Raw genomic sequence first — 63,023 nt, 5'->3', positions numbered from 1 at the left:
GGCTCAGGCTGAGCCAGCCTTTGGGAGGAACAGGACGTGGCCCAGGGGGAACCAGAAAGCATAGGTGTCTCCTGGGAGATGAGAGCCTGCTAACGGCTGTGGGTTTGCCAAGGGCAGAGCAGTTGTGCCCTAGATTGTACATAGCTTATCACTGTTGAGACAGAATAGAAAGAAAGGGGAACTTCTGGACAGGAGAAGGGTAAGTAGCCGGTAAAGCCTCTTTCCAGAAGAGTCAAGAACTGGAATCCTACGAACATTTGCGGAAGGCCTTTCTTCCTTCCCAGCTGTAGATCTGCAAATGCCTAAGACTCTCACCAGAACCCCTCGAGCAACCCTAACAATACCTTATCACTGTCATCTCACCCAGGGCGGCTCAGGCACCACCCTGCAGTCTCCATGAACAGAAAGAGGACCAGCTAGAAGGGGAGAGGGTCCCTTGAATATGTTATGCAAATAAAGTTCCAAAGGCTTCTGAAATCCTGTATACAGCCACCACAAGGACACGTAAAACCAACTCTCCTGTGAGCAGTCAATACCCGTGGCCTCAGGTGTACCTAGTTCTTCCCCCGGGCTCTGTTCTTTCTGTTTTTAATAAACCGGCTCTGCTTATTACTGGCTCGTTCGGAAATAGTTTTCTGTGTCAAGAATCTAGATTAAGGAAACTCCGCAGGCTGCTGCAGGCAGCGATGTGGAGCTGTGTACCGTCGCCTCTGCCCACAGCTGACTTCACCTGTACTAGAGGTAACAGCTGAAGAAAAAGCAGATGTGACTGAAATCAACTGAACCACAGCACAGTTCCAAAGAAGCACTTGAAAGTAGGGGTGTGAAAGATCCAGGGAACAGCCAGCTTCCAAAGAAAAGGAAGAAAATTGTCCTTCATTTCGACAAAGATGCTACTTGACCTCTGGAGGTCAATGTCTCTACTGCCACTAAGTAAGGAGACGGACCAGGGTGATGTTTGGAGGCACAATGAGGAGAGGGCAAATCTGATCAATGCTGACCTCTCAACTCGAGTCTGTCAGAGATAGAAAGTCAAACATAGGAGCCAACGGGGCTCAGGGCAAGTTCATGTTGCAACAATACCCAAGGGAACCTCCATGCTCTGTAGGAAAATAATGATAAAGAAACTTGGTTCTTGTGGGCTCTGCTATCCTACCCAGATGCCAGAGGATGAGGTATCAGTCAGTCGCTGAGTTCAGAACCCATTCCAAACATGGGGTGACCTCATGCCCATAACTTAATCAGATCCACCAAGAACCCATGTCCAAATAAGGTCATATTTAGGTGATTAAGAGGAGAACTCAGCCATATATCTGAGGGTGCATAATTCAACCCAAACAGTGTCGGGCAATTGTTTAATCCTTCTGACTCTCAATTTTCTCACCTGGAAACTGACTCAAAGCCAACTTGTAAGGTCACTGTTGAGGTCTAGGAGAGACTAGGTTCCTGGGCTGTGACATGGAGTAACCTCAAGGATATAACGCTGAAAGACGCCAGTCACACAGAGGACCGCCATAAAGGATCTCTCTTACTGTAGGTATCAAAAGCCACCCAATAGAAGGTGGAACTGTGGGTCACCAGCTGCTGGAAGAAGACAGACTGGGAATTTATTGTATTGTTGAGCCCCAGCTTGGCAGGATGATGGATTTACAGAGCCCTGGAGTCTCAGAGTATCTATTGCTGTGATAAAATCTTGTGGCCAAAAACAACTTGGAAAAGTAAAGGTTTATTTCAACACACAGCCTGCTGTCCATCATCCAGGGCTGTCAGTGCTGGACTGGAGGCAGTAACGGGTCTAGAGGCTATAGGGGAGTGCTGCTTACTGACTTGCTCTCCATGGCTGCTCAGCCTGCTCTCCTGCAGAACTCAGGAATGGCGTTGCCATAGTGAGCTGGGCCTTCCCACATCAATCAATCATCAACCAATCAGCCAATCATGATTGGCCTATGGCCAATCTATTGGAGGCATTTTCTCAATTAAAAGTCCCTCTTCCCAAAGGACTCTAGCTTGTGTCAAGTTGACATAAAATTAGACAGCACACTTCTTTACAGAATAATATGGATATACTGAACACTACTGAACTGTACTCTCAAACACTGGTGAGGCTGGCAAGTTTTCTTGCAAACCTGACAGCCTGAATTTGATCCTTGGAGCTCACATGGTTTTGTTTGTTTGTCTTTTGTTTGTTGTTTTGTTTTTAGAGCCAGATGCGGTGGCCTGAATCTGCAATCCCAGCATGTGTAAGGAGCATGCCCAGAGTGAACTCTGACCCCTCTGAACACGCAAGCACTACTAAAAGGACCATTTGTGAAGTCACTGTAAGCCAGGTACAGGGAGACTTGCTCACACGCCAACATCACTCATGTGCTGCCAAGAATCTACTTAACTCCAGCCACACCCAGGCTAGGCTCAGGGATGTGTGTCTGAAATAAGCCTCTCCTTAACTTTCTAACCCTCTTTGAAACTGGTGAGGAATGTTTGGGAAAGTCATGGAAAGGTACATGACTGCTATTGGCTGTGAAGGAGAAAGGATCTGTGGGTCTTTGAGACAGTTTGAGGTCTGAACTGCAGAAAAATCTCCTACTGGGTCTTCTCTTTCTTTTTCAAGATCCCGTGAAGCCCTAGTCGGCCTTACACTCACTGTGTAGCCAAGGATAACTCTGAGCTTCTCAACACCATCTTACTCTGTCTCACCTTTGCTGAGGTTATAGATACAAACTATTGGGCCAGTTTACGTGGACCTGTAGACTGAATTCAGGGTCTCATGCATGCCAGGCAAGCTATATCCCCACCCTCAGAAATCAGTCCTGGCAGGGGGTGAGGGGCAGTCCAGTTGGTTTTAGAAACTAAAGCTGATATGTCAGGATCTCTGTGTCACAGTAACTGGTTGGGATGATGCCAAATCTTTCCTCTGTCGATGGTTACCTGAGGAAACTAGGAGAGCTTCCCAGGGCTCCTAAGTAGAGGACCTGGTATGGTGTGTCTTAGCCCAACACTACACCCTGGGCCTCATGGAAGAGATCTCAGGTAGAGAACAGAAGCCACAGAAGAAAGCCAGTCTCTGTGACTGGTGTCTGATGTCACTTTACTTTAAAATTCACCCCAAACCATGGAGCTAGTCCCTTGTCACTAGAGACATGCCCTAGACCAAGGTCTGCTGAGAATGGGTGGGGTGAAGGCTCTACTTGGCCCTCAGTGAAGAACCGTCCTTTCATGGTAGTTGCTGGCACTGCTGGACAAGAGGGGACAGAGGTCCAGCTGGCATCAAGGAAAGAGGAAGAATGACTGTGGCCAAGAACCACCCACTAAGCATCCCACAGTGTGAGGGAAACAGAGAGGCTGCCTTTGTGTCAGCCTCTTGTACTGTACCCCACTCCCCTCCCTGCCTCAAAACAAACTGACCAACAGTCAGAGACCAGCAGGAGCCAGAAGAGACTGTTTCGGTCTTGATGAGGCCAAACCCACAGTGGAAATGTACTCTGTTGATCAAGGGCCCCAAGACCAGTCAGAACTTCCTGAAACAGCAGTGTGCCTGCAAGCTGGGGGGAGATGGAAGGAGAGAGAGGCTTCACAACTGGTTTAGAAGGGGATTGGTTGGAACCAAAAATGGGGAGGGGAGACTGGAGAAAGGGGTAATTGCTCACACATTAGCCAAGAAAGGAAGCCAAGAAAGCAAGAGGCAGTGTTGGGGGCAGAAAACACAGTCTGAAGGTGCCACAGAGGCAAATGTTCTACCAGCTGAACTCAGCCCTGAAAGTGTGTGAATGTGCATGTATGTGTGAGTGTGTATGTGTGTGCATTGTGTATGTGTGCATGTATGAGAGTGTGTGTCTCTGTGTGTGCAGGTGTGTGTGTGTACATGTGTGTGTGCATGTCCATCTCTCTCTGTCTCTGTCTTTCTGTGTATGTGTGTATGTGTCTCCGTCTGTCTCTGTCTCTGTCTGTCTCTGTCTCTGTCTCTCTCTGTCTCTCTCTGTCTCTCTCTGTCTCTCTTTGCATCTGACAGCTCTGGGCTCAGCAACAAGAAGGACCAATGAGTGAGGCCACACTCTACCCAGTGGTGGCTGTCTTGTATCACTTACAATAATGTCCTCAGGTATCTTAGTTCTGTTGCTGTGAATAGACACCATGACCAAGACAACTCTTAACTGGAGGCTGGCTTGCAGTTTCAGAAGATTAGTGCATTATCATCATGGTACTGGAAAGCAGATAGGTGTGGAGCTGGGAGAATAGCTGAGAGCTTTACATCCTGATCTGTAGGCAGCGGAAGACAGACAGACAGACAGAAAAAGCACTTTATGGCCTGATCCACAGGCAGCAGGCAGAGAGGGAGACTCAGTCTAGCATGGGCTTTTGAAATCTCAAAGCCCACTCCCATTGACACACCTCCTCCAACAAGGTCATGCTTTCAAATCCTTTCCAATCAACTCACGGACTGGGGACCAAGTATACATGTAAATGAGTCTCTAGCGCCATTTTCCCCCAAACCACATCAGACTTCCTGTTTGCCACAGCACCTGAAAGAATGCCTTTCTTTAAAGTGTGACTAATATCCCATTGAGTATTTGTGTCACATTTTCCCTTTGCTTTCCCACCTTTGGCTACTGGAAAGGACACTGCTACAAACACTGGAATACAAACATCTCTTCGAGTTCTTATTGTCCCCCTTCTTTGGGACATACACATAGAAGCAGACTTGGGTCTTCTGGTACCTGTGTCCTTAACTTTTAGAGGATAAACCATGTTCCCACTAGGAGTGTACAAGGTTCTGGTGCCTTCACATCCTTGCCCACCCTTGTTACTTTCTGGACTTGGGGTTTTTATTTGTTTGATTGTTGTTATTGTTGTTGGGTTGTTTGCTTGCTTGCTTTGAATGGTGATCCATTCTAATTCTAATGAGTTCTCATTGTGACTGAATCTTGAATTTTAAAAAGTTGATTTCTGGTCACAGGAGATACATAGTTCGGTTGATACCTGAAATTGATCCCCAACACTGAGTGTGACCCAGACTTAGTGGTTTCCACTTGTAATCTCAGTGACTTAGGAGACAGAGGCAGGATCATTAGAAGTTCAATATCATCCTCAGCCACACAGAAAGTTCCGGGTCTCAGCACGGAAGAGATTGTACTGCTCTTGCAGAAGGCCCAAGCTCTGTTCGAAACACTCACATCTGTGACTTGCACCCACCTAAACCTCCAGCTCCAAGGAGATCACCTGTGGCTCTCGGCATCTGCACTTGAGTGCGCATGCGCACATGCATACACTGGACACAAAGCTTGGGCTGGAGACTCGCTCAGCGGTTAAGAATGCATACGGCTCTTGCAGAAGGCCAAGTTCAATTCCCAGTGCTCACGTCAGCTCACAACCACCTGTAGCTCCTGCTCCAGAGGGTCTGGCCTCCACTGGCACCTGTCCTCATATGCACAAGCCCACACAGAGACACAGACACGCCAACTAAAAAGAATTTTAAATAGTATTTACTTCTTTCTGTCCCAGACAAGAGAAGTAGTCCTTTGAGGATACCCACATCCAGCACCACTGTGGATTTTGTTGTTTGTTTGTTTTTAATGTTGCCTTCACTGAAAGCACGCCTGTCATGTCCTTTGTCTTCTGAATCTGTTGTTCATTTGCACTTTTCTTTCACGTTGGGCATCAGCATGAATGAATGGAGATGCCCCAGCCCCCACAGATCTCAGGTGGCCCGTGAGGGCTGAGAGCCAGGGTGTCCCCTGCATCAGTAGCCAATCAGTGTGCTCTGTAAATAGCATCACCATTTTCTATGTGTGTCACAAAAAGGAAGAGGTGAGGGAGCCCAGTGGGTTAATTTCTTTGGCCTTCTCTCTCAGCCTTCGAAGTGACGCTTCTGAAACATTAAAATCCTTTCCCTTTCAGAATAGCTCCATTCTCCTAAATGAAGTGAGCTCGGCTCTGGAGCCATGAACTCTGCTATAAATTCCGGTGTTCCTCTGGAACACAACCAACTGCTTTGTTCCATCTGGGCTATTCTGGGATGTCTCTTTGCATGGCATATGCATATCCCCAAGGCAACATGGGGCATTAGAGCTAATCAGACAGGGTTGGAATCACAGGGCAATCCTCAATGCCTGCTACTCACACTGTCCAGCCACACAGGAAGGGTGGCCTTGCCACTTGGGCTGAGCAGATGTGTCCGTTCACTCTGTAGTCTCTCCTTTGGAAGGCACAGCAGCCAAGCAACAACAGGCTGGCTTCCTACGAGAAGAAAACATAAAGTGAGACAAGCAGGCTGTGTGCCATCAAGAGATCAGAAAAGAGAATGAGGCCCTTCCAGGCATAGCACCAGGGGAAAGGACCTGCCTGAGGAAGCTGTCCTTCTGACAGATGGCAAGTGCCATCTGAGGTCAATGTGGCTCGTCCTCCCTGTCCCAGTTTCCTCTTCCACAAAGCAGGCATGTGTGGTGGAATCAGGGCTTCCCACAGAAAACAAACGCCCAAGAACACCAAGTCAGGAGAAAGGCTGAGTGCTCATCCCTGGGAAGCAGGGCAGATCCATTAGAACACAATGCTTCCATGCTCTCTGAGAACACGTGCTGACTGTGCAACTTAGAAGAATCCACTTCTGAGAAAAAGAAGAGATGGATGATCGTAGTAAGCTTATGCCATTCATAAAAATCTAGGTGTGGTAGTGTGTACCAGAACCCATGAGAGACTAAGGTAGGACTAAGAGCCTGAGTTACAAAGCGAGCTAAAGGCTAGTTCAGGCTATATAGTGTGAGCCTATTCCCATACAAAAAGCAAACAACCTCTCCATTTCATGGAATGTCTGTGAGAAATGAAATTAAGCCCTTTGTGTTATTTAGGCAGACTCAAAATAATACATGATGTTTAAGAATCTTCACACAGCTTTGAATGGAACAGTTTTCAAAGTTGGGTGTATCAAGTTCAAGGATTCATTCAATTGCTTGGTTAGAGCTCAGTACATAACACAGGTAAGAGTAAACTGTTCAGAGTACAGTGTGGTTAGGGCTGAGCTACCTGGGCCTCAGTACCATCCCTTTGCAACTCACAAGTCTAATTCTTCTACTCAGAAATACAGGACTTTCCAGTGAAAGCCTGGCTATTTTGCTTGACTCTCATATATACAGAGGCTGGATTGCCAGCTCGGATGTCTTGATTCTGGGTATGTTTTATTCTTCTTTTTAATCACACTGGAAATGGTAGGAACCATTAACAAATTGTGGTAGTTTGAGTGAGAATGACCCCCTAGGCTCAGGTGTTTGAATGCTTGGTTCCTAGTTAGTAGAAGTATTTAGGAAGGATTAGGAGGTGTGGCCTTAGAGGGGTGTGGCCTTGTTGGGGGAGGTGTGGCCTTGTTGGAGAGGGTATGATCCTGGGCTTTGAGTTTTCAAAAGCACACACCAACTTCTTTTTCTCTCTCCTCTCTCTCTCTGGAACTTGAAGACCAGATTAATGTGAGCTCAGCTACTTCTTCAGCATCATGCCTGCCTGTCTGCCTCACTCCCCACCATGATGATAATGGACTAATCTTCTGAAACTGTAAACAAGTACCCAATTAAATGCCCTAGTTTACAAATTTCCTTGGTCATGGTGTCTCCTCATCTCAGTAGCTAAGACAATAATATAATGGCATACGGATACAAAGAGTCAAGGCAGCAGGTAGGGAACAAGCAGATAGAATACAAGAGATGGATTACAGCAACATGTTTCAGGAAGAAAAGAATCAAGTGAGTGTTGTTCATTTTTAGGATTGTTGTGTCAAAATACTGACAAAAAATGTGTTAGGGAAGAAAGCTTTATCTTGGCTTACTGTTTCAGAAGACCTCAATCCATCAAAGCACGGTGTAGTTTTCCACAGTGAAAGCATGCAGTGAAGGTTCCTCACACCATGAGAAACCAAGAAGTCGTAAGTAGTTGGAACCAGGGTCTGAACTATCGCACCACTTTTACTAGCTATGCTCCAATCTCATAAAAGTTCCACAGGCTCCTGTTACAGAGGAACAAGAGCCCAATGAGAAACAAGGAGCCTATGGGGTACAGTTCAGGTTCAAACTACAGCAAAGCATTTCTGACGAGAGGTAGTTAAATACAGTTTCTTCGTGTGTAAAAGACAACGCAACCTGGGGCTTAAGAGAGGTCTCGGTGGTTGATAGCACTGATTGCTCTTCCAGAGGACCCAAGTTCGATTCCCAGCACTCACATGCCAGCTCACAACCATTTGTAAGTAGAGTTCCAAGGATCCATTGTGGTCTTCTAGCCTATTTGGGCAACAGACATGCACATGGTGCACAGACATACGTGCAAGCAAAATATCCTTACACATGAAATTATATAATAAAAAGGGAAGAGAACTGCTCAATGAGTTAGGAAGAAGTAGCAAATGGAAATTGTTTTATATGCATCCTTCGGACAGGAAGACACATATATCACAAATGTGTCACTGAGATGGCTGACACTAACATGGGCATTCTGCAAGATGCCATTTCCTAAGCCACTGGTAGTCTAACCTCAACATCCCAATGTTTGAGTCTAGCTCTAGAGTTTATGCAAATCAATCTTAGTGATTCTCAGAGTGAATAAGCAATGTGATAAAGTTGTGGAGATCAGAGTCTTCTCCTTTTCACCTCCCCATCTGTGTCACTATGATGGTTAATACATGTCTACTTGACTAAGACAAGGGTTGTCCAGTTTAAACTGCATCTCTGAGGGTGTTTTTAGAAGGTATTAGCATTTGAGTCCGTGATCTCAGTAAAGATTCCCCTTCTCAAAATGGCTGAGTATCATCCAACCTACTGAAGGCCTCGTTAGAATAAAAAAAAGCTTAGTTTTTTTTTTCTTTCTGTCTCCTTGAACATCTCAGTTTATCTTCTCCTGCCCTTACACTCTGGTTCCATGGGTTTTGTTCAGACTGGGGCCAAACTGGATCTTGCCCTGGGTTCCCAGCTTGTAGAATATAGGACTTCTCAGCCTGCTAATCACACGAACCAGGGCTCATTATAGCTCTCCTTGTCTATTTTAATACATTTTAATGCATGTACCTCCTATTAGACTATTTCTCTAGAGAATGCTGATTAATTCTCATTTCCTCTAGTTACTGAATACAAAGGAAGTCTTCAAAAATATAAGAGAAAATGTTCACTCTACAAGGCTGAGTGTTCATGTACAAGGTAAAGCATACGGCAAACGTTTTAATATGTGTGGCACAGTGTCAGCCACAACAAGAGGACGTTTCTAAGCACAATTTAAGGTCATAGACCCCATCCTTAAAATGTCTTAAGTTACTGGAGTTGCAAAGTTTCTGGAGACAATTGGGCAACAAACACCAGAATCCACAGAGGACACTGCCTTGAACCTAGGAAATGACCTCAGAGAAATATCAGAGCTGTGAAGAGAGATTCATGCAAAAGGTTGTTTGGCGAGGTATTATTTATGACATTTACATTTTATGTGTCTGCCAAGAGAGACCGGTAAAGCAAATTATAATAAAGCTATATACTAAAATACCATGGTGCCCTTAAGCCCATTTATAAGAAAAGACTTACATCATGGAAGTATTTACGATTTACAAGGGGAAAAGAGAAGGCTGTAACGCAACATACTATGTTACTCCAAGCTTATGCTACATATTTTTGTTAATCTATTTATTTTGAGGGGAAGTACATGTGCCATGGTACATATATGTAGATCAGAGAACTTTTCCCTTCCCACCAAGTGAGCCCCAGGAATGTAACTCAGACAATCAAGGTTGGCGATATGAACTCTTAAGCTCTGAGTCACTGCACCATCTAAAAGGTACAATTTTAGAAAACATAGGTAACTTGAATATAAAACGGGCCTCTCTATTTCTCCAAGTTGAGTCATAATTGATTTGATCACCACTTTGATTTGGTTTTCAGTTCTCTGAACTATGGAAGCTTACAGGCTATTTTAGGATGCCTCTGACTTGCAGAGATGGGGACTGGGGGGTACCAGAGTGCACAGCCCCAATTCATCTTTCTATTTTTAGTTACATTTTGTTTATTTATACAAGTATATTTATGTATTTTTTTATTTATTTAGTATGCACACACACGCACATGCACACACAAACATACAAGAGTCAATGTAGGTCCTGTAAATTGAACTCTGGTCCTCAGGCTTTTATGGGCAAGCCCTTTTACATACTGAGCCATCTCACTGGCCCCTCATTTGCAATTTGTTTATATTTCATGCTGTTTTAACCATTTATTTTGAGGATCCTTTTTAAAAACCAAGTAAGAGACAATCTGAGAAAAAAACGCATAGACGATAACTCATTAGGTAAGTATGGTAATTAAATCAGATCACAGGGGAGATGCTCTCTGCCACAACTCTGAAAGTGAGTTCTGTGACCTATCAGCTCAGTCTTCCAGATGGGGAGGAGACTGGGCAATTAAAGCTGCCTCCTAATCATATAAATCCACATTAGCAACTACAGAGGCAAAGGTTTCTTTTCTTCCCAGGAAATCAGTTTTGATCTTCAAACTGTGCCTCACATTTTAAAAGATAAGATACTGGAAACCCAGTGGGATTTGGTGATTGTTCCCTTTGCATGCACAGCGAGTCCAGTCATAAGATCAAGTCAGCTGCCTGACCCAGGTAGGCAAGAGTTGACAAAGACCTTCTATTCTCACGACCTTTCTGCATGAATCACCTCTCAGTGTTGTTGGTGGTGAGGCCATACTCAGAGTGAGGGTTGTCTGCAACCTATGTCTGTCCCTCCAGAATCTTCTCTGACTCTATGGTAGACCCTGAAAACCACAATCACTTAGATACCAGTTTATACCAACGCAGTCAGTCCCTACGAACCCAGCACTCAAACTTTATACTACTATATAATTACACAAACACACACACACAGAGTGGGGCACTCACCCAAAGCATCTGGGTAGTGGAGGAATGGAGAGAGATGAGCAGAAATTTACATGTTGACTTTGAAGCTTTCTTCATTCATCCGGTTATTTTGAGACATTGTCTCAGCGGTTGCCAAGGACGGCTTAAATGTGTAAGTCACTTTTAATCACACTTAAACTTTCATTTCCTGACACAGCTTTGAAATCTGTCAGTTTCTGTGGCTTCTTACATTTCAGTTTATTCAATATGCAATCTAATTTATTCAAATAAAGAGGTAAACTATAGACGTCTTATATCGGGGTTGGGGATTGCCGCTCAGTTGATAACTCACCTAGCATTCACAAAACCCTGGGTTCCGATACACTGTACAGGTGGAGGAGCAGGGCCGTAAACCCAACACCCAAGAAGTATAGCAGAAGGCTAAGAAGCTCAAGGTCATCAAGTTAAAGCACGTCTGGGATACACAAGACCCTGTTTAAACAGACAGACAAAACAAAAACAAAAACAAAAACAAAATATACAGTCTTCTAGTAGCATTGTGGGAAAGAAAGGCAAATTCAAGACAGCAAGCATCCTTGCAGGGGACAGGTGGCTACTTGGGAACACACACTCTTGTATCGACTATACATCATGGTTTGCACATTTAGGAAAATAATAAGAAAAAAATACTCAACTTAGCTAACTCGGGCAACAAAGCTATCTCAGCTCATACAACATCCCACCGTTAACAAAGGCAGGAGCTCACAGGTAGGACAGAGTTCCATGGTAGAGCATTGCCTGCATTCATGAGGCTCTACCTTTGCTCCTTGGCACCAAATATTACTGGCTGTGCTGGTGAATGCCACTTACTGGTAGAAAGCCCTGAAGGTCAAGGTTATCCTCAGCTACATAAGTAGACCTGAGCCAGCCTGGGTACGTAAGAACTGTCATATAAGCAACAACAACTTTCCGGTAAAAGAGGGAAAATGCACAAGGCAGCTTCTCCACAACACACAGGCCCTTTCCTGGCTTCACCAGAAGCTCACAATCACCATGTCACATCCTGAGGTGGGGTGGCAGGGTCCTTGTTGAGAGAAAACAGGTGCTTGTCTCTCTGTGGATAGTGTTTTCACGTCTGATTTTTTTGTCTTGTTCTGCTCATTAAGTTGGCATTCATATTTGTTTTCCCATCATCCATAGCTGCTTGATAGGACCAGTGAGACAGCATTCAAAGGAGTCGCCATTATCCTTCAGATCGCTAAGAAACTAAACGTGTCTGGTGTGATCTGTGCAACTCTGCTTGGTTAGACCGCCACCTTGTGTCTCTGGAGAGAACTGCAGTGTCAGTTGGCTACCTAGAATCACTTTGAAGTAACCTTTTTCTATCTGCATACATCTAAAGTAGCAGATACAGGCGTGGTTAAGGTGAAGCTTGCCCTTAAGAAATTCTTAGTGTCTACAGCTTCCACAATGAGATTTTCTTTTCTCTGTCTCGTGGGGTGGGACCAGGAGGTTCATTGCAAGGGTGAAAGGCGGTTACGAAGAGAAGGAGAGATGAGTGAGATTGTGGGACTGGGGTACGACGTGAACCTCACAAAGAACCAAAAAAAAAAAAAAAAAAAAAAAAAAAATTAAAAAATAAAGAAAGAAATTCTTGATGTCATAGGAAAAAGCAGATATGTAAGGGCACACATCTGTAATTCCAGGATTTATAAGGTAGAGAAAAAAGCCAATGTCATCTGTGCTGCTTAGTGAGTTCGAGGCTAACCTGGGCTAGAAAAGAAAAGTGGGGAGATGCTTTTAATTGCCATAAATAAAACTGTCGAGAAGGCTAGAATACAACAAAGCGAATTTCAGCCAAGGACATCTGAAGACCTTCAGGACGAGCTATTGAACGCCTGCTTTAAAGAGTGGGCACGTACGAGCACACTTCCTTTCCTCACCCAGAAGATACTGTCAGCAGTAGACAGGTCATCAAGGAGGAAAGACACAGGACCAGAGAAAGAACAGCTAGCCTTGTGTTACTACTGAAGCCACGGGGAATCATGAATATCAGAAGCCTCTCGGCTTTGAAAGGTGTTTGACCCTTCTACCAACTTCAGAGATGGGGAGACAGACACGGGGAAGAAGATGGGGGGGGGTCAAAAAAACAGAGCCGCAGCCAGGTGCGGAAGGGATCGTAACTGAAGGTAAGTTCTGCCTGCCTCTTGCCCGTTGTACCTCTGAGCCACACCGTCCCATTTCTTTCTAAGAGAGCTGAGATAATTTTTAGAAAGTTCAAAAATCACTCCAAAAGAAATGGGGAGAAAAAACCTGCCCTTCACTTTCCTTTCTCTGCACCCTGAAGAGGCCGGAATCTTCCTTCATACCCACATCAAACCCCGAGACGCCAGGCTCCCTGCACGTCTCTTTATTCGGCCCGGTTTCTGCAGCCGTCTCCAAGCACCTGTGGGTCTTTAAAGGGAACGCGAAAGGAAGCAAAGGCACGTCCTCCACCACAGACATGGGGCTCGGGAAAACGATGCATAAATCAAAGCCAGAGAGAAGCCTGCTAGCAACATGGAAATCAAATTGTGTCTGTGAAAAGGTTCGAGTGGGAAATAGATTAGAAGGGCTCTGAACAAGAGAAGATAAAGACAGACTGCCCCTACATAATGGGAGGGACTCGGGGCCTGCAGAAGCAGCCTGAATTCACAAAGAGCCTCGGATTGCCTCAGGATAGACCAATGTTTCAGCTACTTACACCAATTCCTGCCTGCATAATGGAATGTCATCTTCCACCTGGAGAACACGACCGTCGCCCATCTCCACGCCTTTCGTCGTGTGAAAGTTGTCGCCGAATCGGTCTGCTCCATCCGGGATGTCCTCTGAGAGCCTTGGTTCGTTCCTTATACACTCCAACCTCTATGTCCACACCTTCGCTGTGTGATTTTTGAGACAGACACACTTCATCAGATCCACACTGCTCTTCCTCATCCCTCAGCTGAAGGTGCTGAGTGCTGAGTGTTTGAGTCTGTGTCCTGCCTGGTCTTGAACTTCTGGCACTCCTGGATCCATTGTAGGTGTGAGCCTCCTCCCCGCCCCCTGCTCACGTGCACAAATTCTGCACCACACATTCGAAACTGGAAACAAGATGTACAAAAAGCTGTTGGGTGTAGTGGCACATGTGGAGGGGGGAGAGACAGATCTGTATCCATCAATACCCAGATCTACACACTTTATGAGCTTAATTGTGAAAAACGCCTTTGTTACATTTACTTAGTGTGTGCATCTGTGTGCGTGCTTGCACGCCTGCACATGTCATGACACACTTGTGGAGCCGGAGGACAACTTCCCAGAGTGAGAACTGTCCTTCTACCATATGGGCCCTGGAGATTGGTCATCAGGCTTGGTGGCAAGTGACTTTACCTGCAGAGCCATTCTGCTGGCTCTATGAGACAAATGTTATTTCAAAACCCTGTTTGGCTGAGTGGCAAAAACTTCACCAAAGCTCATTTTGACTTGTATTACCAAACCCTAAATAGTAAGCATAAATATGCTTAGAATAACAAGGCACTGTACTGAGAGATGGTCCTGTCCACCATTAGGATTGTTTGCAAAGATTCTGGGTCCTTCTTTCGAGCCCCCCTCCCACCCACACACACCCCCCAGTTCACTGTCGCCATGTGGCTTGCTTCAGAAATAAAACGTGAGAACAAAGGGCATGTCCAGGAGGACGTTTTAAATGGCTGCTCATGCTTCCCTACACATTAAAATTCGCTTTCTCCTCTCTTGCTGCCACAGGGTCTAACAACTTCCCGGCAATGCCCTACTTGAGGGCAATGCAGATGTGATCCAAAGCTGTCAGCTAATCTGTAGCAGACACAGCACTTGTGGGAAATGAGTCTCTGTTATTTGAATCTCTGTGTGTGGTTTTGTTGTTTTTGCTTGAGGCAGGGTTTCACTACATAGCCCAGCTTAGCCTTGAACTTGTGACCCTCCTTGTTAATTTTTTTTCTGTTACCTCAGCATAATTTGGCATGACTGTAGGATATGAGCTGTGTTAACTCTCAATTGGCTGTGCCTATGCCAGTTGAGCCCCTTTGCCCAGATAACCTCAAATAACCACCTTAACGCAAACAAAGGGTTCCCATGGCTGACGCTGTCGAAGCTTTTGGTCCTGTTGCTTTCTACCTTTTAGCATCATGGCAGGGATATCAAAGGGAGCCTGTTCACCCATTCAAAGGCATGCTGTCAGCATCTTAACTTTCCATACCTAGGCCCCATCTCATAAAGGTTCTACCAGCTCCTAGTAGATCCAGATATTGGTAACCAAGCCTTTGATACATAGGTCTGGGGGAAGGGAGACGTTTCTAATCTCAACTTTAGCACGGGATCTCATTCATGAAGCTGCTACTATGTCCTCGTAAATACCTTGTTTTTTGTTTGTTCGTTTTTCAAAGTTATCCCAAAGCACCATTTGTTTATGTTTGTTTGTTTGTTTGTTTGTTTAATGTATGTGAGCATACCCTCACTCTTCAGACACACCAGAAGAGGGCATCAGATCCCATTACAGATGGTTGTGAGCCACCATGCACTTACTGGTAATTGAACTCAGGACCTCCGGAAGAGCAGTCAGTGCTCCTAACCACTGAGCCATCTCTCCAGCCCCAATACCTTGTTTTCAACATGTCATTCTATATGCTCTTTCCAAGCCCTTCTCAGATGACAGGGAGTGTTCTGTAGTGACAGCAGCACACACCAGGCCACAAGAAACCCTATATGGTGTCGAGGCCTATCTGCCCATTCTGTAGCACTGGGGCCTCTTGTCTTCTCTTTCAAAACAGAAAGGGGTAAGAGGAGCCCCTGTGTGATTTTTTTCCTAGGGAGACATCCACAGACCAAAGACATGATTCTACCCAAGGCTAGCTTAGGGAACCAGTAAAGTCTTCTAGGGGTTACCTACAGCAGTAGGGGTGAAGGGCTATGTGCAGGATCATGAAAGACTCAGAGGTAGCTTCGTGGATTAAAATCCCACAGCAGCACAGGTGAAGACTCGGAGGCTGCATTTTTTCAGCTCCTTGCAGGTAGATGAGCTTATAGGATGGTCTAATATGTCCAACAACCGTCACTACTTATAAAAACTTGCACGTTTCAGGAGCTTCCTCATACTTGTAAGTTGTGTTTACTTTCTGAGATTTAATGGATGTATTATGTAGACTGGTATCCTTGCAGAACCCACTGGGAAAGAGTTTTGGCTTCCGGGGATGGCTCCACCCTCTAGAAATAACATGATCCTAAGAGCTAAGATGATTTATTCTGTGTCTCCCACAAATACCCATATTTGCAAGAACTACCAAATCGCAAGGAGGATAGTCTCTCTTTACTTAAAAGCCTTTCCACTGCAGAATGTGTGCCTCATCTAGCCACTGAGATCCTGAAAAGGAGTCCCGGCTTCCACTGGGCGAATGTGGAAAGCCCACGTTATAAATACGAGTCTCCAGCGTCTGCTCGGGAAGAAGATACAAAACATTCGAAGTTATAGTAGGCTAAACACTCCTTTGTGATCCGGAATCACCCACAAGACATAGGAGAGTTTCCTGTGGGAGGCGTGGGCGCAGCAATGTGGTATATAGCTCCTGCCACTAAACACCGGATGACACTCATTTCACAACATCCGGCACATTCCTGGTGTCGCTACACAAAGAAACGTGCCAACCCAGTTCTCCCCTCCTTTAAACTCCTGCACAGCCTGACTTAACCAAACAAACTATTGACACTGGCTTGAGTTTCAGTCGGTGACCTACGCCCAGGGCAGGACCTGAGTCTCCTGCGCCCCACACTCCGAGGCTCAGGGGCGTGGCTCCAGGAGAAAGGCACGGGGGCGGGGCTTTGGGGGCGGGCTCTGAGTGGTCAGGTCGAAAGGGAAAAACCCCAGGAGGCCTCGCTATTTCTTGGCTGTAATGGCTGTGGTCGCCGGCCTGCGGGCCTTTGGGGCGAAGTGGCCCAGCTGGCTCAGGCGCAGCCCATGGGCCCCTCTCTCCGCCGGCTTCTGCAACCCGGGGTCAGCGGGATCCGCGGGGTCGGAGTCAGAGCCGAGGCTCACCAGCACGCGACAGCAGGACGGAATCAGGTCAGCCTGCGGGCAGTGCCGGGGCTCTCCCTGGAGTTGGGCTCCTGGACTCAGGATCAACAGGCCTTGCCGCCACTAATCCTGAGTTATTCGTCTCAGTTCTTTAAGATTTCATCTCGAAAAGATGACATCTTTGGTGGAGGAACCCTTGCATATGAGTTTGCAGGTGTCCCTTCCCTGTGCACACTAATACGATGTAACCTATCATTTAAAAAAAAAGATCCATGCCCTTACAAACAAAATCAGCAGGCTCCAGGGTTGGAGCATGCTGAAATGTAGGGTAGGGGTGGTCAATAAGTAAGGATAAAGGGCACATGCCCTGATCTCTGCCCCTTGTGCCAGGAACCTAAAAGGTTTAAACTTTTGTTTGGATCAGTGCACAACCCGGGTGTAATGAAGACGATGTTCAGGCCTGGCCAAGACAAAGCTGTAAAAAGAGATGTTTCCATGTTTAAGAGTTACAGGCGGAGCTGTTCAACTGATATATTCCCCTACTCCAGTAAATGGCTCTTCTTAATCCTAGATCATGTTTGACTTTTGAATCCTCACCCAAACTTTTATGTGTTCCCCCAAAAAGAACAGAGAGCCAGTCCCTGGCCTTTGGCTCTCACCACATCTTCCCTTCATCCCTGTACCCCTCCATTGCTACAGCCTTTAAGAAGCTTGGCACACAGGTCTGTTGATACCCATCCAGGGTGCCCATATTCTGTCTGTCCCCTAACTCCCTACAGACAACTGTGGGTGGCACCACAGGGGCTAGGCATTGGCAGAGCTCAGCAACTAAAAATGTAGCTTACAAAGCATCATCCCATTTCCTGTGTACTCCTTGTCCATAGATAGAGGGAGAGACCCTCCCAAAGAAAGCCAGAGGAGGGCTCTGAAGTGTAGGGCCCACACAGGGACCTTCCTTTCTGATTTTTTAAAGATTTATTTATTTATATGAATACACTGTAGCTGTCTTCAGACACACCAGAAGAGGGCATCAGATCCCATTACAGATGGTTGTGAGCTGCCATGTGGTTGCTGGGAATTAAATTCAGAATCTCTAGAAGAGCAGTCAGTGTGCTCTTAACCGCTGAGCCATCTCTCCAGCCCTCCTTTGGTATGGTAGCACAGGCTTGTGATCATACCACTTTGAAGGCTGAAGCAGGACAATCTGGAATTCAAAGCCCTCCAGGACTACACAGAAAGTTCAAGACTAGCCTAGACTACATCCCCTTCCCAACAAAATAAAGTCTGATCATATCTGATCCGAAATTCTGACAAAAGATAGGAGACTAAGTCCTAAAGAGGCTAACATGAATGAGGAATCAGCAGAGGAGGGTGATGAGACCAGTTGACTTTAGATCATCAGAATCATATGTTACAGTTCTTCCTGAGTCAAGCATTAGAACGGCACTATGGTAAGCAGGGAGACCTGTGTGACTTAGTCACTTCAAGGCTCCCATTTTAAAGCTGATCCTCAGAGCGATAATGCCGTCATACCTTGAGGGCCAGCTATGAGATGAAAGCTGTGTCAGGCACTCTGCATTCATTGTCCCTAAATCACACAATGACATGTCTATTACCCCTCTTCACCAACGGGAGTCAGGCGCAGAGATGACTGTCAGGAGATAGAAGAGCCAGGAGACTAAAAGAGGTCCCCTCTGCCTCCCACGTTAAGGTCTGTCTGCCTCCCAGGGTGTTTCCCCTCATGAGCCATCATGGTAGAGTGGGCCTATGAGACTAGCCCAGTCTACCACAGTCAGAATTAGCTTTGAAAAACAGAAGTGGTATTTTAAAGTGATGATCTTCAGATAGCACAGTGGACCATTTATTAGGGACCACTTTACCTCTATGCGTATCCCGCGACTTAGGAGAAACTTTATCAGAGAGAAATTTCTCCTTCAAATGCAGAACAGAGAGGGCCTAGAGACTGAGCTCTGAGTGTTTCCTGCCAAAGCCCAGGAGCCCAGAAAAGAAAGCAGGAAGAGACTAGAGAAGAATGAAGCCCTTCCCAGAGAAGACTGTTCCCTAACGGGGGGGGGGGGGGTCCGTGCAGGTCACTGGTGCACCTGGGCCTGTCAATCAATCAGGAGGTGACCACTGAGATGGTTTTCCGTGGAGTGGTAGGAAGAGAGAGAGCAAGTGGGGGTCGTAAGTGAGAACTAGCAGTGAGTCTGGAAGGACTAACGGGATTCATCCGGACAGATACCACCACAAAGCAAGCCCATATGGGTTGGAATCCTTGTGTGTGTGTGTGTATGTGTGTGTGTGTGTGTGTGTGTGTGTGTGTGTGTGTGTGTGTGTGTGTGATCACCTGGATTCCTTCCATGTTGCCTTTTGAGATGGGTTTCCTACTAGCCTAGAGTCTGTCTCCACCTCCCCAGCATTAGGATTCAAAGTACATGTCGCAATACCCTGCTTTGGAAGGATGGAAAGAAGGAAGGAAGGAAGGAAGGAAGGAAGGAAGGAAGGAAGGAAGGAAGGAAGCTCACTCTAGAGATAGAGCTCAGGTTCTCATGCTTGCAAAGCAGTCTCTGGACTGAGCCGTCTCCCCAGCCTTGGGTTGGCAGTGTCTTCTGTTTTCTCCCATGAAATATCTCACTCATTATTCTGCCCCAAGGTAATTTCCACCTCTGCCACAGATAAAGGTGTCTAAGTATCAGCAGATCAGCTGCAAGTAATCCTTATACTTGGGAGAGAGTATGTTTATGAGAAACAAAAGAGCCCCACAGCTACCTGGACTCGGCAGCAAAATTGAAATGGTATCCCAAAAGGAATGATTATTCTTATTGTGCTGAGATAAATTTAGTCATCAGAGTTGTTTAAAAAGAAAGAAAAAAAAAACCTCTAAATGTTATTCATAGAGGATCCAACTGACCGTGTAACAATAAAATACCATATTCAGAAGAGAACAGAGAGGGCTTAGAGCTCGTGCGGGTGGGGACCGACAGGAAATATAAAGCATGTAATGAAAATCTGGTTTGGTTCACTGCCCATTTCTAAGGACAGCAAAAATAAGACATTTCTATGTAAGGCCATAGGGTGACAATACAGACTGTTTTATTCTGAGCATGGGCCATTTTAAAGCAGCAGAGAGGCCCTTGAGGTGCCAACTCTTTTCGAGATGCTACATCTGTTGCATGGGTTTGTCCATCTGCTCCTTCTTTATCATCTGTTCTGTGATGGCACAGAATTATCCTGCACACTTACCCAAAACCTTTACAAACTCCGCAGTGCACATACACCAGCAGCTGGGCCTCTGCTACCTTTTCTTTAGAGTAGGTGGGAGGAGATGGAGAAGGGGTACTTTTTCTTCCTTGGCTCCTTTCCTAACCTCCTTCTGAAGAACAGCACCTGGAAGGAAGTTGTGGGTAGGGCCTGTTTGTCAGATTCACCTAACATGGCTGTTGTCACCTGAAACTCACATTGTCTGTGGCCACAGATGATTTGGAGACTGTTGTGACACACCCTTACTGTGGAGGTGACAGAGGTTCTGACAGTTGGGAGATGGAGAGGAAAAAAAGCAAAAACAAATCAAGGGACCAAGGAGAAAAGCCTAGCCTACCTTTCAGGCCATCTTTTTTTCTTGTTTTGAAGTAGCTGTCACTCCAGGATGCTGGCAGACCCTTCAAGCTGGCGAAAGCCCCAGCAGTTCTTTCTTCTTGGATTTCAAAATTGCTCCTAAATTAGAAAGGAATTGCAGGGGTCTTCTCTTGTTTTGACTGGTGCATGACCCGGGGACTATCAAATGCTTTTCACAGGAACATTGTCTTAAGCAATCCCAAGAGGAGGAACGCGTTGTCACTGGCCATGCTGAAATCTCTCCGAAGTGACATTCTTCACGAAGCTGAGAGCGAAGACCTGAAAGTCATTATAATTTCAGGTATTTCTCTGAAGCCTGTCGTTAGTGGTTCACGGTGCCCAACATGAGGTTTCTCAAAATGTGCTGGTGAGCCGGGACTCTCTCCCCTCACTTCATTTCCCGCGGAAAACATTGAGAACCTCTGTGCTGCTTATGTTCTTGTTAGCTGTGGGGTTTGTAACAGTGAAATCGTGACTTCTCATCCACCGGAGGAGATGGCTCAGCTGGTAGAACTCTTAGCCTCACAAGTGTCAAGCCCACCTAAAAAAAAAAAGTCTATAATCCCAGACATGGGGGGATTCAAGGCAAAGACGGGTGACTGCTAGAGCTTACTAGCCAGAGAGCCCAGCCTACTTGGTGAAGTTCCAGGCCAGTGAGAGACTCTATACGATGGGGGGAAATGGGAGAAACCTGAGCAGTGACACTTGAGGCTGTGCCCTGACCTCCATGTGTGCATGCTCATTTGCTCTTTGTATCATCTACACAGGAACACATAGAATCAGGGGAAGGGCACACACACACACACACACACACACACATAAGACAAAATTCTAATTTAGAAACTCATTTTCTTTTAAGATTTTATTTATTTATTTTATATATGTGAGTGCACTGTAGCTGTCTTCAGACTCACCAGAAGAAGGCATCAGATCCCTTTATAGACGGTTGTGAGCCACCATGTGGTTGCTGGGAATTGAACTCAGGACCTCTGGAACAGCAGTCAGTGCTCTTAACCATTGAGCCATCCCTAGCCCCCAGAAGCTCTGGTTTCTTCATGGACCTTTTAAGATGGCTTTAATCACTACTCCCCTTGGTGACTCACCAGTAGCCACTGCCAATTGGTCTGTTTCTACTATTCGCTAAATCTTTCTCATACCTGAATCTACAGTGTCACGTTCAATGGTGCCAAAAGTGTGACATTTTGTCAATTTCTTCCCTTTTGAGATTTGTTGTTGTTGTTAATGTGTCTAGATGTGTTGCCTGCATGCATGTCTGTGTACCGCACGTATGCCTGGTGCCTGCCAAGGCCTGAAGAGGGTATCAGATCCCCTGGAACTGACATTACAGATGGTTATGAGCTGCCATGTAGGTACTGACATTCAGAGCCATGTTCTGGAGAAGAGCAGCCAGTCATTTTAACCACTAAGCCATCTCTCTAGCCCCTCTAATAGAATTTTTTATAAAATTATCATTTTGGAACTGGAGAGGTGGCCAGTGGTTCAAAAGCAATTATTGCTCTTGCAGAAGACCTGAGTTTGGTTCACAGCACTCATGTTGGGTAATTCACAATCACCTCATAACTCCAGTTCCACAAGATCCACGTCTCTGGTCCCCAAAAGCACCTGTACTCAGATGAATATACACACAGGCACATACACATTATTAAAAGTATTTTTTTTCTAGACAAGGTTTCTCTGTGCAGTCCTGACTGTCCTAGAACTCACTCTATAGGCCAGGCTGGCTTTTAACTCACAGAAATCTGTCTGTTCTGCCTTTCAAGTGCTGTGCTTAAAGGTATTTGTCACCACTGACCAGTAAAAATAAATTCTTAAGAAAACTAAAACTGTCACCTCATATATATATATATATATATATATATATATATATATATATATATATATATATATATTGCAATGGCATCAATAAAAGTACCATAGCATCTTCACACACTCCAGAAAAATACCAGACACTCGTCACTGCACTTTAAGTATCTCTGTTTCCTGGGGTATCGGGGCTACATTCTTAGCAATGGCCAAATAGGAATTTCTCCCTCTCTCCCTCCCTCCCTCTCTCCCTCTCCCTCTCCCTCTCCCTCTCCCTCTCCCTCTCCCTCTCCCTCTCCCTCTCCCTCTCCTTCTCCTTCTCCTTCTTCTCTCTCTCTCTCTCACCCCCACCCTCTCTCTCTCTCTCTCTCTCTCTCTCTCAAGATTTATTTATTTCTATGTATGTGAGTACACTGTTGCTGTCTTCAGAAGAGAGCATCAGATCCCATTTTAGATGGTTGTGAGCCACCATGTGGTTGCTGGGAATTGAACTCAGGCCCTCTGGAAGGGCAGCCAGTGCTCCTAACCACTGAGCAGTCTCTCCGGCCCAAATAGAGATTTTCAACTGTTCTATATGGTAAAGGGGAATGAAGTTGGAATTAGTAGCTTGCAGCAGGCATTTGAGCTGCAAGCTGGCCAAAGCAATGGCTACTAAAGTCTTAAGGACACCCCATTCTCACTTGTAAAAACAGGATATGTTGCTGTCACAGGGGAAGTGGGAGCGAATGTTCTCAGCTTATCAGGGGAGCGACACTTGGTTGTTAAGGATAATGGCAGGAGCTGCACCCTCAGCTCCTTCCTGTGAAATCAAGAGCTGGAGCCAGGTGGCCCCGTGTTTCTGCTCACATCCTGACCTCCAAGAAGGATAGGGACACTGCTTAGGGCACAAGTCGATATACCAAGCCCAGACTGAGTGCAAAAATAAAATCCAGCTCCGACAGGGCTTCGTAAGGAGCTCCGATGCCCCAGCCATTACATTTTGCCACTTGGCTGCCTCCGATTGTTAACACTTTTTTTTCTTTCCTCAACTGGAAACGCTCACAGCTCAGGGGCCTGTGTTTTCATCTGGACACGATCTGAAGGAGCTGACAGGTGCACAAGGCCGTGATTATCATGCCGAGGTATTTCAGACCTGCTCTGAGGTAAGCCAGGGTGGCGGCTGGCACCGTTAGCATGGAAGCCTTTATTGTAGTAAATACAGAGGTAGCCTTCTAGTGTCAAATAAGAGTCCACACACGGGGCCTGCTCACCAGGGAAGTGGGTGTTGGACGCTTTGTAGTTATTGGTGAGTCCTTCAGACAAGCAATTGTTGGGTTTAGACTTCTTAAAACATAGCCCTGTCGGCTGGGGAGATGGCTCAGTGGTTAGAGTGCTTGCTGTGCAGCCGTGGGGACCTGCATTTGGATTCCCAGAATCCATGTGAGGCACGGCATGCCCACAGACATGTGTGGCCATGCAGACACAGGAGGCCCATCAGGGTTTGCTGGTTGCCAGAGTAGAAAGAGTCCTGGGTTCAGTGGGACTCTGGCTTAAGGGAATAGAACTGAATGACAGAGTAGGACAGCAGATATCCTCCTCTGGGCCTCTTCATGTGTATACATGGGTCAGTAACACACACATCACACACACAGATATGCATGTGCAAACACAAAGGGAAAAAAAGGCAACCATGATTTGCTACTGACTATATGTGCCAGCATAATAAAATGATGTGCACAGAGCTGCCACCTACATGGTTATCCTGGTGCACTGGCTTTGAAGAGGAGATAGAAGTTGGCGATGTACATCTTTAAGGAGGAAGAACCTAAGATTATAATGGTAGTCATTTTATTCATTTAAACTGAGCTTGGAAGATTGCTCAATCAGAAAGCACTTGCCAAGCAAGCATGAGAGACCCAAGTTAGGTAAACAGCATGCATGTTTAATATATATATATATATGTATGTATGTGTATATATATATATATATATATATATATATATATATATATATATATATATATATATATATATATATATATATATATATCACCTCCAAAGAAGAAATTACCTTGTTGGTTTTATTTTCTGTTTGTGGGGGTCAGAGGCTGACATCATGTGTCTTCCTCAACCACTTGGGTTTTAAGATTGACTTCTCTTTGACCTAGAGCTCAGGGATCAGGCTAGCCTGTCTGGCCAGTGAGCTGCAGAGGTTCTCCAGTCTCCGCCTCCTCAGCACTGCGATTGCAGTGTATTCGGGGATCAAACCAGGCTCCTCATGTTTGCACAGTGAACACATTACTGACCCGCCCCGTCTCCCCCACCGTCCGGATACATTCTTGAGCACAGGTTGTTTCCTTTGCCATTCCCCAAACCCATAAGCTCACCAGACTATCACTTTCTCATTACATGGGAAGACAAAAAGAAAAAGTGACTCCCTTTCAGTTTTATAGAGAAGTAGAAAAAAACCTGGGTTAAGACTTAGAACATTGTCTGTTTTAGAAACAGTGTCTCCAGTACCTCAGGCTGGCCTTAAAGTTGTTATATAAAGTTGTTCTATAGCCAAGGCTGGGGTTGAATGCCTGATCCTTTTGCCTCCACCACTCCGGCACTGGGATTCTAAGTGTGCATCACTTGCATGGCATTACAAATAAGAGATCTGGGTCTTTTGTTTCATACATTAGCAGTGTTCCTCTGTATCCTATTCTCTGGTTTGTCAGTGTTTGATGCTTTCATAACCATTTTCTCACTAGGGAGGAACTCACCTAGTAGAGCATCCACCTCTCATGCAGAAGGCCCTGAGTTTAGTATGCCACACTGAAAAAAAAATCATTCTCTACCAATTCCCAATATATTTGGATAAAATAGAAAAGATCTAAAAAGAAACCTGTACACCATTTGTAACCTCCATAAAGCAACTGTTTTTATCACTCTGCTCTGGTATCTAGAACAGAGGCCAGAACCGGTTAGCAGAGGGCTACAAGGGAGTCTGGTTAGCAGAGGGCTGCAAGGGAGTCTGGTTAGCAGAGGGCTGCAAGGGAGTCTGGTTAGCAGAGGGCTGCAAGGGAGTCTGGTTAGCAGAGGGCTGCAAGGGAGTCTGGGCTTCCTCAGAATGCAAGGGCCAGGTTTCCTGGAAGCTTCTAGTTCATTCATGAGTCTTGCTCCTCAGAAAATACTCAGCGTATGAATAGGGCTTACTCCTAAAAGTCTAACAAGAATACAAGGTTGCTGGCTTTTTGTAAAGATTTCTTTTTATTATTTTTAATATGTATATGTGTGTGAAGGGGTATGTGCACATAAGTATAAGAGCCCACAAAAAAAAAAAAAAAAAAATACCACGAGGCATTGAATTCCTAGAAGTGGAGTTGTGAGATACCTAACATGGGTGCTGGGAACCAAACTCTGAAAGAACAACTTGAACTTTTGATCATGGAGCCACTGCTCTAAGCCCGAGCACTGTTCTTAGCACTAATTCTGTGAAACTCAAACCATCTTGGGCAAATGTGAACACCAGGAAGCTGTGTAAAACCTATACCCTAGTGTGATCAGGGAGCCAGCTGGGACAGAAGAGCTGCATGCTTCACTGTTCAGTTCCTGCACAGGGCAGCTGGATTCTGAAAGGCAGACAGGAATTGCACATTTGTCACAGACCACAGGTTCTGCCCGACAGCCAATTACTTACAAGTTGGGAGGAGGACAAACTGAAAAAGAATTGGTTATGGAAGAGGTTGAGGGCTCTTCTGGGTGCTAATGTGGTAATCTAGAGATGCTCTCTCCTCTTCCAACCAATTGACAGCTGGAAGTCTTTCCTTTGAAGAGATCTTTCCTTCCTTTCTACTCCTCACCAAGGAAATGAGAATAGATTGCTTTTGGAATGTGGGGATAAAAGAAGGGAATGCAGACCCTCATATGTATTACACGGTTATATGAGCTACACTGTTCTGTGAGGCTGAGCCAGAGTTCTGTTGATGCACTTTTTGGAGCAGGCAGAACTCAGTACTAATTCAGGAGGATTGGAAGGGCAGCTTTAATTCTTGACTTCCGTGAATTTAATTATTCTGGTTTTTTTTTTATCATTTTGTTTTGTTTGCTTGTTTGTTTGTTTTTGATTTCTTGAGGTAGGGTTTCTCTGTGTAGCACTGGCTGTCCTGGAACATTGTGCTGATCAAACTCACAGAGATCCTCCTGCCTCTGCCTCCTGAGGGCTGGGATTAAAAGCCACCACTGGCTGGCTTGTTTTTTATTGAAGTTCCCTTTCTCTTTTCTAAACTGCCTTCTGAGTTGATTAAAATATTTGAATTAATGAAAATAAGTATAAATTATAGAAGATTTTTAAAATTTAAGAAACAAGAAAGAGTAAGAGACTCTTGTCATATACCCACACAAACCCAGAATTTGTGTTAGGTTAGAGCTGACATTATCCCTGTCTCAATGCTATGAAAATGAAAGGGTCACATGGCTTGCTCAGAGTTATTAGGTAGTGAGTAAGAGAGAGACTGGGTGCCAAATCCTAGCAGGCTTGCTCCCAATCACTACATAAGCTCTAAACCATCCAGGTGTTTTATCTTCCCCCTTAGAATTTTTCATTTCACTGAGAACATTGCATTTATTTAATAGCTATAGTTAAGTGTACACAGAAAATATATTTGTCAACTTCATATTGCTGTAAGGAAATCACTCAAGCAATGAATTTATGTTTTTAAAAAATGGGTTTTGACATTCAAATTTAAGATCGGAGGCCAAGCATGGTGGTGCATGCCTTTAACCCCAGCAATCAAGAGGCAGAGGCAGGTGGAGTTCAAGGCCAGCCTGGTCTACATAGTGAGTTCCAGGACAGCAAGAGAGTAAAGAGATCAATAACCCACAAGTCATTTAAATTTTTAAAAATATTTGTTTTTATTTTATGTGTGTGAGTGTTTTGTTCTCATGTGTGTATGTGTGCCGTGTGTGCGATGCCTGGGGAGCTAAGAAGAGGGTGTCAGTTCTTGTGGGTCCATATTACAGATGGTCATGAGCTAATGTGGGTGTTGGGAACTGAAGCCGGATCCTCTGCAAGAGCAGCAAGTGCTCCTACCTGCCCCACCCCAATTCCTTTTGAGGGAATGTGCCAGTGACCTAGCGGCCTCCCAACAGATCCCACTCTCACTGGTTTGATCACCTCCCGACCTCCCGATGACACAACCCTGAGATAAATCTTTAACACATGAACTTTCGGAGAGTGCCCACCCACCCACCCACAATAATCATTTACTTTTACAATTTGTTTATTATTAATTATCATTATTATATCCCTGTGTAGTGTGTGTGTGTGTGTGTGTGTGTGTGTGTGTGTGTGTGTGTGTGTGTGTGCATGGTGTATGTGGTCACTCATCCCATGATACACAATGGAAGTCAGAAGACAGCTTTGTAAAATCATATCCCTCCTTCCACCTTTATATGAGTATTGAATTCAAGTCATTAAGCTTGCATGGCGAACGCTTTGCCCACCGAGCAATCTCACTAACTGAACATTTGAATCATTTCTAGTGTCTTTTGCCGTAAGGTCATGATTTGGTGAACATGCTTGACCATAGGAGTTGGTCTACCGATTTCAGAGTTCTTACGCGTAGGATCCCTGAATCGGTAGTAAAAAAAAAAAAAAAAAAAAAAAAAAAAAAAAAAAAAAAACATTCAAATGAAGGAAAACCTTTTCTTTCATTGCAACTCAACTTCAGACATTGTGTGAGTTCTTCCTCACACTCCAGTTCTCTGTAGGAATGAGACCATCAGTAACCTGCCCGCCCTGTGTTCCATCACAGGCAGAAGCCAATTACGTTCACAGACAATACTGTGTATGTTTACACGTATGTGCATTTTTCTCGGAAGACAGTAGTTAACAATGTCAAAAATCTCAAAAGATGACCCCACCCTCCCAAAAGAAAACAAGTCTATCAAATATTATGGGGTTCGCTTAAATCTGCCACAGATACATATTCTTTGACGATGAAGATGGGTTTGGAAAAAGGCATGGATATACACTTTTAGAATTCTCCAACAACAGAGTCCTACAGAAACATAAAATCTACACTGCACCTGATCACACAGCCTGCCCCACTCGGGGCTACACCGAGTGCAGATGGTAACCTCCCAGGAAGAGCTGCATTCAGACAGGACATGCAACACCACAAACTTGCCTATAAACACAGCCTAAAGATGGTTAAAAAACAAAAAAAAAAAAACAAAAAACAAAACAAAACAAAAAAGCTTATACCTACAAAATAGACCATAAAGTCTGTTCCCCACCTAAGATAGGTGGTATATAGTTGGCAAAGCCTAAAAGCCTACAACACATCAGGACACTGGTACATAGGAAAGAAAGCCTAGTCTATTACCTAGCCTAACAGTGTATCAAGGCACAGCCAGCTCTATTCCTAGGCTACATGGTAGGTAGATCTTATACAAGATCAAGCACAGGTGAATGCTACAAGCAATAGGCAGGTAAACATGCGCCGTATGAGATGGGGCCTCCAGGGAATGTGGCTTACAGTCCCCCAGGAAGCCTTTTTAAATAAGTAGATGGAAAACACGATACACTGACTATCTCTAAAGTGTGTATTCATGAACCCTTGGGTGGCCAAGGCAGGGGTATCACAAATGCATTGCCTCCCCGAGCTGCAGAGTAAGTTTAGGAGCCATCTCGGGCAGCTTTGTCTCAAACTATAACAGAAGAAGGACTGAGGATGTGATTCGGGGATATGCTTAGGGTTCTGGGTGCTATTAGCCCACCAAACCCCAAATATAATCCAGGAACCAACGAAGCGGTGCACGGGGTCCGTATCATTGCGCATCATATGCTGAACGTCAGAATACTATGACACCATAGCAGTAGCTTTTCCTCTCACTAGATACTATAATGTTAGGGTGTGTAGTCACGAGGATGGTTGGAATTATCAGTCTCATCGTAATGTACATGATATATATATATATATACACACAATATATATGTACACATACATATACACATACACTTACACATAAATATGCAGACACAAATATGTGTGTACATACATGTGTGGGTGCATGTGCATATTCATGTTTGTAGATGCCATCCTCAGGGCACCACTTTTGAGACAGTCTCTCACTGGCCTGGAGGTTATTAGGGTAGACTATTTGGCCAGTAATCTCCAAGGATCCTCCTGTCTCCACCTCCCTAGTGCTAGAGTTATAAGCATGGTTCTCCAAGACAGGCTCACTCTTTCTGTCTCTCTGTCTCTCTGTCTCTCTGTCTCTCTGTCTCCTTCCCCCACCCCCACCTCTGTGTTCGTGTGTTTCACTGGGGATCGAACCATGGACCTCACACTCTGAGGCAAGCACTTAGCTATGAGCCATCTCCCTAACCTTTCAAAATCTTATAAAGCCACCGTCGTACATACAGTGTGTACCTGACCAAAGTCAGCGGTGCCTGACTATGCAGTTGGCTATGGGGGAGGGGAGCTAACAAATATCCAGTGTTTATGAATATAAAAGACAAGTTTCCCAGGCAAAACTCTTCAAATCTGTGAAGGTCGTTTTTCTTTCGGTTGCTGCCTTGGGGAAAAGCCCAGATGTAGCCCTATCTCCCCTCCCAACTTGCCAAGGTTCAAAGAGCAATAATTTAGAAATCGAAGTTGCCATGGCAACACAATCTGTTTAGAGTGTCATGAAAAAATAAGCTTCAAATAGAAGTCAGCACTCTGGCCCTCTGTGGTGGTGGGGGTCACAGGAACACGCCTTTGTCTCTCCTCTCCGTGCCAAGGGCTGTGTTTCAGAAATTTTGCTTATTTTTATGACAGCGGGATGTCTCCCCTCCCCGTTTTAATGGAACGGAGAGTTTGCTATGCAGCATGGTAATTTGAGAAGTAATTACTAAGGAAATTGCCTTTGAGTCCCCTTCCCACCTTAATTTTCCAAGGAAGCACCAAATGCCAATTTCAGACTTTTAACAGAAGGGACGTCCCGAGAGGCAAAGAACTGACAATTGGGAAGGAGTCTGCTTGCTCCCCAGGAACAAAACCCCACAGTTCCCCAGTGGGGCGCTGGGGAGGGGAAAAGTGGGCTTAAAGTCCACTGCCACCCCCTTCCCATCATGTTCTGGCCTTAGATAAATGACTCATTACCGCCCCCAGCTCCATGCCCTTGTTCCTAAATAGGGTCTTTCCTCACGGGAACCAGTTATGAACCAGACTGTACAGTCGGCTTCGTCAACGATGTAATGCAATGTGGTGGTTTTATGCTTTTCCCCCAGACTTCGATGAATTAATGCATGAGAAAGACGCCATGTAACATAGCAGGCGGTTAGCGCCTTGTGATGCATGGAAGTGAAGTGGGTGTATCTGTCCCGCAGGTCATGATGCTGATCCGGAACCACCCGGTCCCCATCGTTGCCATGGTCAACGGCTTGGCCACAGCTGCCGGCTGCCAGCTTGTTACCAGCTGTGACATCGCTGTGGCAAGTGACAAGTCTTCTTTTGCTACTCCTGGGGTGAATGTCGGGCTTTTCTGCTCTACCCCTGCGGTTGCCCTGGGGCGAGCAGTGCCCAGAAAGGTAACTGAAATGCCCTTGGGACTTGAGCTTGGGAAAAGTACCTTTGTGGAGGTGGGGAGATGCTTGCATACACAAGCATGAAGACCTGAGTTCAATCCCCAGAACCCACATAAAAAAGCCCAGGTGTAGTGGTGCTTCCCGAAATCCTGATGCTGGGAAGGTAGACACAGACAGAGCTTGCTGGCTGGACAGCCGGGCTACTCAGTGAATTCCAGGCCAGTGAGAGACCCTCACCCCATACATACAAGGTACATGGCACCTGAGAAGCAATACCAGAAATTAGCCTCTGGCTTTTACGCACGCACGCACGCACACGTGTGCACACACACACACACACACACACACACACACCACAGTATCTTCTATCTTCTATATTGGACATTCTTCCCAAATGCCACTAGTGTCTTTCTGTGCTGGGGGAGAGAAGAGCTCACTGCCTGTTCCTCTGTAGCACCAAACAACACGTGTCAACCTGTGAACTCGCCATATCTCAATCTTACGAGCCCTTCAGTGTGACTGGTTAGGTTTTTTTTTTGTTTCTCAGGAAAGCATAGCCTTTGTGTAATCTTACTTGAAATGCCATGGAAACGGTTTTGTTCCACTCAATGGCTGCCCACGAGACACAGCACACAGCTGACAGTGTCAAGGGGCTGAGGCTGAATCTCTGGCTTCTTAACCATGTGTCTCATTCCAGAAAGGATTAAAGTGTCTGGTTTACAGTGCCGGGCTTACAGTGGTTAGACCAGAACTAGCCTGTGCATACTATGTGAGTCTGCATAAGGGGCCGCTGTGTGTCAGAGCTAACTTGCCATTACTAAAGACATTCAAGTCCGTCTCCCTCGGGAAGCTTTCTCCCTCCCTCAGCCTCACAGAATGATGGCATTTAGTGAGCATGCCTGAAGCGGAAAACCACAGTGTCTGTTCTTGGAGAAAGGCATCCTGTTCACGGTGGGAAATCGGGAAACAAAGTCCAAATCTATATATGCACCAAGCAAAGAGTGAATGTCTTCCCTGGACGGACTGTCAGATTTTGAAACAACTGCAAAAATTAACAGTGGCTGAGACAAGAAAGAAGTGATATCCGAAAGGAAACAAGTGGCAGAGGCAGGAGAGCCAGGGGCGTTTTCTCCTTTCCACGGGACCTCCTTGTTAGTTTTTGCAGAAATGTGTACTCCTGCAGAGACACTGTGGTTAACTGCAAGCCAGTATTGTGACACCAGGCTTGAAGTGGTCTGCATGCGACAGGAGATGATGGATTGCTCAAGCATCTTCCAGAAGGGGGATGTTTGTTTATTATTTTAGGTAGATATTTGCCTTAAGTGCATCCATGTTTAGCGGATGTTAATTTCTAGACATTAATGTTAATTTAGCGGATGTTAATTTCTAGATCTAGATGTTAATGTCTAGATCATTTCTAGACACCAAGTCAAAATATATTACAAATCTCTTGCAATACTCACAGACTGTCTTATAACTGCAGACAAAACCGGGAAGCCTTTCATGTCAAGAAGTTGCTGTACTGGTTTATCCTCTCCCAACACTTGACTTTGTGGAAGGTTTCATGGTAAAGGCATTTAAGTCCTACTGACAGGGTAAAAACAGCAAGCCTTCTAAATTAAGTCTTACCAGAATTCCTAGAAACTCCATACTGTATCATGTTTACCAAATTTCACATTTATTTTTGAAAAGAAAGAGGAGAAATGTAACCAAAATATCCCTTAAATTCCATGGAAGCCCGGTTCTCGGAACCACATTGTGTAATCTGCACAGTGTGACAGATGAAGGGGCAGGAGCGTCATGAGAACCAGAATTGCTTTTTCTCTGCCAAAGAATGTTTTCTCAGGAAGCAGGCCTTCTTAGACGACAAGCAAAACAATCTGTCCTGGGGGTGGGGAGGCTCCTTCAGCAAATTCCAGTTGTTCCAGCGCAAAGACCTGAGTTCCATTCTCAGAGCACACTTACCAAAGCCAGGCCTAGTGGTGCACACTTGTCATCCCAGAGCAGGGGAGGCCAAAATGGGAGGATCCCTGAGGCTCAGGGACCAGCTACTTCTACCCACTGAAAGATTCGGTCTCAAAAAGCAAGGTGGACAGCTTCTGACAAACAGCACCCAAGGTTGTCTTCTGACCTTTAAATACACATGCACACACACACACACACACACACACACACACACACACACATTTCTAATTGTTATGAACCCCAGAAGAAGAGTGAACTCAAACACACTGGGAACATGTCAATGTGTCTGCTGGTGATAGGAGAAGCAGGCAGGAGCTTTCAAAAACTGCCCGGGCTCAGTTCTTTCCACATAGGTGTCAGGACAGCATTGCTGGACTCTAGTTCCCTCTGCTGGACACTCTAGGAAAGTGTTCCGCCTGGCTGGGAAGAGAAGACAGCAGTTTGTCTACTGGGCAAAAGTCATAGAGTTGAGCCTAGTGTACCAGGACACGAATTATTCATCTTATTTTTAAAGTCATTCTCTATGTGCTTGAATTCAATTATGAATCCTCGTTGTGCCCTATAGTTGCCCTGCTTCCTCCAAGATGCTCTCTTCCCCAGCCAGGGCTGGCCATGCACAGCTAAGAGCCAGCACCTCAGGGATCCCATAGGTACACCACCAAGGTATTCCAGGAAAGCTGGAGAGGACAGGCGTCCTCTTCCCGCCACAGGAGAAATCCTTGCTTCCACTTACCTACCCACCTGACTGTGTGTTTGCAGAGAGCCCCAGGACTCGGCAGCACACAGTCATCGCACGGCGTCTGACCCACTGCTTTACTGATCTCAGGTGCTATGAAGCCTAGAAGCCAGTGTCAGTCACAGAAACATCCACTCGGAATGAGGATGTTAACACTAACCACTCCACTCACTGGCATCTAGTCTACCTAGAACCCAGCGCCCGTTATCTGGAGTAATCACCAGGACATGGAGGATGCACGTGCCCATTCCCCTGTCCAGAGGAGGGGTCAGAATCTGAAAAGTCAGTTTGTTTGACCCTGGTGGTTCCAGATGCTGAGGCATATCTGCCTCCTAACCTCTCCTTTCCAGAAAACCGTCTGACATCCAGGTTAAGTCACAGCCTCAAATCTTGTTTGTCATTCTGAATGAAAATCCCCCTGGAGTAAAGTACTTACCAACTTCTTAGGGTGACCAAAGAGATGCCACAGTGAATGGCAGTGTGAGTCCATTAGGGGAGAGGTGACGGTATCCTTCTCCTTGTTCATCTGAAGCTCCTGCAAACGCACCCAAGTGTAGAAACTTAGGATCCCAAAAGCAGGTTTAGAATGCCCTCCAGGTCTTATGACCTGTGACCTCACTTCAGTCAAGTCTTCTTTGAGTATGAGGCCTTAATCCCATTGATACCTTCTTGGTCTTCTGGGCCGAAGGGAGAGAATCCAGGATTGTAGACACAATTGCATATTGGAAAATGCGGCCTTCTGCTGGTTTAACATTTTATCCTCAAACTGAGAAGAACAACATGCCGTGTGCTCTGGGCTGACCTCTTCCACCCTTGTGTGTCATTCCCAAGAGGTCCCCTGTGTCCTCTTCTCCCCACCATGTCCATCCTGGTACGTCTAACTAAGCCAGCCCCCACTGTGTCCTTCCTAGTGCATCCAACAGCCAGCCCCCTGCCTTCTTTCTCTGTTCTCTTGTTTTTTTGCCTTAACAACTAAGACTTCTGGGACATGTGCAGGGTTACCATGATGTTTGTTGTGCTGTTTTGTATGAGGTAGCCCATGTTGAGATCAGAACCTGACTGCAGCCCAGAGACCAAGCAGAGACCCCAGAACAAAATTTTCAAGGCCAGACAGCAGTCTTCTCTCGCCAGCAATGTGGTACAAGGTTCCAAGGCTGAACATCCAAGAGAGGGCCAGATGGAAAGCGCAGCATCTTCCAACCTAGATTTACAGCTGTAAATCTAGTGCTTTGTGATGCACTCTGCTTGCATCACAAAGGCTCATTCATTCCTTCATTCATTCATAAATATGGAAGGATGTTTGCATTGTGCAAGGAAGTCTCCTAGTGCTGGGGAGAATGAAGAGAATACGTGCCAAACTCCTCCCTTGTTGGAGTTACATGCTAGCAAATGCAATCAGCACGTAAGTGTGTATGCCACACGACATACCGAATGGTGAGATGTATAAAGGGTGAGCGTGTAGCCGGAAGTGAAAATTTCAAGATGGCGGCAATGGAGGGCCTTGTTGAAAAGGTGGCAAACAGGGAGCTATCGCCTTGAGAGGAAAACATCCCAGGCAGAGGGGGAGACAAGCGTGTGGACCCTGACAAGAAAACACACTTGGTGTTCTGAGAATGGCCTCCAGGATTTCCAGAGATGGAGAGGAAGCATCCCTGCTCTGTGTCCCTGTGCACCCACAGACCTCCTCTTGTCAACATAAGCTTGAGGCTATGGATGCTGACTCTTTAGGGTTATTAAATGAGGTTCAGCATATGTCAGGCTGTAGAATACAGGGGAGGGGAGAGGTCGTGCTCCATCTTCCTGCGAGCTTGGCATCGAGGAAAGGGCCTGTGTGAGGGCAGCAATTTTCTCCCCTTGCTTTGTCTTACCCTCTTGAGCATCACAGTCATGCTAGGCGCTATATCTGGTCCCTGAAGATGTTTAAGTGTCTTCATGTCTCCAGAATAGAGGCTACTCTTTGGGGTCCTGCTGAGGAAGTAGCACTCATGGACTTGTGTTCTGGTGGAAAGTGGCCCCTGTACCATTTGCAGGAGGTTACAAGCCTTTTTCCAGCAGGATCCACTTTGGTCCCTATTGGATAGGCTGTGTTTCTGTGTGTGGCCTTTAAGGGGTGGATGGTCTCCCCAGGATTGCCATGGCCTACAGATCAAATCTGTGTAGCACCAAAAAGACCCGCGGGAGACTCCACCTGTTGTTGGATTCTTGTATTTTGTTGGGTCTTGGAATGATGTGGTCTTCTCCCTGGCAGGGAGTTGGGGTGTTGACAACATCAAGAGGTAATAGATAGCGTGTCATTTGAGGAAGCAGATACATAGGCTGAGTAAGGCAAGTAAGTCTAGAGATGGAGTCAGTAACTGTCTCAGTACAGTGAAACAGAGCTGGGGGTTGAGAAAGCCATGAATATGAAGGACGCTTTACTGACTCAACCTGTCCCTTTCTCAGGTGGCCCTGGAGATGCTTTTTACTGGGGAGCCCATTTCTGCTCAGGAGGCCTTGCGCCATGGCCTCGTCAGCAAAGTGGTCCCAGAGGAACAGCTGGAGGAAGAGACCATGAGAATAGCAAAGAAGATTGCCTCTTTGAGCCGCTCTGTGGTGGCATTGGGCAAAGCTACCTTTTACAAACAGCTGTCGCAAGACCTTAGAACAGCATACTTCCTCGCCTCCCAGGCTATGGTAGACAACCTGGCCCTAAAGGATGGGCAGGAAGGAATAGAAGCCTTCATCCAGAAAAGAAAGCCCATCTGGTCACACTGAATCAGCATGAGGAGTGCTGAATTAATGGCCAGTTGAAGGGAGTCCCCAGCCCTCCTGTCTTCTCCTCTGGACTCAACCATACTGCCGCCTCTTGACTGTAAGAGAACATAGCCAGCCTTTCTAACCTGGATGTTGGTTTCTCAGTGTGTGATCTGTATTAAATCTGTGGGAAATGAATGCAAGGAGAGAAATGACTTGCTTGGCCAGTGGCCAGGTTAACATGCACTGGGGTGTGTGGGCCGAGCCTGAAGTGGGGTGCTGCCGGCACAGGTGACAGTCAAGTGAGATGTGAGGGAAGGGAGCCACCCCCACTCTTCTCTAGTTTCCTACAGCAAAGTCTGTTCTGGTTGCTCATGACAAGTTGAACATTTCAAATCTCCATGAGATCATCTCCACACTGAAGATCTTGATTCTACCAGGAAATCATTGTGCCTGTGCCTTTGGAATAATCTTATGTGATTTGAATAAATTAAATATTTATAGAGCTGGGTCGTTTCATGTCTAACCCACCGCAAGCTAAGAAAAGAGAGGATGTTCTCTTTGTGTGTCCACTCTGATGAGTACATAGCAAGGGCCTGGTGTCTTCTATTGCACACTCACTACTAAACCCGAGGACAAAAGCAGCCCAGCACAGGGAGAGGACCCAGAGTGGGCCCCACACAGTGAGAGTCATTTTCTCGGGATACATTTCAGAACTGCGCTCAGCTTCTGATAAGAAACCCAAACTGAGTTCCCCAGATGAACTAGGTCATATTTAGACGCAGTCATATTTTTTTGGCTTCTGGTCTAACGTAGCCCAAAATGTGTTCAAAATTTATCTGTAAACTAGACCATAAGTCAATATTTATCTGTCTGTCTGTCTATCTCTGTTTCTCCCTTCCTTCCTCCTCCTTTTCTTTTGAGTGCTAAGGGTTGAACCCAGAGCCTCATGTATACAAGGCAAGTACTCTACCACTGAGCTAGACCCCAGCCCTGAATTTTAGTCAACGTTTGTCACCTAAGAATAGAATTCAACAAGGCCTGACAGCACACCCCTGTCATCACACCTACTGGTTATCTGAGGCAGGAGGACCGAATATTCAAGATTGAACTTTGTAATTTAGCAAGACTATCTCAAAACAAACAAAAAAGTTAAAAGGTGAAGATGTAGCTTGGTGGTATAGTCTAGAATGCATTAGGTCTGAGGTTTTATCTCCAGCACTAGAAAGAGAGGGAGAGATGGTGAGGGAGAGGAGAAAGGAGAGACAGACACAGAGACTAACTGCTGATGCATATGGGTCTAGCCTGTGGTTGTTACTCTAGTTGCTGGGGTAAAGGTGGCTTATGTCATGGGCATCCCCAGATATTTTGTCACAGCTGTCTCTCAGGGAGGGGGGATGTTTCCTTCTCCTTCCTTATATTGCCTCATGTGCAGAAACCACTTGGGCTCCCATCTCTTGCAGCCCCAGAATACGTCAAATTCTCACTTGGCCCTCGGCTGGGTCAGGGGAGTAGGCACCACAGAGATCCTTAGCTCAGGTAAGACAAACAGTGTGACTGGAGTCAGTGAAGATTCCAACATGTCTGCCTGCCATAGTTTTCTACCCCCTGGCTGCACTGCCCCATGGGAAATGTTCCAGATCATTAGACCAAAATCCAGAAAGGAAAATGTTTAGTTCCCAGCACACACACTTGCTCTCTTGGGGAGCTCAGTTGCCTAATGTCAGTCTGAATTCGTTACCAGAGGCTGAGCACAGTTTGGAACTGTGTTAGCAGGAAATTGCTCCAATCGTGTGGGATCCGAGCTGTGCCTCACTGTGCTCCTCTCTAACTGTCCCCAGGGGTGGCCTGAGCCCAGCCTGAGCTCAAGGACAAATGGTTGTCCTACTCCGCAGCACTGTCTCCAAGCAAGAGAGTGGACTCTGCCAGCTCACAAGAGACACTGGGCCTGATAACCAGCAGGACGCGGGCAGGGATTCTACTACTAGCAATGGGCGGCTAGATGACATTCCTAGTTAGAGTGTAAGGACTCATGGGGGGTGTTAGTCCAAAACAAATGGACCACCTGCTCTCTGTTCCTGTTCGGTGCCCTCCCCACTGAGAAAACTACACCCAGGTGGGTGCTGGGTCATACTTAGGAGAGATGAAAGGAAGGGAGACACCGTCACAGAGCCGTCTCGCATCTTAGACAAATGGAAAGGAAATGCTTCATTCCATATGAGTAAACACTGCTCCCTCAGATCCTCGGGCCTTGAGGCTGGCTCCCCAGCCTGGGAGCTGATGAGCAATTGACGATGAGCTACAACTATCAGTCCTCACTGGGGCAGAAAGTAATCCGGCAAGAAATGTGCCATGTACACCCCCCTCCCCGAATCAGATAATCTATCCCAAGGCTAACATTACTCTCGGTTTATGTGTACCTGTTTCCTTTTGCCAGGATGTTGAAAGAAAACATCCCAATAACCACACAGGATGACTGTTTTTGAAAGGCCTATTATATTTATCTTTCCCTCAGCACTATTTACCTCTGGGGTGCTGAGCTGAGCTGAGGCTGGCAGACCATACCTAGAAGCCAGTGCCTATCAAGTCAGTAGGAATGGGCATTTGATTCTGCTAGTCCTGAGTGAGGCTTTGTTCAAAGGCTGGATTGGCCCCTGAAAAATAGAAACAGGCCTCACGACAAAAAGGACAAAGACTTCAGGAGAACCTAAAGCCATCCTGGGCAGCCTTAAAGTTCATTATTCTCTCTCGAGGTATGTAGGAAGCTTAGAGAAGTCAAGGCATGCCCTTGGAGGAGCCAGTATGTGGTTTTGGAACTATATGACTGCAAGGGTTATGGTCCCAAGTGCTGGACAATATACCTTTCAAAATATCTAAAGACCACTACCCAGCCTGGAACTAGATATGGGATGTGCTCCAAAGAGACCAGAGTTAGGTGGCAGGGTGAAGGAAACACTACTTTCCAATGGAGATCTGAGGAGAAGCATCCATTGGGCTACCAAGAACACAGACTGAATGCTAGTCAACTGTGTGGGCACATGTAAGGGAGGCAACCTCCATCAATGCTGTTTCCCTTCCTATAAATGTGCCACAGTTGCTGGATATGCAGGCACATGAATTAAAATCCTGCCTGCAGAAAACTAAGGCAAGAGGACTAAGAATTCCAAGGCCCAGTTTATACAACAAGGCCCAGTCTGTGGAGGGAGAACAGAATGGAGAAGGAAGGAATCATGGTTACTCTACCAACACCCCACTTGCCCTTCTGGCTTGTACCTCCTGGATTCCACAAGACCAATGGACTTCTTCTGTCATTGCAAGAGTTAAGAACTTGACTGAGCCTGCACATTGTTAGAGCTTGGAGTTGAGGTCACACGCTGGCTGATGAACTCACAAGTGTAGGTCGTGTGCTAAACGAGTGGCAAGGTTTTTGCTAACATCCCACGCTGGTCCAGTGAGTGGGGTTTGATAGTAACCTTTGCTACACAATAGAAAAAAAAAAAAAACTTGACTGAGCAGTGGAAAAACCATAATTCCATCTGAAAACCAGAGCTCCATTCACACCACATCTTTGAAAAGGTCAGTGACCAAGTGCACCCCATACAAAGCTGAAATCCACTGGACTAGATCTTTCTCCTTGATTCTGTCTCTAAGCTCCCAGAAGCCTTCCTGATATTCAGCCCACTTCCTTCTCTCTCATTTTTCTGAAACCTCATTACACCAAGACAAGTGTTGCCCACGGCTCATCTATGACTAAAGCTTTGACTGTAAAAATGCAGGTGCCAAAACTTCAAACTATACCAACTGAGGGGAAGATTATGATTTCTGCTTGCTCCAAAAATATTTCTTACAGAATTTCTAGATAACTGTACTACACGATAAAGTTTGTGACTCCCTGCACAGGGGTGGAAGCAGCGAATCAAGTCCTCCCAGAAAAACCTGCACTGAAAAAGTTGAAGCAGGGTCCAGCAAGATAGCTTAATGAACAAGCCACTTGCCCTCTAACCTGTCCACCTAAGTTTGATCCCCAGAATACATGTTCTGGAATTTATAGAACAGACTCCCACAAGCTGACCTCTGCTCCTCATACATATACCATGACATGTGTGTGCATGAGTGTATGTTTGTGCACACACACACAAATAAGTAAACAAGTAAATGTAAACGTTGGAGCAATGTGGTAATAACAATGAAATCATGGGCAGGTGCAATTGGTCTGGGAGGAGAGAAGAGAGAACTGAAGGAGCCAGGAGCCTCTGAAAATCCTCACACAGGCCTTGGCTGTTGGTACATTAGATAGTACTCATTGCTATACTTTCTTAATACTTATATTTCGAAGAAAGTGTAGGCTTAGATGTTTTTAAACCTACTTTTAATAAGGATTCTCAAATGCATTGATGCCTCCTTCACTCCCTGCTTCTAACCCATAATTCAAAAGTAGGGGAGAAAAAATAGTAAATAGGACACGGAGATGTAGACTTATTTAGGAGTAATTGTTTAGGGTGATTTTAATTTCTGTTTGTCTGGATACCAGCAGTCCAGATCCAGTAGTGTCAGGATAGCAAACACAAATCAGCAGCAGTGGCATGATCCAGTAGAAACTGCTAGGCCTCCACCAAATCAGCATGAGTCTGTGGGAGCACCAAGGACCAGCCAGGATGTCAGGAGAAGTTTTCTACTGTGCCTCTCTCAACAAGGTAAAGATTAGCGAAGACAAAGACCAACAAAGAATTGCAAGGCTAGCTATGTAAGCAAGCACTCAGTCACTGTCCCCTGAGTCCTATTTGTACTCTCTCCAAACATCACATGTCCTCCCATGGGTCTTGCCTCAGCAAAACACCACATGAGTCTGAATCACCTGACATAACCAAAAACTTCCACTTCAAGAAAGTATTGAACAATTAATTTGATTTTCAAATGTGTCTTAATCAAAGGTCATGATTTCCTGGCAACCAATATATATTGATGTCTTAAACGCAATTATTAAAGTTAACATGTATTTTGTGAACATTCTAGAAAACTTCTATTTTTCATTTTGCAAAGATTCTTTTTTTTTTTTAATCATTTGAGGCTTAAAGGTTCATTCTTCTTCTGTGTGTGTGTGTGTGTGTGTGTGTGTGTGTGTGTGTGTGTGTGTGTGTGTGCACTAGAGCGTGCAAGCTCATGGTACAATGTGCACATGCATGGAGACAGCCTTCGGTGTTGTTCCTTAGGAGTTATCCACCTTGTGCTTTGAGGCAGAGTTTCTCACCAGAACCCAGGGCTTGCCAATTTGGCAAGAGTGGCTAACCAGCAATCTCTAAGATCTTCTTGTCACAGCCTCACGAGACCAAACACTAGGATTACAAACATGTTCTGCCATGCCTGGCTTTTTATTAGTACTGGGGATCAAATGCAGATCATTATGCTTATATAACAAGAACTTTGCCAGCCCAGCCTTCTCTTCAGCCCTCAAAGTTTATTTTTTTTCATGACCCAGTTGAAGACACATGAAAAAATGGTAGACTATCTGAGCTGTGTGTACCGTCAAATGGATGGAATGTCACCCATTCTGGCTGCATGGTGAATTGTTACCTCTGTTTCAATGCTTGGAGCTTCGATGATGTCCAGGGAGGAACAGATAGATCTTCAGAGTCACTTGCTGTATGTTAGGTGTTGTCAATGTGTACTTTTGTTTCATAAAAAACCTAACACAGATGGGTTTTCTGTGATTCCCAGCCCCCATGTTCTGAATCAGTTTTAGAGAGGGATGCATTGAATAAATTCCTACTTTCTTTTTTAAGTCAGGGATGTCCGTTGGTATTTCTCTTTAAATTGAAGTTGACATGTGAGAGTGGCTCCATTCCACTTGGATGGAATCAGACTTAAGGGAGTTTGGCCTTGGTTTGGTAAAGCAGAACTAATTTATACTTTAGACTCCAAATACTTACGCTTCTAGCAACATTCTTCTGGCAACATTCTTCAGAGAGATTTAAGAAAACTGGTGGTTGGTGGCAAAGGGTGGAGATAGCTAAGATCTCTTCTCTTCTTGCATTCCTGTCACTTGCCAATCACAAATGTCAGTCACTTGCCAATGTGATGTCACCTGGGCTGCTTCTGATCCATTAGCCTGTCCTCAGGATGAACTTCCATTGGCCATGTGCTCCTGAGCTATCTTGTCTAATAACAACCTCTCTTCTTCTTCTTCTTCTTCTTCTTCTTCTTCTTCTTCTTCTTCTTCTTCTTCTTCTTCTTCTTCTTCTTCTTCTTCTCCTTCTCCTTCTCCTTCTCCTTCTCCTTCTCCTTCTCCTTCTTTTTCTCCTCCTCTTCTTCTTCATCTTCTGTTTTCTCTCCTCTCCCCCCTCTCTCTCTCCTCTCTCTCTCTCTCTCTCTCTCTCTCTCTCTCTCTCTCTCTCTCTCTCTCTCTCTCTCTCTTCCTCTTCCCTGTGGCCTGTTCCAAGGCCTCTCAGTCAATTTTAAGTTCTGCCTTCCTATCCTCTCAACTCAGTCATAAGCCCCAGCCATTTACTGGCCGAACATGGATTAATGGGAAGTATTCTTTACAGCACATTGGTTACATAACGTACAAGATAAACCCCAACAGAGAGACCCTGTCTCAAACAGAAAAGGGGGAAGGTGCCTGAGACCAAGTCTAAAACTGTTCTCTGACCTCTACATGTAGATCACACACAAATGCACACATATACATATATATGCATACACACACACACATGCACACACACACACACACACACACACACACAGAGAGAGAGAGAGAGAGAGAGAGAGAGAGAGAGAGAGAGAGAGAGAGAGAAAGAGAGAGCTCAGCCAGGGCTGTGGTCTGAGGTTTGGAAAAGGAAGGGATCTCTTCTAATCTGTGACTGGGTGACGTTTAGTTCCTTAAATACTAACAAAACTAAGGTCTGTTTCTTGCTGGGTGTTGACTATGTGTGGCTCTCTGAGGATGGTGATTTGCAGCATGAAAGCTTGCTGCACTGAAGAGTTTTCTAGAAAGATGAATGCTACAGTTTTGTGCAATATGACACATGCATGAATATGACACATGGCGTTCGCCCCGTCTGTCACCTTTGCCATGTTCCATCAGCTAGAAGCAGGTCACAGGGAAGACATTGCATGAGAAATGATTACAGGAGCTTGGGATCACGGGTCTGTCTTCCACAGGAGTAATGTGATTTTTTTAAGTTTTGGCTATGAACATATTGCACAGAGGACAACTGAATGTAAAAATCTTCCCCAGTGAGTATAGCACTCGGTATGACCACATTACCCTATGTCTCTCTATCTTCGTATATGAGGTGACACGTCCTTGTTGAAGTCATTGTGAATTGAGTCTTCTGTCCATTCATATTAAAGTACTCTCCACTGCATGTTTCTGGAGGGGATAAGAAAACCCCAAATAACTAAGAAACCCAAGGTAAATATCCTCAGATACAGAGGTTCCTGTGTGCTGAGTCCAGAGAACTCAGGGTTTCCTCCCATCTGGAGAACCAGAACTTTCATGAAGAAGGCTGCCGGGATGAATAAGTGTTGACCGGGAAGATGTGCACCGAGGGTAAAGGCAGCAAAGGTATGAAGGGTCACTAGAGGCTAGGTATGTGTGCCAACTAGAGGTCTAGAGGTGGTTATGGTGTGTGTGTGTGTGTGTGTGTGTGTGTGTGTGTGTGTGTGTGTGTGTGTTTGGTCAGAGTTAGATTCCCAGGGTAAAAAGCTATATAATTTATAAACTACTCCTGCCAAGCAGCGGAGAGTCATGTAAGATTTCTAATTGAGAAGTAGACTCAAAATATGGAAATTCTAACCTTTCTTTTTTTGATGATTTGTAGGAATTCATTTTAAATTTATAATTTGGTAAAACATTAATCAATGGTATGTGCAATCTTCTACTCCAAATTTTCATTGAGCTGCATTCTAAACAGCAAGATATGTGTTCACTGCTCCATAGGAGCCCTAGAGCTTTTAGGATAAGGGACCTACCACGATGTGAAACTTATACAGTGCATCTGGACACACGCAAGCCATCAGAACACAACAGACAACAGGTAGCTAGAATTTTCAGAACTCTCCTCTTAGTAATATCTTACGCATCTTTCAGTCATCCTCAGAGGTGTTTGTCACAGGGTCGTCAGTGCTGAAAATTTCTCTAAGTGTCTTCCCTGGCAGACATTTGATCAACAGTTCACAAGAGAATTCCAGCCCTGGGAGAAGGGATGCTTCTTCTCAACATAGCAGACAGAAGGTTTGTGGCTTTGTAATTTATAAATGAAAAGGAAGTATCATCCAGGCATGGTACCATGGATCTGTAATCCTAACCCTTGAGAAGCTGAGAGGCACGAAGGTCATAAGTTCAAGGCCAACCTGGGCTGAATAACAGGCCCAAACCCACCCTGGTGTACCTGGAAGACCCGGCCTCAAATCAAAGGTTGGACGTGAGTGGAGTATAAGCTAAACCACAAGGCCTCAACCCTCCACAAAGAACATTGTAGCAGCTCCTATGGTCACTTTTCTTGTTGCTGTGAGAAAATATCTGAAAAGAAACAAGTTTTCAAAGGAAGGGCCTTTTTTGTCTTACAGTTCGAAGGGATGTACTCCATCCACTATAGCAGGGGATGCATGGTAGAAGAACCCAGCTGGAAAATCAACAATTTTACCCAGTGATCCTCCTTCTCCATCAAGGCTCCACCTTATAAAGTTTCCACAACTTCCCACACAGAGCTATCATCTGGGAACCAAGTGTCCAAACACATGAGCCCAAACACATGGGGCCATTTCATGTTGAAATCATGACACCCCTACGTGAAATCTCATGCCTGCCCGCAGTCCCTGTTCAGAGCCTCAGCCAGCCATCCCTGAGCCTGGGAGACATGTTTGTTACTGAGACGCCGACTGGCCCATCCCTCCCTTCTCTGAGCCCAAGCCCTCGTGAGTATTGTCTGCAGTCACTTTAAAGAATTTTCCCACACACAGGTCCCTCATTCTGTATGGTCATCAGGAGTCAGTGTAAGTCAAGAAGCTAAGTCATACTTGGCAGTCAGTAAACAACCCCTCCCTGACAAAAATAACAACAAAACACAAAACCAAACGTGCAAACAAAAAATCGGTTCTCACCACAGAAGGCCCGATGCCATGAAGCAATAGATAAAGTTAGCATTGTGGGCAGTGAGAAGGGAGAAACAGAAGAATCCATTCGGCTTGTTACTGAACACAGTACATCATCCCTGTAGAGCTTTCAAACTGGGATATCACACAGAGACCTCTCCGTATTGATCCACCTTCTATTGGTACCCAATACAGAATCCTCTGACCAGAGGCTGGAGTGGCCTCCTCTTCATAATCTCCCCCTCAAAAAATAAATAATTAAACCACCCGGGTAAGCTACCATTAATGTTACAGTCTTTCTGGGGCAGGTTCGTTGGTGCTGCGAAGGTGTGTTGTCCCCAGCTCCCTCCAGAGTGCCCTTGACAAGGAATTTATGAGCTGCTACAATTCCACTCCCTTCCTTGGCATTTATTGGCTTTTTGATGAATGTTAGAACAATTTTTCTGTCAACAGCTTCTCATTAGGGGCCTGGCGAAGTTCTCTCTAACCATTATTTTGCTCAATATCGCGCCTGGTCACCGAGAGGAGAAGAGGTCCTACTTAGAAGCCATCCATCTTTGCAGTAGCAAAGGCTCCGATAATCCACTTCCCACCCCTGCTGCGGCGACAGCTGCCCTGGGGCAAGCAAAGGGAATTGAGACAAACAGCCAGGCTGCCCTGAATCGTACGTCCTCCTGCGCCCGCGCCTCTCCTTTTAAAGGCTAATTTCAGCTTTGATTCTGTTCCTTCTTAAAACAAATTACAGGGAACTTGGTGGTGAAATAATTCCTCGTGAGGGATGACGTGATATTATAGGAGGTGGGAAGTCCGCCTTGGGGAAGTCTAGACAACTATCAGGTACTGGGAGAGAGTGCCCAGTGTCCTTAATGAGCTGTTCACTTCAGCCCTCAGCTGCGCTACCTTACAATAATTGAGGCATGGAAAAGCATTTGGAGGCCCTCCTGGTACTTCTGCCATTCTAAAGCATCGATATCTACTTTAATATGCCTTCTCCACCACCCCTGCCAGCAGGTACAGGAACCTAATCTGGAATAGCACGTCTCAGAAATATTTTCTGTGAACAATTCCAAACGCATAGAAAAACCGAGAGAGATTGTAAAACCAAATCAAAACAAAGAAAGAAACAAACAAACAAATAACCCTGCAGGTTCATTACCACATTTTAACAATAATCAAATTTATAGCTGCTTTTCTTCCTCCTTCCACCTATCCCTCCCACACCCAAGCCCAGACCACATTCCAATTCTTCATTAGAGGACACTAATAGCTGACCACTCCTCAAATACAGCTTTTCACTAGATGCCTCTTTGAGAACACAGTCTCCTCAAAGCAGCAATTTGGCCAAGGATCTTGGAATACCCCCTGTTAGCATTCTGTCTAAGCTCCACCCCATGTTACCTGGCAACATCCAGGTATGCCTGACACTATAAAAGGGGCTGCTTGCCCCCTCCTCACTCTCTTATTCTCTTGCCCTCTTACTGTTTCCCCTCTTTGTCCCTTCTCTCCCCATTCCCCACCCCCCATGTGCTCAGGGCTGGTCTCCACTCCTCTTCTCTTTTTGTTCTCTCTCTCTCTCTCTCTCTCTCTCTCTCTCTCTCTCTCTCTCTCTCTGCCTCTACTACCCTCTTAACTCCCCTCCCCATGCCCTGAATAAACTCTATTCTATACTATGCCATCATGTGGCTGGTCTCTCAGGGGAAAGGGTTGCCTCAACATGGATCTGCCAGAGGCACCCCTTAACCCCATACCTCACCACACCTCCAAAGAACATATCCCTACTCTATCTTTTTATAAACACATCACTCCCTCTACAGGGAACCATCCAGGGCACCAAGAGATGAGCTTCCTGCTAGAGTACTTGTTAGAGTAACTGAAAGTCTTGTTGGAAGAACTCCCGGTGGTCCGGGTAACTGCAATTTCAATGCAGCAGTTTTCATGGCCCCGAAGTCTAGAAGGTACTACAAGCATACAGCAACCAAAGCCAGGACTATACGATGTCTCATGAAACACAAGGCCAAAGACGTAGCTAACACACCCCACAGGACTCATTCAGACAGGTGCAATGGTCTAAATCCAAAAGTAACTCAGCTTAGAAAGTGTAATTTATGATATGTTTGCATAGCTTTCCTACACACAGAGTGCGCTGGAACGTTAAGTGCGTAAGCCGAAAAGTCATTCACTTCACTGTTGTTCAGAACTTTACTAAGAGTCGTTCACCATCTGGAAAACTGCAGCTCACATGTGGTGTGTCTCACAGTATTCAGATCGCTGCTCGTCTGAGCAGACGGCGTTCCTGGTCTCTGGTTCACAGAGCTTCTCCGTGGAGCTGGGAGCACCTGAGGATTCCATTGGCCTTCACTGTAGACGGGAATCATTTCCACACAGAAACATGACTTTCTGTTCTACATCTTAGGTATTATACAGCACCGCATGATTCAGAGCCCCAGGCTCTCCTGTATAAATTATTTCACAAACACCAAAGATGCTTTAACTTGGTTATCTGGTTGCTATTTCACACTGCCTTACCTTTTTAACCCAAGCATTTTGTTTTGTTTTGTTTTTTAATTAATTTATTTATTTTATGTGAGTACACTGTAGCTGTTTCCAGACATCCCAGAAGAGAGCATCTGATCCCAGATGGTTTTGAGCCACCATGTGGTTGCTGGGAATTAAACTCAGAACCTTTGGAAAAACAGTCAGTGCTCCTAACCACTGAGTCAACTCTCCAGCCCAACCCAAGTGTTTTTTTTTTTTTAAGTGTATTTATTTATTTTACATCCTGACTACAGCTTCCCTCCCTCCTCTCTCCCCAGTCTTCCCCCTCCCCTCTTCACTTCCTCTTACATTTCTCTTCAGAAAAGGGCAGGCCTCCCATGGATGTCAAGTAGCCCAGGCATATCAACTTGCAAGAACACTAGGCCATCCATTCCTGTTGAGGATAGAGTCCAGTTAGAAGAAAGGGTCCCAAAGGCAGGCAACAGAGTCAGAGATAGCCCCTGCTCCCTCTGTCAGGAGTCCACATGAAGACTCAGCTGTACAACTGTCACATGTCTGCAGAGGACCTGTGTCTGTTCTGTGTATGCTTCCTGGTTGGCAGTTCAGTCTCTGTGAGCCTTAAGGGCCCAGGTTAGTTGATTCTGTAGATTTTCTTGTGTTGACCTTGACCTCTCTGGTTCCTACTGTCCTTCCTCCCCTTCTTCCTCAGGATTCCCCAAGCTCTGTCTGATGTGTAGCCATGGCCTCTGCATCTGTCTCCATCAACTGCTGGGTGAGGCAGCTCTGATAATGTTAATCCAAGCTTTTAAAAAGCACTCCTTTCAATTTCACAGACAGAAATTTAGGGTGTATGTGTGTGTGTGTGTGTGTGTGTGTGAGAGAGAGAGAGAGAGAGAGAGAGAGAGAGAGAGAGAGAGAGAGAACAACCAGGAAGAAGAAAGACCAAGCAGCAGATGGGAAACACAATTCCAATACTTCGTACTCCCCAGACCCTAATAAAAGTACGACAGACAACACATTACGGTAAATAGTCTGAGAAAACACACTCAAGGGACTCTAAATATCGCATGGGAAAAAGACACACAAATGATGCTCTCGTGCGGATTCCCAACACATGGCCCAGCCAGATCACTCCACGGTGACAGGCAAAGTCTTAGCCACAAGCAGTCAACCACAGAGGCCCTCGCGACTAAGGAGAGTCCTACATTAAAAGAAAGCAGTTTGGAAGAAACAAACTATAGAGTAGAGAAAAAAAGTGGGCCAATGTAAATAAAGAGAATATTCAATAAAAAATTAAATTATATAAAAAAAAATAGTGGGCCAGAGAGATGCTTCAGCCAGTAAAAGTGCCTGTGTGGTGACCTAAGTTCAGTCCTCAGAACCTGTGTGGAAAAGCCAGATGCAGTGTCCTGCCTCTGTAATCCCAACTCTCCTGAAGGGGAAGGGAGACAGAGGCAGGAGGATTACCCAAATGCTCACAGACCTGATAGCAGGCGTGCACAGCACAGCAGACACGAGAGACCTTCTCAACAGCGTAGAAGATTCTATTTTGTAAGTTTTATTCCTTTAGAGCCTCTAAACACACATCTAACTTTTGAAATGTGGTCCTGGAGCTCAAACTCAGGTCCTTTTGTTTACAAGGTCTGGTGGCTTAAATAGGTTTGCTCCCCCTCCCCCAGATTCACAAGTTTGAGTGCTTGGCTCGTGGAGAGTGGCACTATTAGGAGATGTGGCCTTGCTGGATGTGTCCCCTGGACGCAGACTTTGAGGTCTTGCATATGTTCAAGTTCTCTCTCTTGCTCCTGTGGATCAAGATGTAGAACTCTCAGCTCCCAGCACCTCGTCTGCCTGCACGCTGCCATGCTTCACGACACAATGACAATGGACTGAACCTCTGAAACTCTCCCAATTAAATAGTCTTCTTTTTAAGAGTTGCCTTTGTCATGGTGACTCTTCACAGCAATGAATATCCTATCTCCGTTCATAAGGACAACATTGAGCTATCTCCTATACAGGCAAGTTTATGTTTTATAAATTATTAGTGATCATATATGATTTTATATGTACATGAAAGAAGCATACAAGATTCTAAAATATCTTTAAAAGCATAAATTCAATAAAGCTGTCATATTAAACAGTGGGGGTGTGTGTCTCGTGAAAACAGCTGAAACAGCACTAGGGAGGAGCTGGGACATTGGAGAGGATCCTCTCAGAAGCAAGAGTTTATAGCAATTCCCAAAATTAAGAACAGAGGGAAGGGAGAAAGAAACCCTTAAGGAAATGATCCAAGCAACGTCCCCAGATCTAATCAAACAGTTTCCACATTAAAAGGGCATGTCCGCCCAGACCGTGGGTTAAAACCTACATCAAGGCTGAACCCTTGAGAGATCTCGGGACTTGAACAGAAAGATGCTTGAAGCCGGTGTGGGGGAGGGGCGGTATGCAGATTACAATGTACGTTATATGGGTAAATCCTCAGCTGTTGGTTGAGCAGTGAGATGCTGGCTCTGAAAGTGAGGTTGATCTCCACCCCACACCCCAGCCAATTTCAGACTCAGACTTGTTTGTCTTGAAATATCTTCCAAGGCTCTTTGCCTTGGGAGGAATTCCCCACCCCCAGCCCTGTGACCAGGAAGAAAGAGACAAGCAAAAGGGCTCAAGTGTAGTAAGACTGCATTCCTGAGGAAAGCTAGAAACTATTTGCAACAGAGGCTCCGGTTGTTTATCTCATACTATAAAAGTGCCTGCAGAGGAAACCAGAAGTCAGAAGTCTGGCCATGTGAAGTTCAGCTAAGGAAAGCTTGTTCATGGAGATAAAGCTCAACTGGGAACTCCAGATGACTGCCTCTACTTACCCCAGCTGGTTTCTACTGGGTGTTTGTAAGCCCCTCCCACGCCATGCCCCCAAGATGGGGTCGATTTTCTGCTGTAGTCTTTTACATGTGAACCTCACCCAAGGGCTCTGATTGCCTGGGACTCTAATGGTAACCTCAGCTGATTGGCTCAGTAGAGCTTCCCAGTCAGTTTCTGCTGGATTTGTTTGTTATTTTTCTGTATAACAACCCCAGCTGTTCTGGAACACACTTTGTAGACTAGGCCAGCCTCAAACTCACAGAGATCCTTTGTCTCTGCCTACTGAGCGCTGGGATTAAAGTGCTGTCACACCCAGCCTTCTGCTGGATGTTTTGAGGACCAGATTTGATGATATCTTGCCGTCTGTCTGTCTGTCTGTCTATCTATCTAATTATCTATCATAGCTATTTATTCTTTTACTCTGGCCCACTGTATACTTACTAAACCCAGTCACTTAAGACTGGAATTGTGGCTGCCATAGATTATCCTCAGACTGTATGGATTGGAGATTTAAAAAAAAAAAAAAAAAAAACCTTCACTTCAAACGTTTAAGAATAAAGCTTTGGGCTCCACAGCAATGCAGAATTAAGGAGACAAGAGAGAAAAATCCCTCCAAACATCAAAGAAACATGATTGCCAATCTCTTCCTAAATGTGACAATCAAAGGAGAATTTTCTCCAGGTGTACGTGTCATAAAGACAGTGAGTTCCTCTGTCTACCTTTTCCCAGAAAAAAAAATGGGGGGCAATGTCCCTCAGCAGAGGAAACACATGAAGCAGGGCCAGGAAACTAGGGTTTCAACCCGGCAGGAAGGAAAAGGGAATCCAGGTAGTGGTGCTAAAGATTAAGTAGGAAGACAATTGTCACAGGCAGCCAGCTTGTCCACTAGCGTCAGGAAACTCCAAGGACAGTTGTCATTGTGTTCTTTACAACACCAAAACAAATGCACATACCGTAAGGAGATACACAAACCAGACATCAGACAACCCCATAGCTTCTCTGTCTAGCCACCTCTCTTCCCAAGCCACCTTGGATTCACTTTTGTAGATGCCAACTCAGGGGTCTCAGAATCATATACTCATCACACAAGGGCTGACAGCCACCATCCACTGTGAATGCAGGCATAAATAAATTGATCTCAAACTGGCCAGGGACCCCTGCCTCTGCTGACTAGTTCACAGAGTATCACAAGTGATCCAGAGGCTTCTTGGAGAAAAAAAAAATCAGTGTCTTACCTGGCACAGGACCCTACATGCCCATTGGTGTAATTGTGAAATTACAACTTATAGGAGTTTATCATATCATCAAACTGACTTCTAAATGTCTGCCTTCATCCCCATAGGTTTGTGCTGCTCTTAACTTTGTCAGAAAAGCTTCCATTTGCAGTAGGCAGCGGTTAGTGCAGAGACCTGTAACTGGCCAAAAGGTCAGGTGTAAATAACTTTCAAGTGTCCAGCCTTAGACATGTTATTAGTATCACCCTCCGAGGCTGAGGAAACTTCCCAGGGGATGGGGAGAGGGTAAGAACCTGTGGGTGGAGAGGAGTGCGCTGTGAACCTTCTAATACATATGCCTGTTGCATGAATAAGCTCACAGGAACTGTGGTTTCTTAGAAGAACTCTTGGCAGTTGATGGCTAATGAGAGAAAGTCACTGTCCTTTGGGGGACATGGTCACTGGTAGATTACCCACATCCCCAGAGGATGACCCCATACCCAACTCAAGACACGAACAAGACATGAAGTGAGGGGTCAGATAGATTTTATTTATACACTATATAAATGTGAGAACGTTTCAAAAATAAAATTATTATCTAAAATATTAACTGGCTGTATAAGCCAATGCACACCCCATCTTTGGAGGCAATTACATGTTCAAAGGCAAATTGAGTGGGTTTTGTTGTTGTTGTTGTTGTTGTTGTTGTTTTATTTATTTTGGTTTTTTGGTTTTTTTGTGGGGCACTAAAGGGCACTGTGTTAACTTGACTTCTACACACCGAATGTAGCAGTTACAAAATCTTCCAGCAGAGGGCGATGGTTGTTTACCTCTGGGTTGAATCCTCAAGCAGAACTTGCTTCCGGTTACTTGATGGGGAAAAGTCCGCATTTGTTGTTCGGGCTTTGTTAGTACTGGGGACTAAACCTAGTACTCTACATAAAGTGAGCAAGTTCTCTACCTCTGAGCTCTATGCCCATTCGTTTTTTAACCTTGACAACAAAAATAACCAGTTGAGCATGCTGTTCAGTCAAGCATTTAGACAGCCGCGGTGGAGAAGGAAAAAGCTCGTAAACAACAGCCGTCTGCTGATTTTCATTTTAGGGGTAGAACCAACAGCCCCTGTAGCCTGCTGTCAATAAATCGCCTTGGTTTTCACCCTGAGGTGGGCGCTGCAAGAGGACTCCAGAGCAGGGCTTCTCACCTCGGCAACGTGAACCTTCGGGGTAGACAGTCCTTAGTTGTGCACCATGGTCTACAGAACAGTATTTCTGACCCTACCCACTGGCGCCAGTCACAAAGATGTCTTCCTAATTCTGACACTGCTCTAACAAGTCACGTGGCTTCGTTCTTTACTACCGCTGAATATAAGCACACACACACACACACACACACACACACACACACACACACACACTTGAATGTGTTCATATGAATATATAAACTGTTCTGACTGACACCTGTCTGGTGCCACTGAGTTTATGTGGTTGGTGAGAATGTATATGTATATACCGACGTGACGTGTAGTTTTGGTTAAACTACAGTTAACCTCAATATTAGAAGGTAAAAACATTCCGGTTGTGACTCTTGTCTACGGCAGGGCCAGCAGTGTCGTCTCATATACTCACTAAACAAGCATTTCAAATATCCTGCTATATGCATATGGGGGGGTGCTTAAAATATCGATAAGCGTTGGTTTATATAATACACTAATTTCAAGTCATAAGAAGACACCCACAAAATAGTCCATAGCAAGTGGTCTGCTCAAACATGGTGCTGTTGGTGTGGCTTGACATGTCTGAACAGTTGAGGCAGGATGTGTGTGGGGGATGGGGGCATCTCATATGTATGCTCTCCCAACCTCTCCCCCCTGAACGCAGCAGTGTTCACCTTGACAGAAGTTTCCTGTGTTGCTGGAGGAGCTGCTAAGAAGCTGTTTCTGTAGTAGAAGAGGAGAAATTGCTCCATAGAGAAAAAGAAGGAAACCTGCTGGTCCCAAGATTTCCCTCTGCAAGACTTCCCTAGTAATTTTCTTTCTTTTGCACACAGCAAAATGTACCTCGGGTTTCTTTTTTACTATATGGGTTATATCTACATATATATCATATATGTGTATCATACTTGTCATGCTGAGAATGTTCTGTACAAGTCTCATTATATGTATGTTCCATGTAAGTAAGTGGGGAAGAGAAGATGACCCTGTAATTGGAAGGCTGCTCAGAGAGTATTAGTCTTGGGGAAGATCAGTTTTCTTCCCAAGCCATGGGCCAGAGTAATGGCATTATTTAATATAATATAATAATATTATATTATCTACCAAGAGGCAGTAGATGAGATGCAGGGGTGTCAAGGACTGAGACAGAAAAGGGTTGGACTGTGCAATTTGTTCTAACCTGCCGTGTGTGTGTGTGTGTGTGTGTGTGTGTGTGTGTGTGTGTGTGTCCAGCCTTCTACTGCAATTACCCGTCAAACTAGAGCCACCCTTCTCAAGGGAAGGTGTACCATGTGTCCAGGGACTCTACCCAGAGATAGTAAGGTCTGAACACCCGCACAGCCCCAGCGACATGTGCCAGGAAACGTCATGGAGCCCAGAGTCCTCTAGTTAAAGGAATCAGAGGGACTACGAAACGAGATGCAGCCTGAGGGAACCTGACCTGGAAGGCAAGCGTCACGGGCTTCCCTCTGCTCCTCATGGAGACCAGGGTCATTACCAGAAAGTAAGCAAGCTGCTGCGCTGCTAACTCCTGAGTTTGGCCTGAGCAGCGCGGAGCAGCCATGGCTGAGAGTCGTAGTCGGCCTGTTACAGCCGTTGGAACCAGGATAGGATCGAGAGGATGTTAGAGAATAAGAGACACACCAGGAAGAGCCCAAAACAAGATGAACAATTGGATCCAAGTGTTTTTAGAGCCTTTCAAACCACAGTATCCTAGTATTGGAGTGATGTATGGATCTTCGGCTTGAAGTCACTTTATTTTGTGTATGTGAGTCTGTGTGTATGTGTGTGTGGGAGGGGTGTGCACCTGAGGCCATACCAGAGAGGGTCCTGTTCTATCCTTATTCCTCGCTGAACCTGACCTTGGGCGGAAAGCAGCAAGCCCCAGCGAGCTCCAGTCCCTGTGCTTCCCCCAAGTGCTGGGGGTCATGGGCGTGGCCACACAGAGAATTCTGGGAATTTGACCTTAGGTCCTTCTACTTGAGAGCTCTTACCAGCTGCGATCTTTCCAGCCCTGGAAGCCGTTTTTAATAGTCAGAAAGCGCAGGGTATTAATGTTGGAAGGATGCGATGCTGACTTCATTGGATTGCAGAATTTTGAGAACTAATCCTCTACAACACGCAGAACGCTCGCTTCCTTTTGTCTCGGTTTGAACTATTAGGCCTTTGCCTGATAAAAGTGTGTAGAGGAAGGGCACTTCGAAAGCCAAAAGCAACCTCATGAGCCCCTCCTCTCCCCGTCCAAGCGTTTCCAAGCATGGGGTCAAAGATCATCCATGTTTCGGTAGTTCAGGTGCTGGCTCAGGCTGCTGTGTTTTCTCTCTGACTGCCCATCTCAGAACATGGAATGTCTCATCACAGACCTGCTGAAATAGAACGTATATAGTCTTGGAGGAACAGAAATTTGCCTTGTTATTTTTTTTTCTTTTCCATTTTCATGTATGTGTTCATGCTACACATTGTTGCATATGGATAAGCACGCATGTAGGCATGGGTACTCATGTACGTGGAGGGCAGAGTTTGAAGTCAGGAATCACGCCCCATTGCTCTTCTACCTTATCCATTGAGACAGGATCTCTCAATCAAAACCAGAGCCCATTACTATGACCACGATCACTAGCCCAGTGGTTCACAACCTGTGGGTGGAGACCACTTTGGGGGTTACGTATCAGATATCTACAATTCATAACAGTAGCAAAATTACACTTATGAAGTAGCAGCATATTTGGGGGTCACCACAACATGAGGACCTGTCTTAAAGGGGTTGCAGCATTAGGGTGGGCGGGGTGGGGGTGGGGACCTCTGCCCTAGCCAGAGGCTTTTGGGATGCCCTGTCTCTGCCTTCAGAGGCTTAGACTGTAGAGGGGAGAACATGCTGACACAGAGTTTAAGTGGGTTCTAGGTAATGAACTCAGACCCTTACCCTTACACAGGGAGTCACCACTGAGCCACACCCTCAGTCCCAGGGGCTTGCTCTCTTAACATGCCACTAAGCCAGTGCCTCTTATACCAGTGCCGAGGGAACATTACTTACACATGAGCTCTCAGTTTGCTTTCTGTATCCTTCCACAAAGTGACCACGTTAGCAGTTTTCCTCTCTGAGATGAGTTTACATTTAATAACCCTCCTCCACTTTTATGTTTGTTTTGTCTTGTCCTAGGTTGCTTTTAATCCGGGAGTAGTAATCCTAGCCTGCTCCATTTGTTTGCTGATTTTTAAATGGTGCTTTGATTTCACAGCCTGGATGTATTTCTGTTGTCCTTGGCCTCCGCCCAGAGAATGCTGATACTGACAGAAAAGGCTGGGTGTCTGCTGCCTTCCTTACTTTACCCTTACGTTATTTGATCTCTGTGTCTCAGGATGTCCTCTACTCCAGACACCAACAACCGGGAGCTATGGGGAGAGCTCAGAGTCTGGGCTCCGCAGAACCCGACTTTAAGGCTAACAGAAAAACATCAAATGGGAAACACACAGTATGAGGGACCACCCCCACCTCCCGGGACTCGGGAGACTACAAAACCAGACTTCAATAGCTATGAAAAACTAGTTATCCCTGAAATCAGTGTGGAAGAAAGCGACGTGGCCTTCCTGCTTAAGTTTCCAGGTAGGAAGCGATTTGAAATGAGACTCTCCAAAGGAAAAGGAACTGCTTGAAGATGAACTCTTTTCTTCCATATCTCATGGAGCGCTCCAAATAAAATACACCCTCGCTCCTCATTCATAATGAAAGCACTTTAAACTCTGCCCAACTTAAAGGAGGTGTGTGCGTGTGTGTAGTTGTCAATCAATCTTACACACACAATGTCTGCCTTTCCATCACTGTCACCTCTGCCTCCTCTGCTGTGGGTCCCCAGCCTCAACAAAGAACTTCTCTTTTATATCAGACGGTCACATAGGATTTCAGCAGGAAACAGTACGTAGCTACTTTGGGTATCATAAATGTTCTGGGTACTAGCATGATGCCCCCTAAAGCCAAACACCTTTGGGGGAGGGAGGGAAAGAAATCACCAGCTGAAGAGTCGGAAAACTCAACAACAGATGTAGAACGTATTAGCATCTGCCGGCTGCTATGACAAATGACTGCACACCCAATGACCTAACAACTGAAATATGTGCTTCCCTTTAGTTCTGGAGGTCAGAGTGTGACATGGGTTTCACTGAGCTATGAAGGTGTGGACAGAGCTGCATTCCTTCTGGAAGATGCAAGGGGAATATTTGTGATTCCTTACCTCATCCTTGACCAACATTCTTTCACTTAAGAATCAACTACCACCCGAGCCATTCTAGCTTCTGTTTCCTGGCCCCATCTTGTTCTCTCCATCCTGACTCTCCTGCCTCCTCTCGATAATAATCTCAGGATCATACTATACCCACCTGTATAACCCAGATAGTCTCCCTATCCCAGGAGCTGTCACCTAATTGGGTATAAAACGTTTCTTCTGCCGAGTAAGTTAGCATAATCACAGGCTTGGTGAATTAATGTATGGAGGGGGTGTGTGATCTTAGGAGAAAGCGGTATCCCTACAGTTCTTAAGGCCTTGCTGTCTCAACCCTGGGAGACCCAGGGTTCAAGGTCATCAGACACAGCAGCTGAGGACTTCCTCTTGAAGAGGTTGCTTACTGTAATGCTCCCCACATAGACAAAGGATACCCACTAGAAGCTCTCCTCACAGCATTGCCTAATTCTGCAGAAGGAAGGGGCTTGAACAGCTTGGTAGATCCCTGAAAAAGGCTTGGAAATAGAGTCTTTAACCTTGCCTTTTGGCACATCTGAAGGGAAGCTAGCTAGGCAAATTAAAGCAGTCTAACTTCCAAGAGGCTCTGTGTGCACCCTGAGGCATGGTACCAATGCCCATTGTTCACGTTGATCAGAAACAGGCAAACAAGAGACTCAGGATGAGAAGAAGGAAGGAAGAAATACGCTGAGCTGGCAGTGTGGTTCATCTTTCTGAGCCAGCAACAGGGAGGCAGGGTTCACAGGAGTAGTTGGCACTTGGCACTACCCAGCAGGTGAGTTACCTCCATCTACCCTTTAGAACCTACTAAACCAAAAATGATTGGCTAGAGAGGAAACACATGCCAGAAATTCCTGCCAGCCACTCTGTTTCAGGGGACCTTTATGATCTTCCTACCACACCCATCAGAGTTCAAGAAGTTAGCCAACCACAGAAGGAGGAGCCAGGTGGGAAAGGCCGTGACTGAGATGTGTTTACTATGCTCACTAAAGCAAGCCTCACCCACACCTCCCCAGCTGAAGGGGAAACTGTAGCTGAAGTTTGGAGCCCCAGAGAGCCGGGGCAAGTCTCTGGGAAAGACTGTGGAGAAGGGGTTTAAGGATTGGGAAATTCTTCTGGTGAAGACAGTCACCTGGGGAAGGGGTCCTATTTCACGAAGGGCTGTGCCCTGTCAGGAGACACGCTTGTATGTTCTGAGCATGTAATCTGCCCACTCAGAAGGGCCTCATGTAGTTTAAAGATCTGCAGTTGATACCTTGACTTTTTATATTTCTCCCCATTTTGAACTGGGTTATAAAGTACGCAGCTGGTTCTTCAGGTACTTCTTGCCTGTGTTTGTAGGACAAGGGGTTAAGGAGGTAAGAAATGGCCAGGTTTTTAACTTACAAGGTAGACAGCTGCTAGATTCCTTCATCATACAAAACAGAATTTCTTATCCATTTATACTCCCTTAGACAGACAGACACACACACACACACACACACACACACACACACACACACAGTGTGTGAGAGAGAGAGAGGCAGAGAAACAGACAGACAGACAGACAGACAGACAGACAGACACAGAGAAAGACTCCCCTTACAACTTATTACACCAATCAGATGTTCAACGGTGCATGCAGGTTAGATCAGACCCTGATTTATAGATCCTGAATGTTATTTAACAGAATACTTTGGCCCTCAGCTGACTGGGGGGAGGGATAAAAATGTACATGTCTTTCATCCCTCTAATTCTGAAGAAAAGTTGAACCTTGAATTGGTTTGAACATTTGGAACTTAAGTTCTTGAACAACCTCAGAATACGCTGTTGAAACCTGGGCAACGTGGCACATACCCTTCATCCCAGCACTCTGGTGGCAGAGGCAGGTGGATCTCTGTGAGTTCTAGGTCGGGCTGTTCTACATGGCAAGTTCTAAGACAGACAGGGCTAGGTAATAGAGAGACAGCTTGCCCAATAGAAAAAGAATATGGTTTTGAAAACAAAACCAAGAGGAAGGGGAGACATCGCCACAGTACCATTGAGCTGTGGCTCAGTAATGGAGCATGTGTGTAATGGGTACGAGGCTCCATCCTCAGGACCACAAAAGAAAGAAGAAAGCAAACAGTAATTTCCACAGGAAGTGGTCAGATGTGAGACTTCATTTAGCCGAGCATCAAAGCTATTAGGTACACACAGGGTTTGTGGAGAACATGCTGTGCGTCTGGATAGCATCCTAAGCAATTCTATGCAGTTCACAGCTGGTAACTCCTCACCCCAGCCAGGACTACATCCTCTGGTTTACAAAGCCTTGGCTTTCTCTGAATTGTTTTCTAGTGAGTTCTATAGCTTGCTGTCAATATTGTGTCTTGGGTGGAGGGAGTGGCCTCTGCCCCAAATTGATTTACTCGCTTTGGTAGCAAAACAGGTGTCAGTACTGCGGGGGGGGGGGGGGGGGGTTGCTAAGAAAGTAAGTGACTGACAAAGGCAAGAAAGAGGGTGGATCCTGGAGCAGAGCCCACAGAGATGGCTGGAGGCTTCTACTACTCCAGCCCAAGCTCTAGCTATTTCTCGTTAGTAAATGATTTTCATTTGCTGTCCACTTTTGGCTGGTGTCCAGAGCCCTGGGATGGTTGGTTTTGAGTTTTTGTTTAACTTTTTGTGAACTCCATCAGTTTCTAGTGAGGGGGATGGAGTGCGGGGGAGAGAAGACTTCCTAATGCTTATCAACCACGGAGCTGTGAGTTTGGCCTCCCGCCACCCTGTACTCCTCCCCTTGTCTTAGATGGTATTGTGTTTTAAAAACCCAAAGAAGGCAAGAAAGATGGCTCAGCAGTTAAGAGCACTGACTGCTCTTCGGAGGACCTGGATTCAATTCATAGTACCCCCCCCCCCTGGCTCTTGACTGCTTGTACCTCTACTTCCAGGGCTCCAAAGCTCTCTTCTAGACTCTGTTAGCACCAGGTATACAGGTGGTGCACATACATGCTGGAAAAACACGTATACATATAAAACTTTAAAAAAAAAAGTTTTGTAGAGAAAGAAAACCCAAAGAGACTTAGAATACGTTACCTAGGGAAAGAAAGGCACATACTTTGTTCAAACAAAACATCAAGTATAATCTCAGCACATTGCCACACTTCTTCGAAGCCTCAGCTAAGGGCTCTCAAGAGCAAACAAACTTTGGACAAGCCATGCGACCACAAAGAGCCTCAAATTCTAGGGTTCATCTCTAATTGTAGGTTTCTCCACTTTGGGGGACACAGGGGGAAGGCTTGGATTAAAAACCAGACCTAGAAAGTGCCATTACAGAAAATGTGCCTTGTTCATCTCTGAGGAAGGCTAAGCAGGTAAACTTATCCCTACCAGAAGCTGGGGCCCAAAGGAGGAACAGCCAATTATAGGCATTAGCATTTATCATAGTCAGAGAGAGGGAGCCTGCAGGAAATGATTAGCAAGACTCGGTGTCCATTATAACCCAGGACAGGAAGCTGAGCCAGGAGGTATGTCTCATTAGTTAATGTGGAGGACATCTTAAGTCATGCCTCTAAGGGACCTCAATTCCTCATCAGAAAGACTCCTTGGAGACCATCCGAGGAGGTACCTGTCCCTATTGCTTTCTGAGAGCAGAGAAGGAATTCAGCTATGCTGACTGTGCACTGCCTTGCTGCCTCTCACAGCATGCGTACTTTCGTCCATTTGGAAATTTGATTAAGCCGGCAGAGAAGGTGCCAGGGTCTGAGGTCTGAATGCACCGGACAGAAACCTGTGCTAAGAACAAAGGCCACACGCTCAGAGTGGTCCTTGTTGTCCGAGCACTGCTCTGTGGCATCGGAAGATAAAAGGGTAGGGTGGCCAAACATCCGGGGCAGGATGGTCACATCTTCTCCCACTACCGCTGCTATGTTTATGAGCTCACCAGTTACTTAGCAGAAAGTGACATTTGATGCAATATGAAAGAGTCCACCTGGTGGAAAAAGGACCCTGGGGAAGACAGACAAACTGCAGTGACCCCATGTGTTCCCATTTAGGTTACTAAAGGCAGCAGCATGGAAACCTGGCTCCAATGTCTCCATGATTTTATTGCAACTGCTTTCTATCCTTCGATGGAATAGTTTCTTGATGAAGCCCAGGAGTTCAGCCAATTATAGGCTGAAGCCTCAGAGCCACTTCCTGCTGGACATCATAAGAAAATTCACTGTGTTCATAACCTTTCTTCACTCATAAGTGCTTGTTTCTTTTTCACCAGTAACTGGTAGGATAATCAATGCTCACACACTGGGGTACTCTACACACTGACCAGTTTCGGAAAACTCACACCTAACTACTCACAAGCGCTCCAGTGGGTTCTAATCATGCATCACACGTGCCCAAAGCAGATGCCTCTACTCCCTGTCTGAAACCGCTGTCTTCAAACTCTCCTAAAGAGAAAGCCCAGAAGCATCTGTGATTCTCAGTGCCTTAAAAGTTACTCCTGATCTGTAACCTGGCAATTCTGGACTAGCTGCCAGAATCTACCCATATTTCACCATCCCACCGGCATGCTAACCTGGGTCACCTTTTCTGTCCTGACGTCCTCAGAGGCTTCCTGATTTGTTCCCTCAGTCCACTTCTCTCTCTATGCGCCATGATTCTAACACTCCCGGTTTAAAATTCTCCAACATTCCCTATCACTCTGTGCCCGTAATCCACAGTTCCTGTTGTGGCACCTCTCTGAAACCCTTTCCCTTACTTCCTGCTTCATGAGAGAAAGCTGTTCGCATGTAACTCAGGTTGACATCAAAGTACTCCCTTGGAACCCCTGATCCTCCTGCCTCCACCTTCTGAGTTCTGGGATTACTAGTATGTGCCACCAAACCCAGTTTTATGCAGTGTTGGGGACTGAGCCCATGGCTTTGGGCAAGCAAAATGAGCAATTCTAAGACAAGCATTTCCAGATGAGCTCTATTCCCAGCCCTCCATGCCGTTTCTCAGGAATACCAACTTGCTATCACCACAATGTCTTTGCATACTCAAGTCCCTGTACCTAGAGGACTTTCACAGAACCCTTCATATCTACAAGCCTCCTTCCCTGGTGTGCACTCAAATGCCAGCTCATTAGAAAGGCCTCCCGGTCTAAAATAACAGATCCTCATGAGTGTCTTTAAATCTTTGTACTTTTTCTTCATAACACGAATTCAGTAGCATTGACTTTATTTGGAATGACAATCTTCAAAGTGGCCCTTAAGCTAAAATGAGATCATTAGAGTGGGGCCTGATCCAACAGGACTGGTGTCCTTGTAAGAACAATGGAAAGGCGTATGAAGAAGAGGAAGAAGTTGGATGTCCACAAGCCAAGGAGGAAGAAACCAACCCTGCTAATAGCTTGATCTTAAATGTCTCTCTTCCAGAACTGTACACAATAAACCTGCTGTTGAAGGCACCTTGGTATGGCAGCCCAAGACAATTGATTCACCTCCTTGCATCTGGATGTGAGAGTTGGAGCCAAAGCAAGTGGCTGACAATTTTACCAGGTAGGTAGAAGTATGATGATGTCGCACTGTGTTTTAAGTTGTGTTTTTCTGAATCCTTCCTGAGACTGGCCATCTTTTCATTTGCTCGAGTCATATGTCTTCTA

The 63,023-nt window shown here is 45.6% G+C and overlaps 1 protein-coding gene across 1 annotated transcript; it reads left to right on the top strand.

Moving 5' to 3' along the window:
• Positions 1-16,750: 16,750 nt before the first annotated feature.
• On the top strand, positions 16,751-36,826 carry ECHDC3 (enoyl-CoA hydratase domain containing 3). Its single transcript, XM_080917642.1, has 5 exons — positions 16,751-16,960; positions 20,707-20,828; positions 23,396-23,493; positions 30,692-30,892; positions 36,033-36,826. Exons 1-5 carry the CDS (start codon positions 16,791-16,793, stop codon positions 36,342-36,344), a joined length of 903 nt encoding a protein of 300 aa, XP_080773768.1. The 5' UTR covers positions 16,751-16,790; the 3' UTR covers positions 36,345-36,826.
• Positions 36,827-63,023: the final 26,197 nt, after the last annotated feature.

This window comes from Micromys minutus, assembly GCF_963924665.1.
Source record: "Micromys minutus genome assembly, chromosome: 6".
In the NCBI taxonomy this organism is placed as follows: domain Eukaryota; kingdom Metazoa; phylum Chordata; class Mammalia; order Rodentia; family Muridae; genus Micromys; species Micromys minutus.
This window is presented reverse-complemented; position numbering and strand designations above follow the sequence as displayed.

What these genes read in the sequence shown, in the direction of transcription:
- ECHDC3 (XM_080917642.1), top strand. Translation starts at nt 16,791, where the DNA reads ATGGCTGTGGTCGCCGGCCTGCGGGCCTTTGGGGCGAAGTGGCCCAGC. An exon ending in CGACAGCAGGACGGAATCAG is followed by an intron (nt 16,961 to 20,706) that starts GTCAGCCTGCGG and finishes TGCTTTTCACAG; the next exon opens with GAACATTGTCTTAAGCAATC. An exon ending in GAAAGTCATTATAATTTCAG is followed by an intron (nt 20,829 to 23,395) that starts GTATTTCTCTGA and finishes AAACGCTCACAG; the next exon opens with CTCAGGGGCCTGTGTTTTCA.